Raw genomic sequence first — 72,089 nt, 5'->3', positions numbered from 1 at the left:
TAGCGCCCATTTGCTTTTTCTTCTCTCTCTGAGTGACTGGGGTCTGGACAAAAGGCCGAGCGGAAATGATCAGCTTTATTGGACTCTCCCCGACGGGGACGCGCAGGACTCACGGTCATTTTGAGCGATCTTTTGTTTCTACCTGGGAACCTTCCGCCCTCTGCTCCTTTGCTGGGCTCGAACTAAAGGAAAAGGAGCAATAAAGTCAGCAGCTAGTTTCCAACACAGCAATAGACTATAAAAATGCCCCAAGTACGACTCGACAAACGTGTTGCAACACAAGCACTTTAGTGAAAATCACAAATGAGAAAACACGTCATAACTTCAATGCGTAATTTCTCTTTCTTTAATCATAAACATTTTCTTGTAATGCAGCAAAATGGAACACGCCTGCGCAGTACTGTCTTTACACGCTGCAGTTCTCACAATGGACCAGCAGGGGGAGACACTGTTCCACAGCATCGCTATTTTCATTCCCTCCGATAAAGTTGCACTGGAGAAACAAACTGTTGTAACATTTTAAGAGTTGTGCAAAATAATTTCACACCTTTTTACAGTCTCTGTCTAGAACCTCCCTCCCCGTAGTTCAGCTTTGCTTCAAATAACCAGATCATTGTGGCTGGTGCTCCTGCGTTCACAAGGTGCACATGTTTACCAACATATTTCTTTTGTATATGTTTTTTCCGTTAATAGCTTATATATTTATTAAATATTTTAGTTTTTTGCCTTGAATTTGACATTTGTTCGACATAGAACATAAGATTATAGGAATAATATATAAAATGTTTGTTCAATTATGGTTAATCTTAGTTTTATAAAGCTATTTTAATTCAGAGCAAGGTCTCAATACAATGGTTTTAATTTATATTCGTGTGTAATAATAATAACAACAACAATAATAATAATAATAATAATAATAATAATAATAATAAATGGAATGATCATGTTTAATCAAAACTGATCATCAACATAAAAATTGGCTATGACATGAATAACTTTTATAGCATTTTGTAATTACCTTTTTTTCTGTGCAGTTTGCCTCTTGTGGGGTTAATTTTTCATACATTTTTAGGATAAATGTTAAAAATTACATCAAAATTTATAAATGTAATATTGTCATTCTATGCATAGAAATTCTTCTTCTTCTTCTTCTTCTTCTTCTTCTTCTTATTATGATGATGATGATGATTATTATTATTATTATTATTATTATTATTATTATTATTATTATTATTATTATTATTAGTAGTAGTAGTAGTAGTAGTAGTAGTATACTTGGTATAAATTTCCATTTTTTTGATTGCCTCCCAAAAAGAATATGGTCATAATGAACAAATCTATAACATAATGTTAATACCCATAAGGTTCCTATTTTTATATGATGTCAATGTTTATCTATTTTTACCGACTTGGAATGGATTTATTGTCGAGAAATAAGATCATTCTTTGGTTTAGGTCTAAAGAGTGCTAGTTTGCTTTTAATGGTGCTGACAAACAAAATCACCTTCAGTTAGATGCTTGCTTATTTCTTGATTATTCTTATTGGAAACATTATTAGTGTTTGCAAAAACTATTTGCAGATAGGTTTAGGCGTCCAAACAATGGGCATGAAATTGATAATTAAAGCGTTTATTGGCTGTTGGTAAACATTTTTGAAGACATCGAAAGAAAGGCAACATAACTCATCAAGTTTAATTCATCAAATACTTTGAAATCCTGATGTGAATTTCTCTAACGTATGTTTACATGTGTGGTGTTTACGTGTGGGAACTGTTAACGCCATTGCGCAGTCCTGTGCCATAATGAAACCCAGGCCTTTGCTGATTGGATGAGACCGTCCAGGCCGGAGTCACATGGGTGAATTCTTTGGTCCAGGGTAAAAATGGGGTTTGGTGTAAATCTAGGGTGTATTGCTGTCATATATCACGCTACCTCGTAAAAACGACACTGAGGATTCTGGGCCAACAAATCAGAGAGAAAAAATATGAGTTCTTATTATGTGGATGGTCTTCTTTGCAAATCCACGGCGAGTAGTTCTCTGTTCCCGAACGTGGAACGAGCTTCTTGCAGTATTGGACCCAGTGGAGACGACCAGGACTCAGCTCGGACTGCTGCTGCTGCTATCCCGTTTTCACCATCTCTCTCTGGGGTTTACAGCGTCAATAATCCAATCTACCAGAGCCATCCCTTATTCACCAGCGGCTATGGCCAGGGACAGAACGCACAAACTCTGCACCGCAGCCCTTTTGATCAGGGCCGCCTGTTCAGCGACAGCTGCTGTCATCCTGGGCTGGGACCCCTCACCCCGCCGCCGGACAAACAACACCGGATGTATCCTTGGATGTTTGCATCAGGTATGTGCAAATACAAAAAAAAAAAAAAAAAAATCCAGAGTCAATGATCTTACAAAACATTGTCACTCTTACACTAGCTGTTAGTGCTTCGATTAATTTCGAGAAGCTTATTACTGTTGCATGGAAAGAATCGTAAAACTTTTATTGCGCAACTAATGAGTTCTGCAGCAATAAATTCATTTGGCTAGTGCTTCTGTGTGTTCAGTATGCGCAGAGACCTTGCCGCTGGGGGTTTTCTCTGCACTCCTATTACTCTTACAGTCTCTTCTCCCCTTTGTGGTTGTAAAAAGAGCGGCTCATTGTGTAAATCAGGTCTGTTACACTCTGCAGCTCCTTTCTAATTGAGTCCGTACTGCAAAGGTTCTGCTGTTTTATAAAAACTTGGATCAATATCATCATTATTGCCGTCAAGTGAATTTAGAATTCAGTGAAACTTAGACATAGTTGTATTTTTGAAAGGGAGTGTGTAGGGACTGAAATCCAATTACAAATAGCTCCTTTGGTGTGCAGAGCATTGCCGGCATTTAATTGGAAAGGCATGCAGAATATCAAAGGAGGCATAAGCCAAACACCCCAGCAGGGCTACTTTTAATTGATGCAGAAAAGTGTATTTAAAAACAAAATGAGAAAAAAAAAACGTGTGCCTTTCAGAAGTGTGTTTTGTAGTGGATACGTGTGGGTGATGTGAAAGGAACCACAATTAAATGGCAAATACAGACACATTAATGACTCTTGTTTCCTGTCGCAGGTTTTTTTTTTTTATTGTTACAATACAGTTTCTGCAGCATCATGATTAAAAGTTTACTGCGCAATACTTCATGCAGGCAGGCAAATCCATAATTTACAATTAACTAATTTAAGTCGCTCTCCTTGTCCTCCACAGATCCAAATCGGAAGCGGGGACGACAGACATACTCCCGGTACCAGACCCTGGAACTGGAAAAGGAGTTTCACTTCAACCGGTACCTGACCCGCAGGCGAAGGATCGAGATAGCCCATGCCCTCTGCCTCACGGAGAGACAAATCAAAATCTGGTTTCAGAACCGCAGAATGAAGTGGAAGAAGGACCACAAGGACGAAGTGAACCACGAAAAGAAGCCAGGAAATATCCAAGGCGCGTCAGAAGGTGGAAACTCCAAGACCGTCGGCTCGGAGGGAAAACTGCAAAATAAAACGGACAGAGAATAAAATTAAGGAAACACACTATTGATTATCACTGGGATAAGGAGATATAAATTCTTCAAGCCACGTGTGGACAGTTTTAGTATGCTTATAAGAATGAATGAATCAATGATGTTGAATTTCTGATGTATTTAGACTACGATGTGAGGCATTTCATATATAAACATGAAATGCATTAAACTAAACTCAACATGCAGAAGAGATATATTTATCCAGACTGTATTTTTTTCATAATTGTAAGCGTGCTGTAACCCTACTACTGAGTAAAACATTCCTTTCACGAAAAACTACCTTACAGACTAAAGACCCTAAACACAAGCCTGCTAAAATCGCCCTTCTTTCTTTTCTTTTCAGTGATTAGTAAAAGAACGTCACATTGTAGAAAAAAGATGTCATTACTAAGATGCATTTATTGTTTTACTAATTAACTGTGATCTAAGCAGTTAGGTGGAATTTGACACTTTTTTTTTCTAATTTTTTTTTCTCAATTTCAGACTGCGTCTTTTAACCTACCTCAGATTTCCGGATATCTCTCTCACAATATTGTAATAATCAATACATGACTGTACATCTTTAGGTGTGTATATTGTAAATTTTCTGTGAAGCCCTTAGTTTAGGCCCTAAAATTCAGTCAGACTTTGTGATTAGCTTGTGGCAAATAAATGCACGCACTGTAAAATAAAAGGCGTCACATTTCCGTTTCATTTCCTTTTTCTTGTCCCAGTTGGGATATACAGTATCCAAATCCACAACATACAAATACTGGGTCATATTTATGGAAGCTATGTTTAACTGTGAAGCAATAACTGATTGAATGACCTAAAACTGTAATAGAATGGCAAAAATTTGTATGATAAGCAAATACGTTAATAAAAAAGCTTTTTGTCTGTTTATATGATCTCAACCAATGTGATTTAAAATAGTGACAAAGTTCAGAAACTGGATGATAGGCTTACAGTAGTTGTTGTACAGGTTTTTACACTGGGCTACATGCAATGAAACATACAGTCAACGAGGCTTGTGAGGTAAACACTTGAGTAAAAGAAAGTGAACTGTGAAGATGCAAGAAGGGACAAGCTGTGGATGAAGGAGAGTTGCTGATCAACTCTCAGTTCTATCTCTTCTTGGTAAGATGGCGTCTAACCCCTTCCCTCCCTCTCTCCCTCTTTCCATCCCCTTCTCAGCCTTGGGTCATAAATCCGTTGTTGTTTATGAAAATTTACAACACGGCGGCACAACTTTACGACTCGGCTCGGTCTCCTATTGGCCGAGGCTCGCCATGTGACAGGGAGCCGTGAACATGAACTTTTTTATATAGAATTTCAATAGCGGAATGGAACAGCCTTTCATTTAACAGACTCGGGCTTCCACATGGCTCTTTCAACCAGCGACCTTCATTTGTTTCCTTTCCAGTCTTCCTTTTTGGGGGGTAATTTTTTGTTTTCATTCGCTAAGACAGACGCTCTGCGCGCAGGAAGCTTTCACGGGAACATGACTGGATCGTTCAGGCTCCCATCTCTTGGAAGGATGAGTAGAAGGATCCCCGGTGCGTCACTGACCTCCAGGCGTCCCATGTTTGTGCGCCAGGACTCAAATGGACGCTTTCCTCCGTGAATCTGCACCTGTCCACTCCCTCACCTCACCTCCTCTTTTGACACGAAGAAGCCTTCAAACGGTAAGAGCTCAACATGAAATCAGCTCCATATGTTACTGTTTCGTGAGTTTCAGACAACAAATGTTTAAAACAGACATTCAAGTCTTGCTTTATTTATTTTTTATTCCTGTTTTCCCTTTTTTATATATTATGTGAAGAAACTGGTTTCATGTTACAGTTTACATCATTTATATGACAAAATCTCTTTGTGTATCTAACTCGATTAGGCTGGAAAATTAAATAATTAAATCACTCTCACTATGATCTTCGTGTTCTTACATGTCATCTGCCCCAATATGTTTTTCGTTTTGATATAAAGGAAGATGCAAAATTCAACGATGGACCAAAACATTTGCTCTTTGCCGCCCTCCTGTGGAAGCAGGGAGGGTAATGTGGATGCTTTTGCTGCAGATGCGTGTGCGCAGGCTGGAAATCAGATCGTTTATGGCTTGTGTGTGTACTGTCATATTTCTATAAGGTTTCCTGCGCCATGCATATGAAGACGCAGGCCCTGAGTCCCTATTGATGATAACAGGATAGACATTGTGCAAAATGACATGAATGAAATAACGGAATAAACTTTTATGGACACAGACATGTTCCTGTAGGGGAATTTAGGAAATCAGGTTTTATACCCGAAAGTAAAAGGATCACTCTTTGGCAGACGGATACTTAATTGTGATGAACCTGCATTTATTCATTTGAATAGACAATAAACTGTAAATATTTCAGTGTTTTCTTTTATAGTATTTCTTAAATGCGTTTAGTGTATTTCCACGTATAGTTTTAAACGTGTCACATTTAGTTTCATGCCAGTAAATATAAAGCGTTGCCTCAGTAACCATAATATTCCGCAAGATTAAAAGAAAATGTTTAAATTTGATAAAAGTACAATCAGATTTTATTTATCATTTCTGTGGAGAACGTGAGTGTATCCACCGAGTGCACTGCTCTTATTTCCCCCTCACAAGTGAACCCCCTCCTTCGTCCCTTCCCGTCGTCTGACACCAGTGCGCATTCGCTTTTCTCCTTTCTTTCAGTCCCAATTTAGCTCTGGGTGTGTCTCTGCCTCAACTCCGAGAAGCGATTTTCGTGGGAACTTGTTTGCCATTGGCCAACCATAAATCAGCTGCTGTAGCACGACTATTTAGCCAACACACACTCCGTGCCCCTAGTTCTGTCCCTCGTGGGCCCAACTGCTGCACCCACCCTTTAATGTCGTGGCATCGGGGTCTGTTAGCGCAAAGGGTACATATACCTGGGACAGAATAAATAGTCAAAGTACTGTTCTTGTCACATAACGCAAGAACTGCCTTGTGTTGAAAAAAAATGTGAGCGCTCTGGGGGTAAAGGGCACGTGTGGGGGGAACTAGAGGACACGTCTGCATTGGAGAGACGAAGGTGCCATAAAAATTCCTGAAGGAGAAAAACAAACGAAGGAACGCCGCACCACGGCTTTATTTAAGCCTGACGTCTGTATCAGGTTTTGTTTGGATCTGTTTTTCCTGTTCTTGTCAGCTCGGTCCGGATAATATTGCCTGAACACTCTGAATAAAGAAATTTCTTTGTGTGGAAAATTGTGCGTGGTGCGACAAAGTCTTTCTTTCTGTGTTTGTGTTTTTTAGTCCAGTGAGGACAATTGACAATGGGAAACTTTCTACATAAATTTTAAAAGATCATTTATTTTTATGCAACGGCTTTTTAAAATGTGAATTTATGAATTTTATGAGCTCATTTTAAAAATGGTAAAAGTGGACGAGAAGGATTAAAGTGTTCGGCTCTGCTTTATAAAGTTAGATCTAAAACTGCACATAGGCTACAATAAACAACTGCTATGTGTAAAAATTGTCGGGTGATGAGTAAATCTTATTTGCTATTCTTTTTTAGCTATTTTAAGTACAATCTTGTATTAGGCAGCAGCTACTTCAAATATTTGTATTCCAAATTAAATTTTTCTTTGATTCTTCAGATTTGACTTTGACATAAAAACACGCTTTAGAGTGTAGTTTGTCATGAAAAAAAGGATATGCTGCTGTCTATTTTAAGCTGATATCTTAACAACAAACAAAATACAAACCGTGTAACTTGCTACGCCTCGCTGTTTAGAAATGAACGTGACAGATGATTCACGGTTAAATAAGCTGAAAATAATTTCGCTGTAAGTCCACAAGGCCTGCAACAGCCATTATCCAAACGCCTGCTGTACAGCATCGTGACATTTTAACTTGTTTATAAACTGTAGTTTTGTACTCATTGAGCCTGTGTATGATATTCATTTTACAAAGTGTCATGAAAGCCACGCCGTGAAATGCTGGCTCTGTTGCGTTATTTGATGTTGGGTATGGCTTATATATCACCCCACACATTTAACCATGAATCAATTGTTTTCTTTTTCTCACAAGACGCCTTTCACTTGTTTTATTTCAAGAAAAAAAATGTGAAAGAGGGCAACCCATGTTCTGGATGTCTTCTCTTTTTTTATTATTTTTTTTTTTATACATCCTATTAACTGCAAAGACCATTTGCACCCACCGCCCATCACAACCTGCATAACAGAACTTTGATCGAATTATTTCTGTACACTATCATCGCAAAGATTGCGTTCCCAGCATGTCACTTGTTGTATTGTTTAGAGGCCTGTTGGTTTTTTTGCCGCAATGGTCGTTAACCTCCGAATGACCCCGTGTGGAGCCCACGCCTCAGAAAAACGCTGCAGACGGGCAGTGCAACAGTTGTGCCAGATGATGGCGCACAACGACAATTCAAAACATACAGCACTGCTTCGGAGTTTGCCCGAGCCTAGAACGCATGGGAGGCGCGCGCCCCACACATCCCACCCAGTATTTCCTGCATGCGCGAGTTTACCTCTGGAGGTCACCAAGCAGGATTTACGACTGGTCAACAAAAGCACGTGATTCTCCACCGTACCCCATATTTGGGTGCCTACGTAAGAGAGAATCAAGTCCATGTCCCACTCATTTCCATAATTCATCATAAATTGTGCAAGGGTGCTATAGGACGCGCTAAACCATAAGAGCCACAAATCAAGGGAGTAGCTTTATGCTTTTTACTTTCTAAAGTAGCTAAATTAAACAACAATACCGATAGCAAGCAAAACGGCGGAACTGTCAACAAATGAGCTCCTATTTTGTGAACTCATTCTGCGGTCGCTATCCCAATGGCGCGGACTTCCAGTTACATAATTATGGAGACCATAGTACGGCAAATGAGCAATACAGAGACTCCACGGCCATGCATTCCAGCAGGTACGGCTATGGCTACAACGGGATGGACCTAACAGTCGGGCGGACTGGTAGCGGACACTTTGTGGGCAGCGAGCGGACTCCGGGCTTCTCCCCCAGTCACTCAGCGGCGACGACACCATCTGTGGAGCCTGTCAGGTACAACCAGCCCGCAAGCAGCACTGGGAACTCGTCCCTATCGCCTCCACCTGACCCTCTCCCGTGCTCCTCGGTCGCCAATTCCTCCCCGGTCACTGAAGCGCTATCTCAACACAGAACCGTGAAAAACTCCATAAGTACCCCGTGCTCGAGCTCGAACGGAGGTACGCTACTACTCAGCCGGGACTGTGTGTCCAAACCTTCCACCTTGGAGGAAGAGAAGCCTGCCGGCAGTGCACCGACAACTCCTCAAAATACCAGCGACTCAACGCAGCCTCAGATATATCCATGGATGAGAAAACTCCATATAAGTCATGGTAAACTGTTTGCCTTAACGATCAATGTATTGATTTCGTGTCCGGTATTGTGGGCATAGTGCTTTGTTATTTAGGGACTTTATTTACGTAAAAAAAAAAAAAACAACAAAACAAAAAAAAAAAAAACATCCAAAAAACAAACAAACAAAAACAGCAGAATTAGACTGATTTGATTTGAATAATACTGCTGCGGTTCATGTGTAAAATAATATTATTTATAATAAATGTATTTTCATAAACCTGAAGTGGCGCCAATGCGCTTCTCACCTGTTCTGTAATGTTTTGGTTTACAAGTCTGTGAAAATTAACGACATTATTCAATAATGAAAGACATTATGAAGATGCTTTTAGTTAAATTAAATTGACTGTGAACCAAATCAATCCATCTTTTCTTATTGTACTAACTTTCAGTTTTTGTTACCTACAAATGACTAGGTGTGTTAACATCATTTGTAATCCGTTGTTTTAAATTATTTGGATGCAATTCATTTTTAAAAGCTCATTTTTGCTCTGCATTTTAATTCATCCTCGCCCAGGACATTAACATAAGTTGCAACATCACACTTTATTAGAGGTGTGTTAAAAGTTCCTGCACCAGCTCAGTTAGTTGTTACATCTCTCCTATATCAGATGTTTTCCAACTTCTCTCTCTTTCTCGTTTTTGTTTTTAATTTGGTCTAAGATTTGTCTGGACCAGAAGGAAAAAGAGCCAGAACAGCGTACACTCGATACCAGACCCTTGAGCTGGAAAAGGAGTTCCACTTCAACCGGTACCTGACCCGCAGGCGGAGGATCGAGATAGCCCATGCCCTCTGCCTCTCAGAGAGACAGATCAAAATCTGGTTTCAGAACCGCAGAATGAAGTGGAAGAAGGACAACAAGCTGAAAAGCATGAGCATGGCGGCTGCTGGCGGGGGAGCCTACAGGCCGTAAATTACACACCTGAGTACAACCAAGAAAAGAAAGTAATAAAAGATTAAGAATAAAACAGATTGTCATATCAAATTCTCGTCCTATTCCAAGAGAGAAAAAAAGCGCAGAGACTTGTTGACGGGGTGTAAGTGGGACAGGTGGGGGTATCCCAGCTTTATATGTGCAACAACAGCCCCATTATATTCCTTAATGCTATTTCCTTTATATTCCTGCCGTGTTGTTGCGTATGGGTTAAAAAATATATAATGTACAGTTCTGCTTAGATCTTAGGGAAAAGGAGAAACACATGGAAAAAATGTTTGATTAAATTATTTCTTATTCTGACGAAAGTAAAAAAAAAAGAAAAAACTTGAAATGCTACTTGTCAACGCAAACAAACTTAAAAATCTGTGTTATGCACTCAACAGTAACAGCTAATTAAATGGAGGGGTTTGTGTTTAGCCACTGTTTTCTCTGTATGTAATGTATATGTATGTATTTATTTGTTTGATGTATTGTACTTGCCAGAAAAAACTTGCTTCCAAAAGTAGAACCAGCATATAAGCCTTGTGTGGTTATTGTGTGCGTTGTGAAAACATGTATGGACAGAGGTGCCGCTTCATCCTTGTATGTACAGTAATTGTTGCTTCCCCCCCTTTTTTTTTTTTTGTTTTCTTTGCTTGTTTTGCTGAGGCTTTATGTTTTAGTTGTTAACTTGAGCACAGCTTCTTAGTAATACCGTGTTTTGTCCGTTTTTCCCTCCCTGTTTCAGCTCCCGCAGTTAAAGAGGAAAAAGCAAAAAACTAAACAAACAAAAATATTGCTCATTGTGTATAACTTCATTGTGGTGAGCTTTTTGTAAATGTTTTTTTCAAAGACTGGAAGAAAAAAATGCTATAATAATAATAATGATGATGGTCATAGTGATGATGACTATGATGGCCGTGATAATAAACTTTTTACTGGAACGGCAACATTGCAGTGGATTTTTTAAGCTTTATTTGCCTTTGCACCCGGTAAATCTGCCGCTTGGAGAGCCCAAGTTTGCCACTTTGCTTATAAATATCAAGTCACAAGAGTTGTGGAGAAAGGTGACAAAGTTTTCTAAGATAAATCTAATTTAATTCAACAGGTCCCTTTGAATGGAAGCTTTTACTCACCTTGGTTTGCTGCACAGGGTTTCAGGGATCCGCTTACAAGCTTCATGGGCCGATCGTCACCTTTGCGCACAGAATCTTGGGCTATTCCCGAGAATTAGTTCGACTTTTCTAGCTGTAAACTTTATTAGGGACCGATTCTGGCTCTCTGACATTTGGGTGCTAAATGAATGGGGGTTTTGTCTATGAATTAGATCGTAAAAATCATCCAGAGAGCGGCCAGATAGGCTCACTGGCCATAAACGGTCACGTGGTAGCCATTAAAGTAAGTTTTATGGTTTTGGGGAGTTGACAGTATATTGCACATAACATATAATCGCACTGACGGCGAAGCTTCGTCTGACTCTCTCGTTGCAGGCTGTAAGTGTTACTTGACCGGTACAGACCTTTTCTATTGCTCAGGCTTCCTCATTGTGGACCGGACGCTCGCCAGGATAAAAACGGCTTCCCTGGGTAAGTTTTTCCAGATTAGCCGGTAGCCTGAGAACAACCACCCTATGTTTAACAGCCGTATTATTGTATTCGCTCCCTGTATCCGTCCCTATTAGTCCATTACACTAATTTGTCAGTTGTGGAGTGCTGAATACTGGTCTCGGCAGATGTTGCGCAGGGTTGGGTCCTGCTCATGGCTATTTAATTGCTTCCTTTCCTGTGTAACTTGTTTCCCTCCATCTGTGGTGTAACTCATAATCCATTTTTACATGTTGGATAATTATCTCTGTGTCCATTTCCACCCCCTCAAACTTGTCGTTTTATTACATTGGAGTTTTTACAGACCGTGAACCAGAAAGTTTCCATTCAGCTGCAATGGAGTGTGTAGATTTCCTTGATAAAGTCAAGGGTTGATGCAGGCCTTCTGGTTTACAGCCAGAAACTTTATTTGATTATGTTCTGGATGTCAGGATAAATTTTGGAGGTTGCAGTTCAATCCCTGAAAAAGTCACAGTTGTCGCAGTGAACACAGCGTGCGCTCCACATGTTTGGCTCCGTGCACGGCTGTAGATTTTAGGGCAGGCTGTAAACAGTGTCAAGTAAACACAACATGGGGAAAAAACAGCAGCAGGGAAATGTTTAAGAGGAATTCCGTTTTGTGTCAACGGGGTTTTTTTTTGTGTGTGTTAGGGTTGAAAAGTTCAAATGACCTCTAAAAAAGTCACTCTCTCTTTGAGGTGACCTCTTGTCCGGTCAGACCCGGGGTGAAGTTGGTCAGCAGCGGGCATTGATTCAAAATGCAATGACTGAAAATAGACCATCCTGGTTATGGTATATTTTTAAATAACATATTTATTTATTTATTTATTTTATCCACGTTAGGTTGCTTCCTATTCGTTTGTTTCTCGTTTGAAATTTCAAGTCGGCATCCTGGACATAAAAGCCTCTAAAATGGATCCTGTGAAGATTTATGCTAACTGAAACTGGGCTTTATTTGTCAAATCTTCTAGTTTTACTGTTATTTTATTATCTAAAGTAAAAAAACCACTCGTCTGAGAAATTAATTTCAATATTAAGGTGGCATTTATTTGTGGGACAGAGGCCTTCCTCACATTGTAATGAAACTCGAACGTTGCAGTTTATACAAACAATTGATTCTTCTTTTTTCGTCAATGTTGGAGTGACATTTTAAATCTTGGTGCAAAGAAGAGCCTGGGGCCGTGAGGGTAATTATTCTAAAACTTTCCTGATCGATTTTATTTTCTGTAGTTCATTTCCCCGCCATTTACTTCTTTCTAAATGCCTTTTTGATTCTTTTTGCTGAAAAGAAACATCTTTGAACTCTTCAATAAAGAAACTTGGATTATGTGAACCAGTTATCAGCATAACGAAGATACTGGAATAAACTATGTTTAGTTAGATTTTCGACACATCCCAATGAAACAGTACAACTGAGACATTTGGAATTTAAAAAAAGAAAAAAATAAAACAAGCCAATATTTCAAAAAGAGACATTTCGACAGGGCCCCATGTGCGGCTTACTGCCAGGCAGATAGAGAGGGGAGCGCTGCATGGGTTCATCTGGAGGTCAGCCACAACACCAAGATAAATCTGCATCCTCTCAGAGCCACCAGCAGAGCTCGCTTTAGGCCAAGTTCACTGCCACCTTATAGAGAGCTCGGAAAACCGCGCACATCCGGTGTAGTGCGCAAGTAAACACACACACACACATCTTCACGTTAATGGCACGTTTATTTTGCATCGCATATAAGCACGATGCGCATAAGTGACATTAACCAAGGATGAAGAGCCTGCATGGTGATGCAAGGGACCGGCAGCGTGAAGAGAGAGTGGGAGTGGAATTTGAAGTGTTGCCTCCAACAAAGACTTTTGGTTGATTTGGTTGCACTGACTCCAATGAATCTAATGAATAATTTGCATTTTACACAATACTAACAGCCCTTATTCTTGGAGCTGGTTGTTGGATATTCTCCCTCCCTCTGTCACTGGAAACATCACAGAGAAACAATTGCATTTTGGATTTTGCGCTGACATATTCTCTTCTTATCAAATTGCTGAAAATGATCATTGCAATGGCGAGAGATGTACACATTGTTTGAATCAGCTTTTTGTTCAAAGGGAGGTGAAGTGGGGGTGCAGATATCTCTCTGGGCTGGGACTGATGAGAGGGAGATAGCTGCAGAAGAGGAGGAAAAATTGGGGTCAAAAGTTTACCGGCTGAACAAGTCTCCGTCATCTGTTCACTCGGAGCTTGATGCCAGCTTTATAATAGCGATCTTGACTCTCCACACAAAAGGCAGAATAGCTTTGCATTACATATGTTGCACGGTGCACTCCAGGTGAACCCTGGAAGCGGGGTGACCTCGCGTTTGGGAGCGGGAGGAGGTGGAATCCGTCCCCCAGCGGCAAGATTGAGTGACTGGCGTTTTATTAGGGCGGTTGATTGGTGAATTTCCTTTGAATAAATTACATTTGATATGTTTAGGGACGAGGGCAAAATTTGCATTTTGAGGATTGATACTTTCGACCCGGTCATAGGGTAATGGGAAGGCCCCCAGCCCCCAGAATAAGCCCCAGATCCCTTAAAAATCATTTAGCCTTTCTCTTCCTGATCAGTTGAACACAATCCTTTTGACAAAAAAAAAAAAAATAAAATAAAAAAAAATAAAATAAAAAACAAACAAAAAACATCGACGCTTTCCTTAAATAAACTATTTTTAAAAAATGTATTTTAAAATAAAATAATATTGCTTCTTTTTCAAACAGTCTAATCGCTTTAAGAAATATTTCTAAAATAAGTAAAATACAAAACGGTGTGATGTCCCTGTTGTTGGAAGCTATTAATGAAACATTTTGACAGGAACTTTAAGAAGGTATAACATTTCCCACTGGTAGCATCCCACGGAAGCACAATGCTTTCCAGCCTGCGTTAACTTTTGTAAATGGATAAATCCGAAATTTAATAAAAAAAATTCCAGATCAACGAAAACAAATTCAGATAGCAGAACAAATCCCACGGTCGATTCGAAAACTTTATTTATAGTTTCATTAACACAAAATCATTTAAAATATACCACATTGAATACACATTAATTATTCTACATATATTTACATATTTAAAAATGACAGACATCACAGGTATACATCCGCAGTTCACACTTCAGCACTTTAAAAGCAATTAAAAATTAGCACATGTTGAAATGTTTAGAAATTAAAAACAGAAGACTAGTCCCATAATTTAATATTTTGGGGCCTAAATTGTAAATGAGAAAAAGCCTTTGGTGCGGAAGTGATTTCCATTTTGTTTCACTTCAGCCTTTGTGCAAACTGTTGATGTTGTAGCCAACACGTGTTAGCCAATTATTTTTTAAACAGCATATAATATCTTCTCTCTTTTCGTGCGAACACTCCTTTTGGCCTGGTCGCTGTATTTGCTTGGTGGTATCCTATGCAGTCAAGCATATCCTATATCACCAATTTATCCAAGTAATACCTTGTTTCTTATTTTTACACTTTGTCTTGATTAAGTTTCCATTAGTTCCAAAGGTGCTGCACATAAATAAAACAAATATAGCCATATATTTATATTAACAATCATGCCCTCATGTTGAGCTAAACGCAGATTTCCATGCGTTCTTGAGACCGTGTAGCCTACTTTTTTTTGTTTTGTTTAACCATCTTCAAGGCTGCAGGGCGTCTAATTAAAGTTAACAGCTGCAGAGGAAAGTTAATGATCATTATTGGTAATTCTAAAATCCATTCAACTTCTCAGTGTAGTTCTTTCTGTAATAACAAAGTGGTAAAAACATAATCACACATGGCGCATCAAGAAAGATGTTTTAATATCAATGTTTACCTCAATCACATGTTTCCAGAAAGGAATAGAATGTGTGTTTGTTTAGCTTTCTTAAACTCTGATTATTGGCACGTCTTAATGAAGTTTTTTTTTTTGTATTCTTTTTTTTTTTTTTTTTTTTACTCCAATGCTATTCAAGGACAGGAAACCTTGTGAAAACCATCTGCAATCCGTCACTTTCGTCAAAGCACTTCTCGGATAATCTAAATTTACAGTAAACTGTCAGCATGATGTATATAGGTTAACTAGACCTTCACTTGACAGCAAATGCGCTAACTGTGACTGCTTTCATTTGCTGGGTGCAAAACTCAACACAAACCCGCAGCCGTGTCTGTTTCAATTTATAACCCGGAAATTGTGCTTTAAATTTAGTGGAAAATTGCCGAGATAATGCGAGTTAGAATTGCACTGAATGCAAGCATTTTGTTTACTGTGAAATTAGGTGAGTGATACTTTGCAATGTTGTAGCAATGCTTGCTTTGATATTTCCAAGAAGTGTTGCGCTCAGCAGCATCACGCCGGCCTCCAGTTAACAAAGTATTGCCCATACTGCTATCTAACTGGGTTCCACTGCGGCACTGGATTTCTCACCTTGCTGATAATGGCGTTATAATTAAGTTATTCAAAGATGAATATAAAAACACACCAGCAACAAGTAAAATTACCCATAAAACGTGCAAGGATGATTCACAGTAAGTGCGTAATAGCCGAGCTGCCCTGGCCCGTGTTTATACAAGACCTGTATATAATGGAATGGCAGCAGAGTGTGAATTTAGATATCATGTGAAGTCGTCTTACCCATTGACATTATGTTGACGTATTGCCTCTCAGGTGGTCTCCTGGCCGCACGGATACAGTGAATATGTGGCGGGAAGTACATCAGCTGCCATTTACAGTGAGTTAGGTGCAGAAAAAAACTGTAAGATACACAGCAGCTCAGTCCCTGAGTAACACACTCTAACATGAATAGAACCAAGAGCAAAATCTGAGGCCTGGGTGTTGTCGTCCGCAGCCAAAATCAACCCCTGTGAAAATATATTTCATCCCATTTTTCACATATAAATACTTTTTTCTATCTGTAGTAGGTCGACGCGTAAGCCTCTTTGAGAGTTGGAGGTCTTTTGCACTTAAAAAAAAATCTTTTCAGGACCCTCCTGGGGTGCTGACCTCCTCTACGAAACCCCCACCCACCCATCTCCTCAGAGTTGAACAGAGGCTGCAAAAACTGAAGTCCAAGTCCGGGGTGAACCTCAGGTCACTACGTCTAACAGATATGAAAATGTCGCCTCTTTGGAAAAAAAAGAGGGCACGCCTTGTTGTTTAACAAAGACTGTCAATGGGCAAGATTAATCAGAAACAAAATGGAAACGATGTCACTTCGGGGTCAGGCAGAAGTTATCTCTGTGTAGGGGAGCAAAAAGAATAGGGAGGGTGTCCAGAAGAAAAAAAAAAAAGAAAAACGAGAGAAAAGGCATGAGAGAAAAGAAAGCTTTCAATATTTCTGTAAGTTTGGCCCTTGTTTCTCCTTGCAGAGGCCTTATGGAAGTGGACAGTGTGGATCAGCTTTAAGGGAAGCTGCTGCATCCAGAGAACACGGATACAGTGAAGCACGTCGGATATGGAGAGGAAAGTGGACCAGGACGTGATGGCCGAAAGGGACAAGCACGGTCAGACATTTTCATTTTATATATTCATAAACACAAACTATCACGAGACTAGTTTTAATTTTTGTTGCCAGTTGAACATAATGGCAGTGTATAAAATTATCCCGAGTTTTCACAACCATCCCCCAGATGTATTATTATTATTATTATTATTATTATTATTATTATTATTGTTGTTGTTGTTGTTGTTGTTGTTGCCTTTTAACAACTATCTTCTTGTGACGAAACGTTGACATTTTCATTGGTGAAATATGTGATAGAATGTTTTTCTGATCCTTGCTGTAGATCACAGTAATACTAAAGCACAGCAGAGTTTTGAGCATCACATGCATTCAATTTAAATGGCAAAAAAATGTCAAATTTTCCTCTCTTTGTTTTTTTTCTGATGTAATTTATCAGTCTGTAAAGGTAATACCATCGTTTATTTGTCACCTCTAAAACCCATCTGCTACAAAGAATTTTGATGGTTCTCGTGTGTTAGACTGAAATATTCTCTTGACATTTGTGTCTGAGGTGTCATCAAATGTTTATCCAATGTTTTCATGAGCTTTTTAAATAACAGGATAAACACGTCGATGCACGGAGTATATTTATTCACTGTAATTCACCACTGAATAGTTTTATATATACACACACACACACACACACACACACACACACACATATATATATATACATGAAACAATAACAATATGCATTACAAACAATGCAATGATGGAAAAGATGGTGTACATTTACATAGTTGTGCAGCTCAAAGAATGCATGTTTTATTGCGCATTTTATTTGACTGTTCCGGGAACTTGCAGGTTTTAGAGGCACATACAGTCTAAGTTTGAATGTCTGAAGAAAGGTTCATGTTATCTAGGCAGCTGTAGTACTATATGGGTGTACGCTATTATAATTTGAATAGTGTAATATAAACCATGATCATTTGGTTGTTGTTCACGCCTTTTGTGTCTCTTTTCTGATATGCAACAGATTTCCAACAGCCAGCTTAGAAAAACTGTTTTTTCTTTCCTTTCTGTGAACAAGCTTTATTTTCTGAGGGCTCAGATTTCATACTCCTTTTCAGATGACGATGAAAGCCTCACCCACATAAGTTTGTTCCATGCAGTAAACAACTTACTTGATTAGTTTTGGTTTATATACTTTGATTTAATAAAGAATACACCAACGTAAGACAGTCCGAGCGGTCGTGGTGGTACCAGTGCCATGCTTTCCATTGGTTCCTGTTTACATGATGCCCACAGGACAGGCGGTGATTGGTGGCTCCTCACACGTGACCAGGCAACTTTGTACATTTGACAGGGAGTAGGAGGGTTTTGTGGAGATCAGAAAAACGACAGCGCGATAAAAATTAGTATTGTTGCACTTCACAAATTAATGACCATGAGTTCCTACTTGATAAACTCCAACTATATCGAGCCTTCCTTTCCTCCATGCGACGAATATCAGCAGAGCGGATATATCCCCAACCATGGTGATTACTACGAGCGACCAAAAGATACGGTCTTCCCCCATCACGACGAGCCATCCTATCCGAGGTCAAACTACACAGAAACGGGCTATGATTACGGTAACGTTCCCGCCACCGGACTTGACGATTTCGGCGATGGGCATCACGCACAGCCGCAGCCGGTTCCACAGAGCCACGGTCCCCGTCTCACCACGGCACCAGATGGTGGCGCAGGGGCAAATGCCAGCAAAGACTGCAGCCTCGCCAGTGAGGTGTATCCCGGCGTAGCGAAGGGCAAGGAGCCGGTGGTCTATCCTTGGATGAAAAAGGTCCACGTTAACACCGGTGAGTTATCGCTATGGTTAAATAGCAAAACCACTGAGAAACAACCACTGGAGCACACGCAAGTCTTTTGAGGAAGCACTGGTAGCAGTCCTTGCAACAGCAATTTACGACTATCGAGCAGCAGGGTCGGTAATTAAGGACCCTCGTAAATTTTATTGCCTGTGTTCGTCTGTCGGGGCCATGTGCCTTTGTTGCTTTTTAACCTAAACTACCTCCACAACTGGAGTCAAGCCAAACTGTAATATTCCGCCCTGCTGTTTTCTTAATCATTTCTAAGCTTGATTTGTCCCTGGATGCAGATGCTTACATTCGGCATTTCCACATTAAGGATATGTTCGTAGCATTAAAACAAGACAGAGAGTATAGCAAACAAAACGGTCGCAGAATCACACTACAATTTTATTTGTGATTTCATATCGTGTAATGTGTCCAGGGGCGCAAATAAACCATATGAACCTGCATATAACACCTGCTTGCTTGCCTGTGTATGGCTTCTTTTTTCCCTCCCAGTCAATGCCAGTTACAATGGAGGAGTGCCCAAGAGGTCTCGCACTGCCTATACCCGTCAGCAGGCGCTGGAGCTGGAGAAAGAGTTCCACTTCAACCGCTACCTGACCCGGCGCAGGCGGGTGGAGATCGCGCACACTATGTGCCTTTCCGAGCGTCAGGTCAAGATCTGGTTTCAGAACCGGAGGATGAAATGGAAAAAGGAGCACAAGCTTCCCAACACTAAGATTCGCTCCTCTAGCTCGGCCTCGTCTTCAGTCTCCGGGGCCCAACAACAGCAGCAGCAGATCAAAACAGGCCAGCAGCTTGTCCCCACGCCGTGCACTGTAGGTCTATAGTGCACGAAGGAACCCCAAACCCCGAAAAAAACCCCAATCCAGACTGAGATGGCAAGCAACACAAATGGAATTTGATGGACCGATTTTCAGTATTTTACACATATGGTGTTATCTCTGTCACCTTGCCTCTGCCATTGGGCCCCTGTCATGTCCTTTGTACCCTTTTCCTCTGCGGTTGTCCTCATCATATAAGCTTGAAATTCACCTTTATTTGCCACCATGGCAATGAAGTGTTTATATATTTGTTTATTATGAAATAATTCAACGCACATTCAGACGTAGGTCTTTGAGCAAAGTGTACCAATCACTGCAGTTAAAATTGAGTGAGGTGGAAGTAAGTTTGAGCTCATTTTTCTATGTTCTTTTTTTTTTTTTTTTTTTACCATTGCTCATGGAAAGTTTTAATATACTTGAAAGATATTTAGCGAGACTTTAGATGCCTGTTAGAAAACCGGACGGGGTGTTTTTAGAAGAGTGGCATCAGTCAGGGCAGCAGTGTAGTTATGTGTTTGAGTGGGTTGGTTTACTGTTGAATGTAGTCCAGGTGACTTCCACATCTAATGTAAATAGACAAATCCTACCTAATGAAGGCACAATAAGGAAAGTATTTCGTCAATTTGTTAGTGTTGTAAGGTTTTGTTTAATTTGTGCTAGTGCGTCCTCTGTTGTGCTGTGTTCTAAACTGTGAATATTTGTATGTATGTGTTGTCTCAGTAATGGCCGTTGTAATGCATAGGCTAGCGTAGGTTAATCGTGTCTTTGTGAAATAAATATGTGCTTCACTTACAAGGCTGACATGGTTTTGGATATATTCATCACCGCCTATTGATGTCAACTGAGTGCAAAAACATTTTTCTTTTCTTTTTTTTTTCCAATCCGCGCTTCTTTGCGAGTGAGCTCATTGCGAATTTCGAGATGCCTTAAAGATGCTTAATAACTTCTAAATATATTAGAAGCTGAAAGCAAGAGTGTCACGTCAAAATGTGAAAGTTATTCTCATCCGCGGTGCAAAACAGAGCCAATAGATGCGCAAAATGTCCCAATTACTAAAAACTCGAGAAAAAAGAAAAGACTGTCCTTTTTTAAAAATAATAACAATTATGTATTTATTTTTGCATCATGTGAACTATGTAAAAATTGTATGCCTATATTTTAAAGGCTCAAAATTAGTTCCATGTTTGCCTTTACAATTGTTCATGTTTGTTAGGAATCCTATAACTCCCGTCTTGTTGACCCGAACTTGCATATCTGAAGGCGTCCAAATAGGCCTATTTAATGCTTCACCATGTTCTAAAAAAATATTAAGACGACCAAACCAGCTGCTGTGTTTTAAATTCTCTTTAAAACTTTATTTACGTGGAATAAAACATCTGGTAAATTGACAAAATAAAGATATTTGAATCGAGGTTTTCTTTTTGCATTCAATGCAGGAGTACGCACTTTCTCATGAAAACAGATTTATACGGATAAAATGTGAATTTGTTTAACTATTCGGTGTTAAAATGACTCAGATTTGATTTATTTTAAAAAGAAGTGCATGTCTCATCGTGTTAGTTGTTCATTGCCCACTTGTGAATCAGAATGTATAGGCTACGTATTTTGAGCATTTTAGTGAATTAAGATATGATGCTTTGGAAACCAAAAACATGATCTATACTAAATCAGGAGTCATATCAAAGTGTTAAAAAATGTTATATATATCGTGGCACACATATTGTTCTTACTTTGCCATCAGAAGGAGATCTCAGCCAACCTTGGAACACCACAGTGTGAGTGTTGGTCACTACCTGATACATCCAAACAATAGAGAGTTCAGCTAGGGGACACTGTCAGCTATGGCCAATCACAAGCTCAGAGCACTTCTTCTGACCTCTGACCTTTAGACACACACAATGTTGCTCAGACCATACATCAGGACTGAGAGCTCCGTTGGTTTTTCTTCTCATTTAAGATTTACCCAGAGACGGTGTGGAAACAATAACGGTGTTTAAGTGTGAAACTGGGCCATGAATTTCCCCAAAATGATTCTTAGAGGCAGCTCCTCCTCAGATCACCACGGAGGCACCGCTGGCAGGCCTTTAAGAGAGGGCAGGCACGGGCAGAAACATGCTGGGATTGTCATGTTGTGCAGTATAATTTTACGAATGTGTTGATATTGATGATTTAGTTAAACGATTATGTCAGTGTTTATAATGGATGGGTCTACAATGCACATAATCATAAATTAACTTGATTTCACACAATTAAAAGAAATCATAGAGTGGCAGATAAGTTGAGTTACGATTTTTGAAGCATGTTGTTACTTTTCTCTCTAACGCAAAATGTCAGGATTAAAATGATGCTTTGAGAAAAACCTAAATTTGCTGCTCAAATCCACCTCAGCAGCGCATAAGAAACAGGGTGAAGACAAGGCTGAGGGGACTGGCAGTGATATTGCGCAGACTCCATCTAATCCAACTATAGTTCAATTACAGATTTCAAGTCATTTGATTCGCGAATAGAGGTCACTTTCAGAGTACTGAAATTTTAATTCACCCTCACTCACGTGACTTGTTGAATAATGAATGCCCCGGGGGATCAGAAATAGATCAGAAAATCTGACTTATTTTCATTTGAAGTGATGTTCTGTGGGTTGCGGATCAGATCTTCCTTACTCTGACACAATTCAAGACTCAGACCGTCATGATTTGTAAGTAAGACTTAAAATGGTAGTTTTTATCTGGGCTTTTCGTCTTCTTGTTATTATTATTATTATTATTATTATTATTATTATTATTATTATTATTATTATTATAAATGCATGCAATAGCCTGCAGCGTATTGTATTTTTGTTTGTTTGTATCTTAATATATAAATTTAACATGCTCTGATAACTGGCAAACAGTAAAGGCAGCAAACTTGACTTTTCTTTAATAGGATCATTTGTTTAGGACCAGTGTTTGAATGCATACATTCTGCATGAACAACACGAAGAAAACAAACAATATTAACTTTTTTAAATAATATAATATAATATAATATAATATAATATAATATAATATAATATAATATAATATAATAGTACGAACCTATGATCAATCCAGGCTGTTATTAGTGTTAAGATAATGAAATGGCCTGGATATTCTAAACAGAGCATTTCTAAAGCATGAGCCATGAACGCTAACCATGAACAGGCAGTAAAACTTGCTTTTTGATCGTTCTCTAAATAAATGAAGCTTTCAAATAAAGGGGAGTTTTGTTTGTTTTAAGTGTAAAACGGTCAGTATTATTGTCTTTGGAATATACGCTTTAGTTTGTAGCCTACTTACCTCTGAAAAAGTGAAACTATAAACAGAAGCCACAACAAAACATTCTCAGACATGATAAAGAGTCAGTTGTTGTAATGAGATTGAAAGTGCTTTATTATTTCCTTCAAGCAAACAATTCTTCAAGACTACTCTTTCACATGATTGGTCTGAAGCTGATTAGAAATGTCTCAATTCAACGGAAGGCGTTGAATTTCGCCTTAGCCTTGATTTTGGCGGGTGTAAAACTCGCAGAAACTGCAGTTATTTTCGGCTAAGAGAACCGGTAACCTAAGCCTGTGTGTTGAGAGCTCCCAGTTTCAACCTTGTGGGTAGATATGGACCACCGGCTGGGGAACATCCAGCAGTCTGCGCCTCTAACTTCTTTTCACTGACAGTGATAAGGAGCCTTGTTTGTCTACATCTGAAACATTTGCGTTATTAAGATATAACACATCATCGGTCTTTACTTTGGTGCAATGAGAAATGAGAAAATTATTGCATCCGAATGTAAGAGGAAAGTGTTTGCTACCAGCTGTGGGCCTTTTGAGTTCCATCTTCTTTATATTTTGAACCACAAACAATTTCCCACTCAAACTCTTCATGCCTCTGCGCGGGTCAGGGAAAAGTTCAGGTGCAGTGGCGAAAAGCAACGTGGGATTATCTCCTAGAGTATGCCCATATAGCGCACCACATCCTGCTGACAGTTTAACATCTGCAGAAGAAACACAAGATCAGATTAAAAACCAAAAAACGGCTTAACAAAAAAATAAATAGCTTTGATAATAATTTAACCACTCAAAACATTTCTCTGCCTGACGTTTTGCCAAATCAAAGTCCGAGTAGTAGAAGGTGACCAAACGGAGTCTTCCTCTTCTCTTGACTTAAAAAGTTTGCCTTTCAAGTTGTAGTTTGAGAGGACAAAGGCTGATGAGGGAGTGGGATGCTGTCTCTCTACGCCTTGGATGATTAATAGTGGTGGTGGGATTTTTCCACGCCCGCTGCTCGGTGTTGACAAAAAACAAGCGCCAAACGGTGCCGAGAAGAGAAGAGCTCTTCCGAGCTAAGCCTTTTGGCAAAGCTTGACGTGCCAGAAGCACTTCTTCCATGGCGCACGTGGCACACTCTGAGCACTTCTTTTTCGTACTCCCTCCTATTTATTATGGTTGGATGTGGCACCGCAAGAGGTCCCAAAAACGCTTCGTTTGCACAAAGCTGTACATTCTACAGTCACTCAGTGGCTCACAGGAAATGTAAGTGCATGTTGGTCTAATGGGTGCCCATGTTCTGATCAGCGGGGTCGAGCAGCTACTCTTTGGTTACCTCACCTCCACTTTCCGCCCACTGCTGACTGACAGGCACCCCTCACTACCACCAGGACGCACAACCTTCTTATATATGACAGGTAAATGTGCAACGTTTGGTTTTTATTTACCCCCATAGCATGCACACTTCGCTGATGAAGGACCAGAAGCGGATTAAGTGGTACTAAAACAGAAGTGCCACTGAAAGGAGGGGGGCGATGTTGAGTTTAGTTTAATCCACCCTATGCGCAATAAAGAGAAAGGGAATTAGTTTTACAGGGGTAATGATTATGCCATCCATAAATGGCGTCTCAGTAGATATACTTTCTATGTCTATAATTGTTCCCATGCTATGCTGGCATTCTTGTGTCTACCTTGCTTTGGGGCTGCTCTTGAAACTGCAAGGATCAAGCTCTTTCAGCTGCTAACAGGCACCGAATATATGGCACTTTAAAACTGTCAGAACAGTCTTTCCCTGTGAATGGGCGACACGTGGAAAAGCTGCTTCTCAGTGAGAGGCTTGCTCCTCTGCCAGATACATTGCAGTGTCACATACCCCTCTTTTTTCTCCCTCCAGACTGATCCGTTTTTTCTCCTCAGGGGCAATGACTGCCTCCATTAATGATTCACGGGCTCAAATAAAAGGGATTTAAGTTGACGTTGCGTCACGTGAGTGGGACGCATAATACTGCGCGATGTTATGGCACTGGGAAGAAAAACCGGAGCCCCGGTCTGGCCATATGATGCAGATTATATGCTGGTTACCCCCACTTTCCGAGAGGGGAGTCTTGGCTTTGTAATTTGTTTATCGAGGGGGAGAAAAAGAAAGTAGAAGCGAAGCGGACTGAAAGAAAGAGGAGCCCGTGTTTGTGGATGTATTCTGCTGTCACGTACGGATATGTTTTTCCACGCAGACAGAGTCTGAGGCTGAGCTTTGGGAGGATGGATTTTATTTTGAGGAATTTCCGCCGATTGTTCATTACTGTCGTGAGTTATTGCTGTGCGAGACAGAGGTCAGTTAAAAAAAAGGAGGTTCCACTGCTTTTACATGGCGAGAAACATAAAAAAAATCCATTAATATTCACGAATATTTAGATTCACAAGGCAAAACGTCAGCATACCGAAATAATTTACTCTTATTCCATATTGGTAACCATTTAAATTCCTGCTCGGACCCGTTCAGAAGGAGACTTTGTCTTGTCTTACCCGTTCTACTCAAATATAGGCTAAAACAAAAAATGCGGAAAAACAATTTCAGCAAAACAAAAAAAATGTAATAAAAACAATAAACCTTTTAACATGTGTACTTAAAATTATTTTGCCATGATAAACAACAGCTTGTGTAAATAGGCCTGTGATAGCATACCGTTTATATAGCCTACACCACACGTCGGAAACACCCAAACAGACCGCGCGATGCTCCCGGTTCAACCTGTCCTATAAAACAAAACACCTCGTGCTTTTATGTGGTTTTATGTGTGTCTGCACGTAAATGATACATCAAGACGAGCTCCATAAAAAGTAGGGGGGGAGCGGCGGGGTTGTGTCGTTTCGCCGGGGAAACGAGGATATAATGGAAGAAGGAGTGCCATCCAGGACCGCGCGGCCGCGCTGAGGTCACGGCGCTCCTGCTTGATTTATGGGCGCGGGGACTTGGGGAAGATGGTGAGCGAAAGCTAATGACTATTCGATCCGTTGTGGAGTAGATGCTCATCAACCAACAACAAAACAAAAGCAGAATATTTGCATGAGCTAAATTTGTTCTTATTGGTGATATTCTGGTCATAGTCGGATTTAGTCAAGATACCGTTTTGAAAAACAATCTCTTAATTGGGGGTCCTTATTTATGCGTGTCATTTATTTAATTCTTATGTCTCTTTCTCGTCTTTTTACATATTAGAAAAATATAAATCTATGATTTTATCAGCTGTAAAGATATTCCATTCCGAACCTAAATAGAAAGACTTAAAATCCGCATGTTATTCCAAAATCGCAATTTTAATATTAGATTAGAATGATGTGTTGTATTTTTCCATCATTTTCCATTTATCTTCTTGGCAAAATCGTTTTTAAATATTTAAGAGAAGACGTAAAAACCACGCTCATGAACTAATAGTCCCACGAGCTGTGATGACTTACCACGCTTGTATTGTAGATTATATTAAACGGAATATAAATAAAATTAATTTACACTGAAATATGTTGCATTAATCTCCAAAAGGTTAAAAATATTTATTCCACTCCTCGTTGCAGAATTCCAGCCCAGTAAATTCAGGCCTTCCCACCGTGTCGGAGATACCAATAGCAGCCTTCGGTAAGTCCATATATCTTTATTGATTTGTGTTATGAATTCTTGATGGTGATATCCTTATTCAATATCTAATAAGTACCACGCACGCCCACCAAAGCGCTTGCAGTTCTAGAGAATAAACCTATGGCTTGTACATTTCCGTGTAGCAGCAATATGACCAACTCGAGAGCAATAATTCCTTCTCTTCCACTTGTCTTCGTGGTGTAATTTGTCACCATAAAAGTGACGAGGGGAATCGCGGGTCTTGGAATGGTGCCTTACTCATTTCAAAAACTACTTTCTGGGAAAGCCATCTACTTGTAGTTGCTTGGTCTGTTCCTGTTAAGTTTTTAGAAAGTCTTTTCTTTCTTTATTTTTTTTACTTTTATGAATATTAATCCTTTTCCACGTTATTTTGTTCCTTATTACGCATGGCGGTGAACTAATACAACATGACTGACTTTTAACCCTCTCCTTAGGGCTAAATAAAAGAGAAAGATGAATCAGCATTTTAGCAAAGGACAAAGAAGTAAATAATTATACAAAGTGACAAAGTTGCTTTGTAAAAAAAAAAAAAAAAAAAAAAAAAAAAAAAAAAAAGAAGAAAGAAAAAGCAAAGCTTGCTAAAAAAAAAAAAAAAAAACCTCATCTCTGAATTTTTCTCCCACTCAGCTTCCCACGCCGTCCGTGCGTTCTCTTTCCTAATTGTGTCATTGAATTTTGTCCCAGAGCCTGAAACCAACAGAGAAGCTATAGCCTCTGGCCGTGTTCACAGCTGAGCGGGGCCATAAATCTATTTCTCTCAGTCTTTCTTTCTGGCTGCAAAAGACAGCATTACCATGCAGAGGGATTTCCCCACGCTGCCTGCTCTCTTCTGCGATGTTCCACGCTGTGTGTCCCTCGCCTTTCCTTTTTGTGATGAAAGTTCTGGTCATTTTTCATACCATCCTCTTAGTAGGGTAATCCTCTAACATACGTCTGAAAAAGCTTTGATCTGCGTTTACCTTCTCGTTAAAATAAGTACGATTTGTTCTTCATGGTCATTAGGAGGAAATCAGACGCAGGTACGCAGAATGAACTGTGCGTCCTTCTGTTAAAACACTGGATTTTCCCCCCCGATTTTTAGGGAGGTAGAAATGTGGGTTAATGATTAAGCCTCTGATAGAAGCCCTTTATGTCCCATGGAAATTGAAATGCAGCATGCCTAGCGCCTGAATATTCCTTTGTATTGGCCTTCTCTCTCCAACATAACAATAGCTTCAAAATTTATGGACGCGAAATAAACGATAAGAAAACGTTTTAAAACACTTTTGGGAAGGATTATTTCTAACCATTAATTATTATTATTAAATATTATTATTGTTGTTGTTATTCTACATGCACTACCTCCTTTGATAGGGGGAGGAGGAGAGACAACCACTTGATTTGTACTGGCTTTCCAAGGCGCTACTTCATTTGCATAATTTTTCTTGTCTATGGTGACGCTCTGGTTCGGGGCAGTTCACTGGTGTCTGCATGGTACTGGTGAAGGCTCTCATAGTCAAGCTTTGCCTTGGCTGACGTTAATATTGCTATGAAGCACTCACTATTGCTCTATAGCATGACGATAAATTCAGTCCTGAGGCCAGATAACTCTTATCTCGCTGACCCAACAGCTCACGCCTGCTTTCGTAATCTCGATTTACCCATCCACGTCGAGTAGGAGAAAAAGGAAGAGGAAAAAAGAAAAAGGGGGCTTCTCTTGGCTCTTCCCTTTTTTTTGTTGTTGTGGCTTCTAATGCTTGGTGCATGGCAGGGCGCAGTCTGCTACTCCTCCTTCACCCAGTCAGCCCTGCCTGCTGCCTGCCTTTAAACTTTTTCCTGGATTACTGATTTGATCGATTTCGTCGCTGAATGAGAAAATATTGCTCGGTGCTCTGCATTCATCGAGAGAGGATAAGGTAAGCAGGCCAGAAATAGGCTCCCTCGGTTGTAAATGGTGGAGTTTGTGTGTCGCGCGGTGATTTATCACCGTATGACTTAGATCTCAGTTCAGGAAGAGTTCACACACACACACAGTCAGGCAGCCAGATTTCTCTTGCGAGGAGCAGAGGGCTGCGCGCACAGCTCAAGCCTGTCTTTTGTCTTTCTTACTCTGCCATTTATGACTGTCGTAGTGGTTCGCCAGGAGATACAAACTACAAAGCTTTCTGATATCTCTTCCCAGTCATCATGTGTGCAGACACCAAAGACACGTTCTTTCAGTCTGCGGTTTGACTGTACAGAATACAAGCTGGGAACTCATTTAGACTGATTCGCGTCCTGGTATGAACAACCGAAACAGCCCTGAGTTCACAGTTTCATTTTTTTCCCTTTCTTTTTATTTAAAACAAGAAGAAGAAAAAAACATTTTATAAAGTTTACTTTAGTTATGCTTGCTTCTCCAACACAGTTTAGGTCATTTTATTGACGAAATTATTAATCATTTTATTGTATCATACATCAATTTTATATCACTTATTTGTTAGAACCAGATTGAATTTAATATACAAAAACTTGGACATTTTGTTACTTTTTACATTTGATTTAATGTGATAGCCTACATAGAGTTTATTACATTTTTTTATAATGTGCGGCGGCCAGTGAGATGTAGAAGCTAAACACTGAAGATAAGAATTAATTTAAAACTATACTTCAGTATTTATATTCTTTTTGTTATCATTTTTAGGTTCTTCTTGTCATTATTATTATTATTATTATTATTATTATTATTATTACTAAACTTTATGTTAGACCGCAAATATTTGTGTATCTATTATGGCTTAAAAACTAGGTTATGGGCATGCAGCAGCATGTGTAGCCGCTCCCTCCTCCAGGGTTTCCGTCAGTCTGAGTACCGGGCTTGGCTGCTCACCGGGCTACTCATTCCGAGCAGGCAGTCCCGGCCCGGTGACCCCCCATACATCACAACAGCGGACAGTCTGCGCTCACAGCCCCAGCGACAGTAGCCATTATTATGGGCCTGTGATGAAAAGTTCACGTCATTGTCATGGGGATGCACGTATGCCCGCCCGGTTTTTCAGGTTTTCATCGGGGCCCTTTCATTCATCTTGCAACGTGCAAAGACAGAAAAAGGAGAATGTGGGGCTTTCTTTGTTTCTTCCGGCTGTGCTCCACGTAGACTAAAGTTGTTCTGTTTATTCTTCTTATATGTCTCATGAAAAACAACAAAAAAAGGGTTAAACGTTTGTGGGTCACACTGAATGTTTTTGTCTGCTGCAGGGGAAACTAGAAATGCTGTTGACAGCCTGGTTGGTAGAATAATATTGTCGTAGAAATATTATTTTCCTGTGTGGTAACCCGCTAACAAGACATGCAATTTCCACAGAACGTTTTTATTTTTTTTATCTACTATAAGCTGCTCCTACAATGTATTCCCATTTTTGGCTCACTGGTTTAAGATGTTTCATAGTTTCTTGTTAAGGTCTGAATGTAATTTGAATGCTTTTTGAAAACGTGTTTGTGTTATTTAGCGCAGATGGTAATGCAAGGTTAGAGCATGCCTTTGTGCCCCGTGTAAGCCATAAGGTAAACGGTAATAGTCTACAGAATTGTCGGTCCTATCTTGCCTCCATAGTCTCCAGTGTCAAGTCTGCATTGAAAAGTAAGATGGATCGCCACCATTTCTCCTCCTCACAGTGCTTCTTGTAACCCTAGGTTCACCCAAGGAGGCCATTGGCGGAGAGGTGTCACGTGACCACAGGGTGCCAATGTTATTCTACAAGGGTGTCAAGACCCTGTCAGTTTCTGAAATAAATATTGGGAAACGGCGAGATGCAAAAGGCAACTTACTACGACAGCTCCGCAATTTACAGTGGCTACCCATATCAAAGCGCAAATGGCTTCAGTTATGATGCCAATCAGGTCCAATATCCCCGGGCCTCTCATGTGGAAAGTGAGTACCATCGACCTGCCTGTTCCCTACAGTCTCCTGATGGCTCCGTGGCTCTGCAGAAGCCAGGGGAGATGGCGGAGAGCTGCAACAGGACAACAGCCATACAGGCAGCTCAGTCCAAGGTTCTTCCCGAAAGCAATCAACCGCAGGTGCCGGTGTCAGGCCCACCCCCTCCCTCGCAGTCCCCAGGTGCTATCAGCGAAAATGCAAGCAACGGGTCCAACCAACCCGGGGCCAAGAACAGCTCCCCGACCTCTACCCCTCGCAACAAACAGATCTTCCCGTGGATGAAGGAATCTCGTCAAAACACCAAGCAGAAACCCACCAGTAGCTCCAGTTCAGGTACTCACCGTTGCTGACACAACTTCTAACATTGATGAGACTGGATACAATACAAAAGGAGGTATGGGTGGGTGGGCCAGTTAGGAGGAAGACAAACAAAGCACAATACTGAAGAGATCAAAGTGTTTAGGTTTTCATGCTAGTGTTACAGATCTGTTAATTTCACTTCTTTATTATTATTAAGTCAGTGGTGTGTCATATCAAATTATGATACACAAAATGTAATGAAAGCTACACTTTGATCCTCAGAACTTATTGAGAAACCAAGAAATACATTTAGACTACTACAAACTGAAAAGCTGGTTTACTCCTGCAAGTGTTACTTTTTTGATCCATTTCTCACATAGATTTAATCACATTTTATTGTAAAGTCTTTTTTTTAAAAAATTTTTTATCCTTATGTATGCAGTTGGCTCTATGGTAGTAGACTGAGGAAGAATTTGGTGATATGAGTCCTCCTTGTCTCTATGCCCTGCAGCTGACCTGCCCCTACTGTAAACATGCATCTCCCCTGATCACATAATGTTCCCAGAGAGACAGCAAACAAACACACACAACAGTTGTCTCAGTTTGTCCTGTTGTTTTGATTAGAGGAAAATTGGTGGGTCAGTGTGTGTGGAGGGGGAGTACCATGGAGGGTGTATTTACTGTGAAAAAGCCAAAAATTTCAGAAATGCTCATTTTCCAAAGACCCTGCGTGTTTGGTATGGTGATATTTCAATAAAAGTTAAGGTATGTGCAGCTATAAAAATGCAAATTCCTGAGGCATAATTTTAATATAAGAATGATAGAGTATTTACTGATTATTTATTATTTTGTTTGCTTGTAATGCACATGAATTTTCTTCTCATTTTAGATTTTGTTTGTTTGAAAAAAGATGGTAATTTATTGTAGTTCATTTATATATATATATATATATATATATATATATATATATATATATATATATATATATATATATATATATATATATATATATATATATATATAAATGAACTACAATAAATTACCATCTTTTTTCAAACAAACAAAATGTTTATAAATGTATATATATATATATATAAATGTGTATATATATATATATATATATATATATATAAATGTATATATATATAATATATATATATATATATATATATATATATATATATATATATATATATATATATATATATATATATATATATATATATATATATATATATATGTGTGTGTGTGTGTGTGTGTGTGTGTGTGTGTATAATATTTAAATTTGCTCTCTAACAACACACAATAGTTCATCTCAGGCAAACATACACATAATTTACCCATATAGGTCAGATGCTTAATGGATACCTCCACCATGGGTTTTGCTGCGATAAGTTACAGATGGACCAACAAAATCACATACCTATTTTCTGTGACTTGACTTTGTTATAGATGAAGTAATTATTTTGTTCAACATTTTCAGTAAAAACCTATGTGAAAGGGTAATTATGGGCACTGAACATTAGTAGAGTAACTTACTCTAGTATTATGTAAGTCTTAAATCCAGATTCCACTTGAAAGGTAATAATAGGTGTTCCTTTTAGAGACATTTATTTACATTGAGATGATAAGAATAAATAAATGTTGATTACTTTGTTGGTATTCTAAATTAAGACTTAAAATTCAAATCTGTGTTTTAATGGTTTTTATTGGTGTGAGAAGGTTTTATTATTCATTCTGAAAAACATGGAGTCAGTTAATCTCATCCAGCAAACATGGTGTTTTCAACGCGTATTTTATGAATCACACCAACAAGCACTAAAAAAAGTAGGTTGGTGATGATGGTGGTTGGGGGGTTTAGAAATATAGATAATCCAAAATCACATTGTTCACTAGTGATCACCCTGCATTGCCCAACATTGAAAATTCCTTGAATCCACGTGATAACTTTGCTTTCATCTCTGCATATCATTATGGGGGCAGGTTATGTCATGTTGGATTCCTTTTACTGCAGGTTTAGAAGACAGGTAGTGAAATTTATTAAGTGTTGGCCACCTGCCACAACAGTAAGTAGACCAACATTGCTATTCTGCAGCCAAGCTTCAGCCTTTTAAGCTTATCAGTGAGGGGAAGGCAAGCCTTTTCATACACCCTGAGGAATACATAATGCATGTGCCTGCATTATGCACATGTTATGGTGCAAATATGAGGCAGCCTGAGGGTCAAAAGTTTTAGTAGTAATTCCTAAGGTCACTTGGTTCCATATCACATATGATATCAAGTATTTCTCATTTAATTTTTTCTTGTTTTGCAGTAAGTGTGCACAAGCATATTGATTGCTAATTGCCATATGGACCTCTTACGATAACCCCTGTGTTGGGAGTAAAATTAATAAAATGTTGATGCTTGCAACTTGTTAAGAAAGAGGGAGAGCAAGAGCATATTTTTAAGTACTTTTATGGGCATATTTATGCTAAACATCACTACAGCCCCTTTCTTTGGAGTTTAACTATCATATTGTGTTCCTACTCTCACTCCTCTGTTTCTGCCTCTGTACCTCTCTGCCTGTGTGTCTGTAATGGATTACTGACTGACATGCTCCTCTCCTTCCCCCTGACAGTGGAGAGTTGCCCCGGAGACAAGAGTCCTCCAGGGTCAGCCGCATCAAAGAGGGCCCGGACAGCTTATACCAGCGCTCAGCTTGTGGAACTGGAGAAGGAGTTCCACTTTAACCGGTACCTCTGCAGACCCCGGAGGGTGGAGATGGCCAATTTACTGAATCTCACAGAGAGACAAATCAAAATCTGGTTTCAGAACCGTAGGATGAAATACAAAAAGGATCAGAAAGGCGTCGGAATGATGCCTTCTCCTGGTGGACAGTCCCCGCGGAGCCCCGTGGGTCCGATTTCCGGTGGTGGCAGCGGTGGGGGAGGCGGATACCTCAACTCTATGCATTCTCTTGTAAACAGTGTACCATATGAATCCCAGTCGCCGACGTCTTACAGTAAACCTCATCACAATGCATACGGTATGACTACGTCATATCCTCCTCCTTTAAACAACTCCCTCAACAACTGCCCGCCCTCCCAGAAGAGATACCCCGGGACAGACTCGGTCACGCCCGAATATGACGCGCATCCTCTCCAAGGCAATGGCAACTACGGGACGCACATGCAAGGTAGCCCCGTATATGTCGGCGGAGGTTACATCGACTCAATGCCCAATTCTGGGGCCTCTGTTTTTGGTTTAACCCACCTCCCTCACCCACCGTCAAACATGGAGTACAATGGAGCAATCACAATGGGCAACAGTCAGCATCACGGAGTGTGTGATCCGACACCGACGTACACAGACCTAACACCGCACTACTCTCAGGGAAGAATCCAGGAAGCGCCCAAACTGACGCATCTGTAGCAGTGGCGTTGCCTGGATCACTCCGCCTATTGTCTCATCCACCTCCAGACATATTACTACTTTGTTTCTGCGCCTCCTCACGGCTTCCACCTTCTCCTCTGCTTTTGTTTATGTTCTCTATAGTTTGATGTGTGAAGTAGCGTAGGATAAATAATCACGACTTGCTTGAATTTCCTCTATTTGCTTGTGTCATTGTCTCACAAAAATCTTTTATCTAGATATTCTAGAGCGAGAGGAAGGGGGACACAGCATAGCCTATAATTCTACCTATTTAATCTTTTCTTTTAGATTTTGTTGTTTGAATAATGAATCTCAAACAGGGTATTATGAACATGTTATTCATTTTCAATGTGAAGATGTCCATCTTTTATTTATCCGTAGCTGAAGAATTGTGTTATTGCATTTTGTTGCACTTGTGTAAGAAACCTCAAAAGCCACGAGCTGGGATTTCTGAGGTGAATACGTTTTCAAAAACAAGGATCATAAGCTTACATGCAATCTCCCTTGCTTATGTTATCCTGGACATTCTAATGTTATTTATTTTGTTTGGTGCAAAAGAAAAGAAATAAGACTCCTTTAGTATTATTTGACACCCCTCCATCTTTGTGCGGGGAGAAGGTTGGTGGAAAATTAGGGCCTCAGTCCTGTTCATTGCATACATGTAGTCTGAGGCTCCTCCACGGATGCAGCAACAAACTATGTCGACATATAGCCTTTGTTTCTCTTTTTAAAAAATGTTCTTCGAGGGGGTATTTTATTTTCCAGCGAATGTAAAATCAACCAGTCATGCAATAAGGATGGAAAGAAGGACATTTATAAGCATTTTCTTTATTGAAGAAAAGAATACACACATCATCAGTGTCAAACATTCCTTGCTGCTCCAGTTCGAAGAATGAATAAAAGAACTGACATAAAATGGAAACACATTCTTCACTTTTAATTAAGACTCAGCAGCATTTCACATGAACATTTGTATCAAATACTAACATTTCCTAACTAGAAATAATCTTCTGTTTCAGTATTTAAAGAAAAATATAGGCCTATATAACTGTATCAAATTAACAACATTAGCGAAATCTAACAAAGCAGTTTTATAATGATTTTTAAAAAAACAAAAAAAAAACCAGAAAAAAGAAAAAAAAAAAAAAAAAACAAGTGACAAAGCCAAAATTTCTATTTTAATTATTGTACAAGAAATTGCTGAATCAATATTCAAAATTACTATTTGATAACACAAACTAGACTACATTGTCCATCGATAAATAAAAAAAAAAGCGTTAGGATAAATTTTCCCCACTCCTCTGCTTGATTCACTGTGAGGAAAACTCAAGGGTGGCCCGCTCCCCTCCTCTCATCTGCGTGGGTACATCCATAATAATAAAAATGTCACCCTGGCCCTTGTGGAGGTTCTGTAAGCTGCGAGACAACAAGCTAAATGAGAAATCGTTTAAAAAATAATTCCTTGATATATTCAGTCAGTCAAATGCGGTCAGAGAGGATACAGACTGAAGTAGAATAATAAAGGAGCTTATTTGTGTCATTTATTCTGCAGATTTGCTGATGCCATCTAAAGCCAGCTCAGCACGAAGAGAGTCGGTCATGATGAGGGCTGCTGGGAAAGAAATGATCGATGGAAAGCTAAAAAAAAAAAAAAAAAGGAGAGAAATTATTATTTTTTTAAACTTTCTTTTCATCCTGAAAAAAGTTTTTTTTAATTTATTTATTTATTTATTTTTTTTACTAAAACGAAAAGGATAAAAAGAAAGAAGATCCACATTTTTTTAAATTTTATTTTTAACCATTAATTCTTCGGATTTAAATTTCAAAATGACATCTTAGCATTTCTGGTACAAACACAGAAAGGATATTTTAGAAAATATTTTAAGCGTTTTTGCATTTGGAACCTAATTTAATCACTGCATTTTCTTTGTATATTTATTTACACCACCCCCATCACACGCGCACACACACACAGAGAGACACACACACAAACTGTTTTTTAGCCCGAAATGATTGATTTCAGTGGCCACGAGCATCAGTGGCCCTGACATATGGTTAGCAGGGAACCTAGAACAATTGAACCATGGTGTGTCACCGAAAAAAAAGTGCAGTGAACATTTCTGCATCTGATATACACAGAGACAAAGATGCACCCACATTCACATTATATATGCAGCAGGACAACTATTTGACCCAAATAGGCAACACATTTAACAGGTATTAAAAATATTTTAAATTAAATAGAAAACTGGTGCTTCCTTGGTTTCATTTGAATCCGTGGGAAAGTGGTCCTAAATCAAACCTGCCCTTAAGATAAGTGTGTAGGACAGGCTGAAGTCCACTAAATGCCGCCACCCACTCTTTTCCTTGCACACAAAGCCTGTGCGTAATTCCAAAAAAGCCATGCGTCTCTTCTCCTAGCAACTCTGTCCTTCCTGAAATCAGGTCTGCTTTCAACACAGACTTCGAACAAAACGAAAAAATATATGTCTTTGTGTATATTCACTATTTAAATATGAAAAACAGGTACACAAGATTGTTTCACCCTCACACTCACCGCTGGCGCGTTACCGCCCTTCCAGAAAAGAAATGGTCGCATCTTGTGTGGCTGGCTTCTTATTTGTCTTTTAAAATATCCCTCCAGCGACAACTACTCTATAACTGCAAGAAGAAACTGGTTCTAATATGAGTGACCAGTGTTTCTCAGCGCTTCCTGGCTGCATTTGATCCGGGGGAGAGTTAGAAGCCTTAAATGTGTTGTGAGGGCACCGAGCTGTCAGACCTTTTGGCGAGTAAGATTGATCGCGCGCAGGCTTCCAGCACTCTTTGTTTGGTATATAAGCAACAAACTGAGAGAGGCCTTCCACTTTTCTTCTTTCCTCTGTTACTCACTAAGCCATATTTTTTTTTCAAAATGAAAATACAGCATGTACTGCCTGACTAAAAACATCCTGAATGTGGCTTTCACAGATTATTCTGGAAGGGCAATGAAACCAAACACGGCGGGAGAAGAGCGATTCAATAACATTCCCATCTGCATAATAACGCTGCAAATGGATTCGTTGTAAATGGTCGATTGTAACTGTGTTGATGTTTGCTTCGTTGCAATTTCAGGTGGAGATGATAATGGAAATACAGTGGGAAGCTTTCCCCAGCATTCCAGCAAAGGTGTCCTTCCAATAAATCTTGGTCAAGTCCCGTGGCATCACAGTGTTTACATAGAAAAAGACCATTTAAACACTCGGATGCCGTTTAAAATAATGCAGTTATCATAGCTGCTTTCACATAACCCCCCCTAAAAAAAAACAAAAAGAAAAAAAACAACACAGTTTTGGCCACGTGAAATCACAAAAGAATGAGCTCTTGCGTTTAGCATTGTGATTTGGTCCACACGGGTGCGGCTAACGTCGGCATAAAATCGACCTTTTGTTAAATAAATGCAAATGTGCCTTAATGTACTGTTTCTACAAGTCCGTACAGTAGAAAATACTACAGTAAATGTCTGTAACGAATTTCTGCTCAATGACTGTAGTGGTTTTGATACTTTTAGGTACAAAATGGTCTGAATATGTCATATTTGTCAGTATTAACTTGGTACATTGACCTTTTATTGAAACACATGGCAATGTGTATGTCACTGTAATGCATCTTTAAAGATTTCCATGTATCCTGGTGTCCATAGCTGAATAGACTGGTTGTTGAATTTGTTCCCACTGAGAAGTGTCAGTGTCAGATTTTCGGGGTTTCTTTTTATCTAACCAAATATGAGGAGCTTCATGGTTAAAATGTTTGTGTGTGTGTGTGTGTGTGTGTAAGTGTGTGTGTGCATGTGCGTGTGAGTGTGTGGTGGGGGCGTTCTCACTGACATCCTCAAACAATACGAGAAAGAGGAGTGCACGAATCCGCGTACACCAGGCTGGGCTCCTTCCTTGTAATAGTGAGCGTCAGCCATTCTTAAAAAACACATTTTGTAGCATAGTGGAGTGGACTAGAGGGGCAAGAGGAGGATAAACTGAGCGGACAAAGATGTAAATAAAAACAGTAGTGCCCCAGCCGAGCGAGGCGATCTTCACCAGAGTTTTTGGATCAATCAGGCAGACAGGGGCTTCTTTTGATTAAACCCCAAATTGTCATTGGGCAGAGGTAATCATGTGACAGCCAATTCGGTCCAATTTCAACCTTGTCTCCATGAATTCAATAGTTTAATAGTAGCTCGGTCCCCATACGGCCGTAATCAGTGAAATAGAAAAAACAAACAACACCTGGAGATTTTTTTTATTTTTTTAAATGATTTTTTCTTTCTCGTCCTCGCTGAGCCGCAACATTTATAAAAAATACGCGTGCAAACTTTCCTCGGCTCTCAGGGAGCGGAGATGAATTACGAATTCGAGCGAGAGAGCGGTTTTATCAATAGTCAGCCGTCGCTTGCTGAGTGCCTGACATCTTTCCCCCCTGTCGCTGATTCATTTCAAAGTTCATCAATCAAGAGCTCGACGCTTTCACGCCCGACACTGATTCCTCCTCCCTTTGAGCAGACCATTCCCAGCCTGAATCCGGGCAGCCATCCGCGCCACGGCCGGCCCAGACACAGCCCCGATGGATGCAGCCCGCTACCCACAGCCTCTTTACCCCCGGAATACCCATGGATGCGGGAGAAGAAAGCCTCCAAGAGGAATCACCTGCCGACCTCAACTGCTACCACTACAATTTCCAACGGACCAGTGTGCTTTTCTCCGAAAGGTAGGTGACTTGAAAGCAGGGGGGATAAATACAGCAAATTTACTATCTGTTGCTGTAAAAGAACTCTGCTGGGGGCCTCCCGAAAACGACAAACGTGATTCAGTAGTTCTTCCCCTGGATTTATGATTACGCAATCCCCCTTTTTTTGTAATAAGGAAGACAAAAAGTTTAGATAAAGTTTGGTGATGTACGATGATTTATTCCCCTAGCAGAAGCAGAGTTTTGATGTGTGACAGTAATGAAGAGTGATGGAGGGCCTTTGCTGTGGAGGACAGCTGGCGCATTCATTAGAATCTCACACCACTTTGGACCTCACTGTTTTATACAGCTCTCTGCTTGGTTCTTGTTAATTCTCGCTGCTATTTTATGTCATAAAAATCCGAACAGTAGGCTTATATTTAAACATAAATGGCTTTTTAATAAGGCTGTATAAGCTTAGGTTAGTTGCTCCAGCCGCCATTTTGCTGCAGCGCATTGTGAGTCACTCTCTAGTGGACTGTGATAGCCATATCGTAAGATTTATAGGCTGTTGTGTTATGTAATTGTGAAATCCTGCGTTTTAATCCCAAACTACTGTGGTGCTTATTTTCCAGGCTCGCCTGAGATTGTGGAGAACGGTGGGGGAGGAGGGGGCTCCCGTCGGCTGAGAACAGCATACACCAACACACAGCTGCTGGAGCTGGAGAAGGAGTTCCATTTCAACAAGTATCTGTGCCGGCCGAGGAGGGTGGAAATAGCGGCCTTGCTGGACCTGACCGAGAGACAGGTCAAAGTGTGGTTCCAGAACCGGCGGATGAAACACAAGCGGCAGACCCAGAGCAAGGAGAACCACAACGGGGATGGGAAAGGGCAGAGCACCGAGGACGGCATCCATAGCGACGACGAGGACGAGGGACCCTTGTGTGAGCAGAGCGGGGCCCTGCTGGAAAGAGATACCTGCTCCTTTCAGAACAACGCGCAGCAGCTCCACAATGGAGAGTCCGCGGGCTTTGCTGCCGCGCCACTGAGCAGCAATGACAAAAATCTGAAACATTTTCCCAACCCGTCACCCACTGTTCCGGGCTGCATGTCAACAATGGGTCCCGGCTCGGCATCTGGCCCGGACAATGGTGACAGTCCCTCGGCCCTGGATGTTTCTTTACACGATTTTCAACCATTTTCCTCGGATTCCTGTCTACAGCTCTCAGATGCAGCTTCGCCGAGCTTGTCAGAGTCTCTGGACAGCCCCGTCGACATTTCTGCGGACAGTTTCTATTTTTTCTCGGAGTCCCTAACCACAATTGATCTGCAGCATCTGAACTATTAACAAAATCATTCATATTTTTTCATGTGAAATCAGATGGCAGTATTAACTCTGGTGTTATTTGTGTACTCGGCACATTTATTCTGTTGATATTTGACTTGACGGTTAATACAAGGTAAGAAATAAATCACTGAAATAGCTCTACTTAAATTGACTTGTGATTACCATAAAAATCCAATCTTTTGGAATGGAAATTATGAGTTTGTGAATGATTGCTCAGTATTAGGCCTATGGAACCTGCTCATTTTTATTTTTGTATAGCTTCCAAGGTCTTGGATATTTTTGTTAGAATACAATTAATTTGAAAAAAAAAAAGTATTTCATCTGTTATGAGTCTTTATTTTTGCATTTGCATTTGTGCTTGTTTTTTTTTTTTTTTAATTTTACTTTAACTATGCGTGTAAGAAATATACTTGATTAAAGAAAAAACACATAGATATGGTAATTTTAATTAACAACAGGTGGGTTATGGATATCGATAGGCTAATTTCCATTAAGGTGAGGACACACACGTATTTAAATGGTACTTGTAGCCGACTATAAAACTTTTTAACGTAACGTGAAATATTTAGAAAAGTTTGCATCATTAAAAATACTAATCATAAAACAATAAAACACTCACAATTTTTTAGTGTAAGCTTTTACAGTCAATGCCTACATTTTATTTTCCAATTACAAATAATCTAAAATATGTACACTTAAAAAAAACAGAACTTTGTGATTGGAAGTTTTTAACGTGGATCTTTCACTTTTAAAGATATGCCTCTAAAACTATTTTATACTGCATTGAAGCACAGTAGCATATTATTTCTACTTTCACCTTCAGAGTTAATATTCTTTAGAGACAGTGAGAAAAAAAATGCAAATATGGCAGCAAGGATCTGAGCATGGCAGGGTTCTTAACATTGTGTGCAAGTTGCAGTCAAATACCCAAGCCATGTTTGCCTTCAGGAGCTCATAAATCACTCCGTGGCATGAATGAGACGGACATTAAGGGGACCAATTGTAGCGTAATGTGCACAAATAAAACCCCACTTACGTTTTCATACGGGATTCCCCAATTCCTTAGCTAAAAGGGGCCGAGTCTCTGCATGCGTTCAGTAATAATTCATTTTTATAGCTTGTTTAAATACGGCTCTGGCTCGGCAGCAGCGGCAGTGTGCTCATGGTGAGATACACTCACTCTCAGTGAGAGAAGTAGTTCAAACTCAAGCCAAACTACTTAAGTTTAACAAGTAATTTGTCAGATTACTAATTAGTTTGCTTTCTGCACAGACTATGATAATGATGATGGTTTGCTTTATTTATATAAATATAAGAAACTATGTTCAGGATTTTGCACCACTGTTAGAGAATTAGCAACGACATTATGACATCATGAATAAGCCCACATATATTGTATTTCTGTTGATTAGAGTTATGGGAATCAGTTAGCACGTGCCCAGTTTATTTAGTTCCACAATTCAAGCATTTGTACGTGAAATCAGCAGAAACAACCACCAGTTGCAAAGTGAGCCTGAGTGCATTACTTTAAAAACTCATGAACATGTATGAAATTAAGATGGAAAATGTATCGAATGATCTGGAAGCCACACGCAGCTCATTGACTTGCTGGTGGGGAAAGTTACGGTAGTGTGTGTGTGTGTGTGTGTGTGTGTGTGTGTGTGCGTGCGCGCCCGCGCGCGCGCGTGTTAAGTGTGTGTGGATTCAAAGGGGGGTGGGGTGAGTAAAAGCGGCGGAAGATTTTTGCACTCCTACTCTGAGTGCTCTGACTAACCACGGTGCCAGCATAACCAAATCATTCCGAGACAGCGCGCCTTTTCTGAGCACATGCGCTCGCACAAAGAGCTAAGAAAGCTCCAAGGCCTGCATGCCGAAGTTTCTTTCCACATGCAGAGATGTCAGGATCCACACTGCGCCCACTCACTGCAGAGGCAACTGTGAAACTCGAGAAAAGCATAAAGGTTGATGTGGGTGAGGATATTGACCCCAACGCTGATGGGAACTTTACAACACTGCTCCATTAGCCAACCACTTGATTTTATACAAACTTTAATGATTCATTAAAAATACTTATAGAGCTCAGTCTTATTCATCAGCTTTATCACATCTGGGTTTAACCACCAGAGGTGGTGGAAGAAGTACACGACCAGTCACAGTTTGGACACACTTTAGATTTAATGGGAAAATGTGTCCCAACTTTTGACTGGTAATATAACCACACTGCAGAAACACTGCTACAACATCGTGTCATATTCAGAAAATTGATCAAACTATTCTAAAGTCATAAGATATTTTTCCCTGGTCGCTAATAAAGTTCGAATAAAACTTAAAAAAAAGGCAAACAAAGAAAAGAACATGCTATGAAATCCTTCTAGCAATGTAACTGATTCATGGTAGACAAAGTCTTTTCAACTTATTCCCTTTGCTCAAATGTGGTTATGATGTTTAGTCTTTACATATAAATAGAAAGAGAAATGAATGAAATATTGCATGTAGAAGGAATAAGAGGCTTTGTTTGAAACAGAGGTTTTGTTTTCAGAATGCTTTAAAGGGCGACAGTGTAATACAAATTAGATAACACAATTGTAGCAGTGATGAAAGTCGCTTTTTTACTTGTGGATTCTTTGATTATGCCCATATCTTAGACAAAACATCCCCCACTGACTTGGACATAAGTTACTGAACAAAGTACCTAAAGTATCTTAATATCGTTTTAAGTCCAACTATTATAAATAATGAACATTCCCAGCAAGAGCTGTTAGAAAACAGCATCGCACAGCAGAATGATAGCCCATATATTTATATCTTTTATTTGTATTGCATAAAATGTATAAACACAGTCAGAAGCACTTTTAGTGTTTGACCTCCTTCGGCCTTTAGGGGCGCTCAACCCTCTATGTGATCCTCCTCCTCCTCCCACCCCTTTCTTCTTCTTCCTAAGTGAGAGGTTGGGCATCTGCTGTCTCTGCGGCACAGTTTTCCCCCTCTGCTCCGTGTTTTTCCTCGCCTCTGCTTTCGGTAGCCATTAATTTCTCCAGCAGCTTTATGTGATGAACTTAACAGGATAATCAGCCCACACTTGCACCTCGGGCTACAGACGCGCATTAGCCTCGCGATGGGCCTCGCATTATTATATCATTTGATCACTATACATGCATAATGAATACGTGTGGGGGTGAAACCAAAGTAGATGGCAGACCTTATGACCTGAGAGAGTAAAAAAAAAAAAATTAATACCACGTCGTCTTAATGTTCAATTTTCTTGTCATTTCATTACCTATGGCAACACAACACAACTAAACAAATTGTGTGCCACTTCAGCACTTTTGAGCGTCATTTCCTTGGGGGGGCTAAATGAGAGACAAAACAGTTGGAGGAAAAGTTAACGCCAAGGTGTCATTTCTCCACCTCACATGGCGTGCACGCACAAAACACAGAATGGGTTATGATGCCGAGCCACATGACAGCATTTTCAGCTGACTGGAAAGAAAGTTAGAAAGAAAGAAAGAAAGAAAGAAAGAAAGAAAGAAAGAAAGAAAGAAAAAGCAAAAATTGTTGGACTGAATTAACGTAATTTCAGTAATATCCGAGGTAAATCCTTTTCCCTCTCTTTCACTGTCACACTGTGGCAATATTTGCTGAGAAAATCCCTTAATTTTCAAGCGTGAAACATTTCGCATTGGAATGAGACATTAATAGCTGAAAGATAGCCCGTGGCAGTGGCACACACTCTCAGCGATCCATCCATCTAGAGGAGAATGACACCATTATACATATGACATCACGGCTATTCTGCGCACCAAGAGCACACGCACCAAGTTGAGCGCGCGCGCGCACACACAGACTCATATTTCTTCTCTATTGCAGAAACACGTACCTGAGGTCAGATTGCGGGCCATCCTCGTGGTGAGGTTGCAGAAGGTGAAACGTTAGTGTCTCCCACGGTGGGAGAGCGCGCAGCAGGGGGGTTGAAGGAAGGCGTGTTGCGGTACCCCGCTCCTCGTGCGACCCAGGAGCTGTCCACCGCCTTGTGCCTCCCAGCTCATTGTTTGCTCGGCCAATACATTATGGCGACGCGCGTCACCTTGATCGACGAGCGCTTGGAATTTAAATAGCCCCTCAAACACCAATCTGTCACCAGCTGAGGAGGATAAGGACAAGTACCTCACTGGCTGACCCGGGGCCACGTGACACTACCCGTTCATTGATATCGGACCATGTATCCCCCTCCCTCCACTGATAAGGACCAAGTTTAGGTAAAGGTTGGCACGGTCAGTTAGGGTAAAAGAGGGAAGAGATCAGAGGGTGCAGAGGACGGTCCCTCAATGCTGGTACAACAATGCTACAATGAGTAGCTTCTTAGACTACTCGGTGATGAGCGGTGAAGGTGGCTCGTGCTCGGTCAGGGCTTTCCACACGGACCACGGGATTACTACTTTTCAATCCTGTGGGGCTTCTGTCAACAACTGCGGGGCGGATGATCATTTCATGGCAAACAGGACTTCCCCTGACAGCATCCCTCATCAACCTGGTTCTTACCAGTCTACTTCCAGCTCTTTGGGTCTCTCTTACGGGGCCCATCCGGCCTGTAGTCCCACCTATGGACCCCAAAGTTTCTGCGCCACCTACAACCATTACACACTCAACCAGGAAGTAGATTCTGCCCCTGCATTCACACAGTGTGGCCCACTGATGTATTCGGGTAACATATCCTCTTCTATGGTCTCTCAACATCGCCATGGTTACAGTGCCGCCCCCCTGGGCCAGCTGCAGTATACGCACTCTGCCTATGGCGGCGGGCATGAGCAAGCAACCTCTTACTCCGGTGCCCCAAACCCGCTGTCACCTCTGCATGCAGCTCACCTGGAGGCGTGCTGTTCTCCTCTGTCTGAGGGTGCCTCATCTGCCCAAACATTTGACTGGATGAAAGTTAAGAGGAATCCACCGAAAACAGGTGGGTGCAAAGTTATGTGTGAATAAGAAAGAAGTGGACGTGGTGCCATTACAACCAACAAAACTGAATGGTCCAAACAAATGGTTCAAATTCTTTAAATCGATGTGAAGATATTGCCAGTCAACTGGGTAAACTGATACACATGTAATGTCAGTATGTTGACTTCAAATTCGTAATTTTATGTATTCCTGGAGTTCCTGAGCACACATGCATTATAATGCATGGATGCTGTACTCTAACTTTTGTTTAAAATGTGTTTTACGTTTTGTTTGGAAAAAAAAGATAATAATTGTTGGGTACAAATGGCTTCTGTTGCGTAAAAGTTTTAATTTTTTCTTGGATAGACGCGGGAAATTGTCTCTGAGCTTATGTGTAAAAAAAGCAATCATAACAACCTATGTTCATGGAAGACTGTTTGCTTGTCTCCAGGAAGGTCTGGTGAATATGGATATGTTGGTCAACCGAACACTGTCCGAACCAACTTCACGACCAAGCAGCTGACAGAACTGGAAAAGGAATTTCACTTCAACAAGTACCTGACCCGGGCGCGCCGCGTGGAGATTGCCGCAGCGCTTCAGCTTAATGAGACTCAGGTGAAAATTTGGTTCCAGAATCGGAGGATGAAACAGAAAAAGAGAGAAAAAGAGGGTCTTCTGCCAGCTAAAGTTGCAACATCAGAGACGGTCGAAGGCATTCAAGACAAAATTATGGATGCAGCCTCTGAGAGGTCGAGCTCAGCCCCATCCACGCCTTCTCCCACTTCCTCAGTGTCTTCCTCTGGGGCCGATCCTTATACCTCAAACTGAGGACCAAAATTTTCTTTAACTTTTTAGGTCGGCGCCTATATGTACCAAAGTGTATCAAAAACCAAAGTCATAGTTGACATTTTTGTGGACATTTAGATATTAATGCACTAATTGGATCTTTGGATAACATTGTGGAGCACATCAAGGCTTTAGTTGTGTTTGTTCATTAAATGGTGTAATATCTCCCGAAGAAGAGCACCGCTGTCCAAACAAGAGTTATGATACAAAATGTGTTAATTTACTTTTGAATGTTGGTTGACATTTGTTGTATTTTCCAGATTATATTGAAACAATGGCACCCTACCTGACTCTGACTAGTGCTGCTAAATGTAAAGCAACAATCCTTCACACAAAAACAAATATACCTCAAATGTGCTAAAGATGTGCATCCTACTCATTTGCAGTCTGAATGTACTGAATGTTCTCAATTTTGCAACACACAATGAACGAGATGACATCTTTATTAATTGTCAGTAAATGAATAGTAATGCTCATAATCACTTCTTGAATGGGAGTCTCTGTGCGCGTCACTGTTGGGATGTATTGTGAGATTTGCATGATGCATAATTACTCCATGTGTCATTAGTGTCGCTGAGTTTTATCAGTTGCAGAACCGGTCATTCAAGGCTTTGTATGTTTTAGGCTTTTACCTGCTATCTATTTAATCAAGCGAAACACAAACGGTTTTGTCCAGAGAGACGTTTACGGGTTAATCATGTATAATAAAGTACGTTTACAAGTTATTTCTTTTTTGTTTTATGTCTGTTTGGAGGGCTCTTAGGTGTTAAAGATTATTTGAAGTTGATTAAAGGCAAATGTTGGATCCTAACCTTCCTGGCTTATGTATTTACGATCTACAGACAAAAGAGCAAACGTCTGGTCAGTCTGAGAAACAGTAGACACTCCACGCGCCTGTTTTACGCATCCAACTCAATGTATGCGGCCCAGCGCGCACCCATCCCTGGGGTAAAGACTTATTGACATAATAAAGGTATGTTTATCCATGAGGAAGATGAGAGAGCGGATGTCAGCTTCATTTGTGATGACAACCTTATCGAGCTCTTGGCTTATTGAGGGGACACGCGCAAAAAGAGAAACTCTATTGACTGAAGCATCAAAGTTAGGCTGTTGACATGGAAGCCGGACTGCTTCTGTCACTGTCAGCTCCTCAGTTTCCAAGTTACATGGAAGTGTCGTCATCCCCACCTGATGATGATATATAGCATGAAAACTTGCGGTGCCAAATGTCACATAGCCAGAATTTGATTCTGCAGAATATAGTTCAAAGTGAAAACAAAGTTAGTTGCAACATTTAGGTCTTACTAAATATTATGGCTTTAAGACAGTGTTAAAACAAAAAGGCAGAATTTCGCGGAATGTCGAGCCTTAGGTTTTTGAAAGGATTTGAGTTTCCTGATCCTTTTGTTGTTTTTAATTCCTGGTGTGCAGGATGCGAGTCCATCTTTCCATAAAAGGGCAAAAAACGCAAAAACCGCCCATGATTAATGAGAGACTTTCATCTTTACTTTGGATCCACCTGGAAGAGCTGCTGTAGTCGAGCTACAGACCTGCTGAGGCTACAGCACAGGCCGCTCAGACTTATCCAGCAGCGACACTTGGAAAAGGACAGTAAGTCATACAGACCATCACTTTAACTTGAAATATTTATTAACATCTTAACTTTTGCTATCCGTTCATTGTGTTAGGCTTTTGTCAGTATAGAACAGATAATATTGTACTTGAGAGCTGTAGAGGTTAGTTTGGTAAACACCCTTATTTTGATACGATTTCGGTGTAAATAGTACACACACTTGTCCCTCTGGGTTTGTTGGTGTGGCAATGCAGAGTAATTATAGAAAACAACCAAAACGAAACAAAACAAAAAAACCAAATACCTACAGCCTGTGTTTCGTGACTTGCAGTGTGATTTTTTTTGTTTCAACGAAAAAATTAGGCAACATAATTTGGTGATAAGAAGTTGAATGAAAATAAATATCTGAGAATTTACAGAATAAATTATTCAATATGACCCAAAACAAAAAAAAAGTATCCAACTCATGATCTATGTAGCCAATTTGCTTTACACTTATTTTTTTTTTAATACATTGTATTTAATCTGAAAAATTGTAAATACTAATCTTTTTAAATAGTGCACTATAAAGAGTCTTAAACTAAGAAATAAAAAACAATTTATCTATCTATCTATCTATCTATCTATCTATCTATCTATCTATCTATCTATTAGTAAAAAGTTAAATTGAAATAAAATCTTTATTATAAGTAGACTAACATTTAAGAAAATTACTGTTGTCTCTTTTCAGAAAGAGAGCGAATAATTCTGCATATATTTGATCGGCGAAAGCCAAATCAAAAACGTGCAGTTTGTAACACTGTTAATCTCTTGTTAGAGACCCCCTTGGAGCTCCCCAGACCCCACTTCGTGAGTTTGTCCTCTGAAGTTCCCTTTACTCTGCTATGCGCTGCAGGAGTTCACAGAGTGAAACGCAGCTGACCCTCAAAAGAAATCAGGGTCAAACCTCGGTCACGATTTTAAGTTTGTTGTCACAGCACCACACAAACGTAAACCCCGGTTTACAGTGCAAACTGGAAAAACAACAATGTAGTCAGTAATAAAATGGCTATGCAGGCACGTTTGACGAAAATGTCTTCGGAAAAAAAGTTAAAGTTAAGATAAACCCTCAATGAACGTTATATACTCGTTCCTACGTTGTTGATGGTTTCCAGTAAGGCCTTGAGATAAACACGTGGACGATGACAAATGTGGGAGTCAAATAACAGATTCTCTGGGAAGAAATTAAATTAAAGGTTTGCTTAAACGTTTAAAGCTTCTGACTTAAAGAGATAATGAAAAAAAAGATAAATAATTGCCGCATACTTGATGAGTAAATATGGACATGCGACTCAGAACAATTATCTGTGCCAGATAGCAGTTATTAATTGTATTAAATACGAATAATGAGGGTTTTTTTTACATTGTCTGACCTGGACACACGTTTCTTCGTTAGGTGAACGTCTTGAACCATAATATAGGCTAATCGATTTTTAAAAAAAGAAACAAACACTAAAAACAAACATGAAAAACAAACCAAACCAAACCAAACACACACATACACATGAAAGAACATTGACTGAGACTTAGAATATAGAATATCTGTAATTCGATGCAAATAAATAACATCAGCAACCGAACTAGTGAGCTGAAACATGATTTCCTTAAATTATTTCATATGGTTGCAATAAATATTGGGACTATTTAAATATAAAATTAGTTTCAGAGATGACTTAAATTCTCAATGAAAATAAGTAAATACTTATTTTATTATCAGTCAGTTTTTACAGATTATACCATATTTTGAACTGATTTGACATGTGTATTACACTTGTTTAAAATTTTAATCATATATATATATATATATATATATATATATATATATATATATATATATATATATATATATATATATATATATATATAATTCTCAACTAAGAATCTTAATAAGTGTGTGTTCTTTATGCTTTAATTAAAAATATAGAATAATTTCAGTCTAGCAATAGGATTTCTTTTTTTCTACAGAAGAAGTAGGATATGGAAATAAATCAGGGGACACAAAGCAAAAGCAGTGTTAACAAAAAAGACCCTAAGATCCCCCACTGAGTGCGCAGGTATTTATCTCACATATATAAGACATATGTAATGAGGTTCCTTTTAACCCTAATGTTCACACTAAGAAAAAAAAAACCAAAACTATACATGTTACTCCATAAGTTTTCCTTTCCTTTGGACAATAACAGAAAGAATCAATGTATTTTTTAAATAAATGGTTGAGATGACAATTAATGGCACAACATTAACAGAAGTAAAAAAAAAAAGAAAAAAAAAAAAACAACCAAAACAAACCCACACATTTGGTATGACATATCCAAACCAAATAGTAGAAATGACTCAGGCAGGTTTGCTTCCATACATTTTGTAAAAATGATCGTCACTGAAAAATGTGATTTTCCATTGAGTAGAGAGTGAAATGGCTGATGTTCCAATTTAAATTTTGATTGCATGTCTACGTGTGTCCGCTTGCACAGAAAAGAAAGACGAGTAAAGACAAACTATGAAGATCTCAAACATTTTGGCTATTATAAGACCTAAAAATTCCTGCACCAAGACTTTTGCATAAATCCTTAAGTTATCAGACAAGGTGAATATTTTCTTCACCCTTTGTAAATAATTCAGTTTTGCCAACTGAACATTTTGATATTTTTACAAACAATCTCTTTCTTTCTTTTTTTTTATTTTTTTATTTTTTTATTATTATAATAGACAAATCTTTGAGGAAATACAAAGAGTTTCCATATAAAATAACAGTACAACTACAGAAACCACTATGTCATTTCCAACTAATAATCATATATACTTTTGTACGGTCCTGTTTGATCAGAACTTGCTTGAACACATATATCTTAGTTCTACTTTAGTTTTTAATGCTAGTTGCAGCTACATTAAATAATACACAGCTCTGTAAAATCATAAAATCAAAGAATGAGACTATTTCTTCACTCAGACAAATAGACTTTTTGTGAAGGTGGTCACACAGGCACCTTTGCATTAGAAGTCTAGACAGATGGACAGACAGAAGTCACTCATCGCAGTCAAGGTATTGGCACGTCTGCACTCAATGACCACTCCCTTGTTGTGATTGGCAGCCAAAGTTAATTCCTCCATCGACAGATGTGTGTCTCTATGTGCCGATAGAGGGTCGGAGCCGATGGAGGGATTGACAGTGTAATGGAGGAAGAGAGTGAGGACAAGAAAAAGAGAGATGACATCATGTGGTCAGTAGCTGTCTGTCCTGTTATGTGTGTGAGATGGTGGTGGTTAAGGTGTGAGAAGATAAAGAAAAGGAAAGGAGGGATGTTGCTGATTAGGGTAAGGTAAAGCAGAGGTTACATGAACATGGGCTGAAGGGCTGCAGCTTCACATCTTGACATCGGAACTCACCTCAAAGAGTTGTCTGCAGTTTTCTTTGAGCTCCTTTCTGCCTGATGAAGCACTCCTACTTGGTGTGCCAAATGGAGTTATTCAAAAAGATGTGAAAACAGAAGTGCACAGCCAGGGTACTTCACAAGTCTGAGGCCCACAGGACGACAGAGGACTGGGAGCGAGCTGGGTAGTGGTCTAGAGACAGGGGTCCATCCATCACACATGTCCTGACCTTGGGTTGATCCCAACATAGCAGCCAATGAGGCGCCCTAACTCTCTAAAGAGAGGACCCCACTACACACGCACACACGTATCTACCCACACATATACATTTGTGTGCAAACACACAAGTGATCGGGTGACACCGAGAGGAGTCTGGATGCTCTTTGTCTAGGCCATTGTGGCTTCCCAGAATCTTTTTTTTTTTTTTTTTTTTTTTTTTTTGTTATGTGACTAATGTGAGCACAAACACCTGACACACACACACACACACACACACACACACACACGCAAGCACACACACACACACATATACATACATGCACCCACTCACACCCTTCTGTTTAAACAAAATGATGACGATGGAATGTTCTGCTTGAAAAGCTCAGTCAGTGGGAATAACTTTTCATTCATAACAATGGCTTCTATCAAAAATGGTAAAACTGAATTAACAACAAGGCTTAATGGGGAAATGCAAAAGTTAGCAACCTCCACCACAAGCCCAGTAACATATAATAACATGTAAGAGATTGCAGATAGCATCAATACCTCTCACCTGTCTCTTTGAGTGTTTTGGGAAAACTATGGTGACTAAATGTTTGTTTTGTTCCCTGTGGTAACTTATGTCAGTTAAAACGAAGCAACATTTGATTTATTTAGGTTTATTTGAATATAATATTTTATGCAAAAATGATTAAAGATCTTTACATAAAACATCAAAACATTACAACAGGTTCAGAGATAAAAAACGAAAAAGTACATCAGAAACAAGCTTTATTAAAAAATAAAAGAATTAACAAAAAAACACAAAAAGTTCGAACAAAAAAAATCTTCAAATGCAATAAATTATTTACAGTTGTTTTGATAAAAGGAGCAAACAATTAGAAAAGTTTTTAATCTTGATACAACCTACTGTTTGAATGGATCTGCAGTTTTCTGGAAGTTTTTTCCACACTTGAGGAGCATGAAAATTGACTACTGCATGGGAACAGGAAGTAGACTTGACCCACATGACCTCAGGGATCTGGTTGGTTTGTAATGAACCAGACAATCCTGAATGTATTTTGGTCTTAAACTATTGAGTGATTTATAAACTAACAGCAGGATTTTGACATAAAGTCTCTTTCAGAAATGTGACTGCTGAATGTCAGACCTGACTCTATGATTACTCTCATATATTTGCCTGATTGTTGGTTCTTAAGTTAGTGATTTGAAACTTTGCACTGACTTTTTAATCCTTTGTCCTTAGCTCAAAAACTATTATTTCAGTTTTGTCTTTATCTAATTGAAGGAGGGTACACTACCAGTCAACAGTTTGGACACACCTTTCTAATCCAATGGGAAAGTGTGTCCAAACATTTGACTGGTATTATGAATCTAGTCTTTAATTTAATCAGTTCAGATGATGTTTGTTTTAACTGATCTATAGTCGCCTGATGAGATAGTTATTTACATTTGTTTGTCATTAGCATAATCATGGTAACATATTTAGTTTTTTCATAATGTGTGTGGGAGTATGTAGATGGTCAACAACATAAAAAAGATTACAGATTCAATTTAAAATTACTTGCAGCACACTGTGCTAATAAATAAAAAAATAACAGTTTTGTCCTTATTGGCTGTAGGATGCTGTGCAGAGTGTGAAAGACACTTTCTTTCAGCGATGACTTGATCTTTGAGCGATCAAACATATGAATACATTTTATATGACAGCGCAATCATTTTAAAACTCAGGCTTTAACTGAGCTTATGAGCAGTGTTTTAAAACTGTATTAGGTTTGACATTGGGTTACTATATGGCCCCAAAAAGCCACAGGAGCTGCAAATGGTAACATTGAATTTACAGTCTAACTTTTTAGCAAGTGGGTCTTGAATATAAGGTTTGACCTCTTAAAACAAAGGCTTGGATATGAAAGTATATATGTGCTGGACTGGAATGATATTTCCAAGATTGAGGAATATTTGAAGAATTGGGATATCAACAATATTACTGTCATCATAGGGAAAAGCTCCTGATTATTTAAGCAACATATTTTCACTTCTCCCTGTTGCTTATCTGTCCAGTGACTAACATCCAAGTGGGTGCCTCAGAGTTTTTGTGGATGGCCCTAAATCACATTGAATCAACAGTTCACATGTATTCTCATGACCACTGCTCAGGTAGTCGCTTTCTATAATCTTCTTGACAAATTCAGTTGTACCTAATACTATTGAGCTTGGCTGCACCACACTGATTTGATATTAGCACTTTAATGTAGTGTCTGCCTGTTTGGTAAACCTGCCCCAACCCTGTTCCTATGAGTGAGTGAAGAGGTCCCTTGTTGGGGACTCAGCTAAGTTGTAGTAGAATGTATCCATGTGGACCGAGATTGCATTCACATTGCACTACGAATAAAATATCCACATTCTCACCAAAGGTGGGGCTGCAAAGAGGGCAAGACTCACGTAAAGAAGAAAACTCAGTTTTCTCCACTTGCGAGTTAATCATAAAGCACGAAACTATCGGTGTGTTGTTTTTTTTTTTTTTGTCTTATGCAAGTATGCTGCAGAAATATGCTGCAACAATGACTGCAGTATGAACAACAGACTCTTAATGTGTTCACAATGTATTTACTCACAATGCAATAAACGCCAAATGCAGGAAGGGAATTTTTTAAATAGTTCGCTTCCTGTATTTGGTCCCCTTGAAACGGACCAAGACTGGTATTTGTAGGTGGACTGAGTCCACTTCATTGATACGAATCAGAATTCATTTGCCGCATTACCCCTAAACGAAGCAGACTTTCTGAGCAAACGGACTAGGATTCTAATCAGAAAGGTAGTAGAGGTGTCTCTGGTGGGCTGATAGTGGCAGACACTTTGCACCTAATGTAGATTATGTGACTTGGGAGAATTGTGAACCTTTTCAAGCCTACTTTCCCAGAAGCATATTCCTCCTGTGGATATTTCTGTGTCTGAATGAAATTCACTATTGAGTTGTCATCATCAACACCCCTGGCAAATGCAAGGAAATAGGACAGAATTTATATGAGTTTAGGTTGGCTTCCATTTCTCTTAACAAGCTCTTGGATCACATTAAAACTAAGTATTGACTTATCAAATTTCAGGTGGTTTAAGGCCCATTGATCCTTAGAAGACAGATACACAAATAGACAGAGTTTAATCCGTCTCTTGCACCAGTATGGTGTGTAATTTTATTTGTTTTCAAGGGGCCTAGTTATCTATCACTTGACACAGAAAACTGAGTTAAAAAAAAAAAAAAAAAAAAAAAAAAATTACACCCCAATTAGGGTGTCTAGAACTACAGCTACCAACTCTAAAGGGAACTCTGAACCTAGCACTGCCCACTAGTTGGTGACCTGACTTAACAACCATGGCAACATAAATAATCCAAGGGAGTACAAGGGTGGCATTTGACATGGATGTCCCCATTTATGTATGTGAGGAACATAAATGGGCCTTAACCAGAAAGGGTGGACAAATAATAAGTCGAGGCTATCATTGCCTTGCAGATTAATGACACCATCAACCTATCTGTCATATGGTACCTCATCTTCTGTTACTGCAGTCACATTTAGGCTATCATCCACAATTCACTGAGAGTTTGAACATTTAGAGCTGATTGGTATTATTCTTCTAACAGTCAAGCAAGCCTACATTGGCTCTACTGTTCTGCTGAACACTATGTACCCTTCAATACTGCACTAAAGTAATGACTTGCAGCTTATTAGTGGAACAGTCAAGTTAAATGGCTGGGTTGGCCCTGATCCTAAGTTTCATAGGGTCTGAGCTACATGCTCTGGATCAGTCAAGGGTCTTACCGCTGCCTTGACTGCACCTGTGTTCCAACTACTTTTTTGAACATCCAACACTGCAATAACCCCCTTTCCATAAACAAAGCAGAGGCTGCAATATGGATTTGTCTGAACAGTGCATTGTGGGTAGCTTGTAAGTCACTATGACATCCCCTAATATCTAGACTTTCTGTGTTGGGCAATTCTGTTCAGAAGTTTGAGTTTGTGTCACAAGATAATTTAGTGTTTCCACCATCTGGGTTCATGTCTCAATCTAAGAGCACAGTTTTTGCTAGGTATCATTTAATGATTCTGGTAAATGTTTTGTCAACTTAATTTCCTCCCCAGATTCAGCATACGTCCCATGGGCCTGTATTATCTTGCAGGTACAATTTGTTGCCAGGTCTATTCCTTTAGTTGTGGTCAAGTTATCACTAGGAACAGCAGAGCTTTATCAGACCAAGCAGGGTTGGCAAGGAGAGGGTTGAGTTTGGAACTAATGTCTTCATATTTTACACCAATGACCTGATGCATTGTGGGAAAAACAATGCAGTTTTGCTTTTGTATTGAACTTTAAAACTGAGTTGGCCTGCTTGGCGGTCAACAAAAAAGTTCCTGTTGCTAGTTTCATTCTCATGCTGCTGACTACATCAAATCCTAACCCAAGCTGCGCTTCCATTACAGCTTTAGCAAATTAAAGCGATATTTGTATAATTTTGATAAATATTAATTGTGTAGTCCAGGTGTTTCCATTGACGGTGTTAAGCACATATGCCGCAGTTCTTGTAACATCTCGTCCGACTGACAAGATTTTATTAGAATTGCGGCCTATGGATGGGATCTATGTGGTGTTATTTTGGGAATTCTTGGGGTCATGAAAATGCAGCTAAAATCATTTGCCACTCTTTTCACCCAGGTGGGACTGGAGTAAGCTTTTAAGCTCCATTATGGTCAAGTCATCTTTGTTGGTCAGCACGTCTGTCACGGTTTCACGGTTTTGGTTTGGAATAGTGTAGTCTTGTCATGTTTAGTTCTGGTTTCCTCTTTTACTTTGTAGGTCTTTTTTTTCTTGTGAATACTGTTTTTGCTCTGCTTCCTGTCATTAGTTCACTTGGTTTAATTTAGCTAGCCCACTCCACCTATTTCCCATTTGTGTTCATCATTGTATTTAAACCTCTTGGTTTCAGTTGTTCTTTGCCAGTTTGTAAGCTCAGATCCTGTGTTGTCCTGGTTTTTTGTGTTGCATTTTTGTTGTCAGTATTTAAGTTGGAATTTAACATTTTTCCTGCACCTTCCTGTTGCCTGTGCCTCTATTGGGTCTTCACCACCACTGCATCTTGACAATAAGAACTGGCCAAACATAGACCCAGTGGGTTACTAGCTGTATCAGAGTATCAGCTCCAGCAAACAGGTGGACAGGCTGCATCTGGTGCCAGGCTATGCCCCTGTGACATCACCCTGCAAAGGATGCAGACCGGCAATCAAGATGCCTCGGGGGAGGTCAAGCTCTTTGACATATGCTTGGTCCGCTTTGGTGTTCAGTCAGAGGTGGAGCATTCGAAAGCCTTGCCTTGCACCACTGTCTCCTGTGCAGCAACCTTGGTCTCCTGTGTCATCTCCAGCCATGTCTCCTGTGTGTCGCCTCCCATGCCAGTTCCCAGATCTTATCTACCACATCAGAGGTTTGGTCCGCAGTGCTTTCTTGAGTCTTGTCCCCAAGGAGGTCCTGGGTTGGGGTGCTCCTCATCAGCTTGAGTTTCATCTATGTTTGTGGTCAAAATTGATTACATTTCGAGAACTACAAGCATCCAAACACATTTTTCTTTTGTAATTAGGCATGTTACCAGAGCATTTGCAAAGAAATATAAATTGGCGAGGTAAAAACATTTAGATAAATGGATCACCAAAAGGCTTGTGCAGAACTTGACAACCTGTTGCAGACAGCCATGTAATTTCAATCAGGTATGTTGGAGCAGGGAAACATCTAAAACCTGCAGTATATTCCTTGAGGACTGAAATTGGACATGTATCACATACATTCTTCAAATACAATATTAATAGTTGTGTTTTTTGCAATGCTTGTTGTAATTTTCTTATTTCACCAAAGATGTAAGATCAGCTAAAACTCATTTCCAATCCTAAAACTGTATCATTAAAAGGGTTGGTAAATGAGGAAATAAAGCCAGAGCCATGTCTTTGATATCAAGGACCAAAGCGGTCTCATGGGTAATTATGTAAAACAGCACATGTTAAAATACCCTCAAGGAGATATTTGCTGACATATTCCAGTGAGAACCACAGAATGCCAGTAAGTACTTTCACACACTTATATGAACACACATAGCTTCAGGGTAGAAGACAAGTTTCAGCACCTGAAGTGAAACGTCTCAATGTCATGTGGAGTTTATAGATGATGTGAGCAGTGGATTCTGCCAGGAGGGACGTGCAGCCATTGGCGGAGTTTTTGAACTCACCTGACAGCTTTACCTGAGAACCACCTGTCAGTGCTCTCCACAAGAAGAGCAATTGTGCTCACGTGTGCTGTGACAGTAGACCACTGGCAACACAATCTGGGAGGGATTAGGAACAATTTGTGTGTTAACTGATACAAAATGAAGCGCTCAACCTTTTTGATGGTTACTGACACGAGAAAGCAGATCAGATCATGTTAAGGATTTAGACAGTTTTAGGAATAATATGATATGGTCACTTGCCAAGTACTTTTCTTTCTAATATAGCTTGAAGTGAAGCAAAATTGTTTCAACATTTTGAGCAGGTGGATAAGGAGTTTTATGAACCACATTTAATAATCTCAGATAATTTATTACTTAATTCAGTTTTTGTAAGATGATGGGGTTTCAGAACTGGCAGTGTTCATATGCCAATCAGTTATCGCAAAGAATAAGAGGGATGTTTTTGTGACACATGTAAGGCTTTGTGTAACTCAAAGCCTCTCATATGTACAAACCTTGAGGCATATTTCACTGTGGGAGTCTGAGACCTGAGTGAAACTATGCACTGAAAGTCTCCCTGTCTCCTTTGGGCAAAAAAACACTCGAAACAGTAAGCTACGCACGACAAATTGATTTTGAATTAAGTGTGTGAGATACTGTGTGTTTACTGCCATCTTAAGGCAGAAAACTAAGAGCTTTTTATTACAAATTTGAAGTTGAAGCTGATGTTCATATACAGTAGATAGATTAACAGAGAAAGAGAGAGAGAAAGAGAGTATCAAATGTAGAAGAATAATTACTTTTGGAATTATTTTTTAGTTTTATTTGTACAGCTGTGTTGGAGCAGGGGAGCATTGAAAACCTGCATTGTAGCCCTTGTTTAGGCCTAAATTAGGTGCTTTTCAGCTACCTGTTATGAGAATAACTGGACAGGAAGTCTCTTGAATACTTTGGATTCAACAGTAATTTCACAAAAGATATTTCCTCATTTAGCGTCTTCATTGTTGTGAAAAGCTCTGTCTGAAATGTACACCTTTAATATTCCAAAAAATGTTGACAACTGGTAACTAAATGTCATATGATTAACATAATTTTTTACTTAAACCATTCATCAACACATTCCAGCATATATGGAGGCACTGTCAACCTGGAAGAGATTTTTTTCATTAGGATAGAAATGTGTCATCACTGAAAAAGTGTGACCTCAGAACAATTTTATATTGATTTGGAGGGACCAACACCACACCAGAAAACGGGCCCCATGACAAAACAGAACCATCAGCTCCTGTCAGAGCCAACATTTTCAGGTGCTTGCTTAATTTGTCACCACAGTTGTGTTGTTAAGTTAGTGCTGAGCTTTCCATCATCCACTTTCTTTATGCATATGTGCATGCTCTTTTCAACAAAAATCCAAACAAAGACCAAGACTATCTTATTTGTTCCCATTCATTAAACTTGCCATGTCTTATGCACCCAAATTCTAAGCCCACTGCATATCTACAAAACGTATAACACCCTTCTCCTCTGTATTTCCTTGACTTACTTGTAGAAAATGATGTACAGTGAAATTATCATCTGTTAAGAGCATGCAAACACAGCATAATTTGATCATGATCAAAGAATAAAAAATATAAAACTTTAACAGAAACTTAAATGTTCTGAGAATCAGACAGTGTTTGAGAATAAACATCAAAGAAGGCATGTGATCTTTGTGTGCACCTGGCATAATCAGTATGATGCAGTATCTTACGGCAAGCTGACCTCTCCAACATAACAAGCTCACCTGCAGACAGCTGGACTGTCACCCCCTGTTCTTCCTCCCTCTTGCTCGTTATCATTTGAGATCCGCAGAGACTCTTCTAATGACAGCACTTGTCTATACATCGTCACAGCTCGTGTATGTGTGTGTTACCCTGTGTGTGTGTTTACATTTGTGCTCTCAAACTGGTGCATGTTTGCCCTGTAATGACAGCGGCTGTCTATAATGCCTCTCCCTGGCAGGGATCATTTGGTGCTCCCTCTCTCTTGTCTGCTGTCCAGTGTCACCGATGTCCGGATGGACGATGATGTGATCTTTAGTCCCCTCTGCGATCTATAGACTGGCATTTGGCTCAGAGAGCGTCCCCTGGCCCTGACATGCATGCTAAAACTTGCCTCTGTTTTACCGATTTTTCCTATTACCTGCCTAACCTCCCACAAAACAAGAGTTAATGCCAGCTAGCGCAATATTTCTATAGGCAGTATTAGATAGTTTAGTGGCATTTAACCACTGAAAGTATATAGTCTGTGTACATGCATGAATGTGGGGTGTATTTTGCCTACTATCGTGTAGTCAATGTGCTTTTGCCCATATCATCAAAGACCCATTTTGTCAGCATAATTGGCTCCCCACAAGAAAGGTAGTACGGAAAAAGTGATGCGTATATTGGGATTTTGGGCAGGGTGGGCTATTATGATTCTTACTCTGACCAAATTGGACCCGGTCTGCCTACAATTGTAGGTCTCGGTCTGATGTAGAGGGGGAAAGGGGACCAAATACAGGAAGTGGACCACAAAAACAAGTCACTTCCTGTATTTGGCGTAACATTGCATTGTGGGTAAATACATATCGATCACGTCAATAGTCCTCTGCCTTGTCTGTTGTTCATACTGCGCCTACTGTTGCAGTACACTTACAGAAGAAAACATAAAAACACCCCAAACAGATATAGTTTTGTCATGTTTAGCTTGCAAGAGGAGGAAACAGGGTTTTCTTCTTCATGTGGATACATCCTTTTGCTAAATACTAGTGCAGCGCTACCTTTGGTTGGAATGGGGATACATTATTGTAAAGGTATGGTGCGTTTGACCAAAGTGCAGCGCAAACTTGATCCCGGTCCGCATGGATACACCTCTCTATAGCTGAGCAAAGTGCCCAATCAGACCGAGTCTAGTGGACTATCCTGATGTGAATGCACCCTAGGAAAAATGTTATTCTCATGTTTTTCCATAAGGAAGCAGTGCGAAGTTGGTGGGGGACTCACAAGACCTCACAAGAAGGTTTGCCAGGTGTATGTCAGCACATGAGGAATGACTGTCCCTCTCCCTGCCCCCTGAATTTAAGCAGTGGGGATTGAAAATTTTTGGTAACAGGGCTTTGCGAGGCAGAGCCACAAAAGAGGGCACATGTACATGAAATCAAAAGGATCTACACTAAAGGATCCATCCATTTTCTTAATGGCTTCGTCCAATTCAGAGTCACATGAAGCTAGAGCCTATCCCAGCAATCATTGGGCAATAGACAGGATCCACCTTGGACAGGTTGCCAGTGCCCCCTATCACCATCTTTAAATTGCTCCTGACCTAAAAACTTAAAATGGTCTTCTAATTAGCCCCATCTTCATGAATGGGTTTCCATGGCTGAGCTGCTGCAGCTGAGCCATACATCACCAAATGCAATGCAAAGCCTCAGATGCAGTGGTGTGAAACCTACCACCACTGGACTCTAGAGTGGTGTAAACATGTTCCGGAGTAACAAATCACACTCCTCCATCTGGCAATCTGACAGACTGTTTGACTGCATTGTGTCAAGTATGAAATTTGATGAAGAGAGGGGTGGGGCGGGGTGGGGGGTTATGGTGTGGGGTTGCTCTCGAGGAGCTGGGCTTGTCTTCTTAGTTCCAGTGAAAGGAACCTTGAATGCTTCAGTAAGAGATTTTGGACATTTCCATGTTCCCAACTTTATGGGACCAGTTTGGGGATGGTTCCTTCCTGTTTCAACATGACTGCACACCAGGACACAAAGCAAGTTCCATAAAGACAATAGATGAGCGGGTTTGGTGTGTAAGAACTTGCCTGACCTGCACCACAGAGTCCTGATCTTAACAGGACAGAACATCTTTGGGGTAAAGTAGAATGGCAACAGTTAGCTACTATTGGACCTCAAGGATCTACTTCTGGAAGAATGGTGAAAAATTTCCATATACCATGTGGAAAGTTTTAGCGATATATATATATATATATATATATATATATATATATATATATATATATATATATATATACTATATGTGTATATATATATACATATAGTATATATATATATATACATATAGTATATATATATATATATACTATATACTATATGTATATATATCATAAAATCATATATATATATATATATATATATATATATATATATATATATATATATATATATATATATATATATATATATATATATATATATATACATATATATATATATATGTATATGAGTGAGAAGCGGCTGGGATGAGAATCAGCACCTCAAAATCTGAGACCATGGTCCTCAGCCGGAATAGGGTGGATTGCCCTCTCCGGGTCGGGAGTCAGGTCCTGCCTCAAGTGGAGGAGTTTAAATATCTCGGGGTCTTGTTCACGAGTGAGGGAAGGATGGAGCGTGAGATCGACAGACGGATCGGTGCGGCGTCTGCAGTAATGCGGGCTCTGCGCCAGTCTGTCGTGGTGAAGAAGGAGCTGAGCCAGAAGGCGAAGCTCTCGATTTATCAGTCGATCTACGTTCCTACCCTCACCTATGGTCATGAGCTGTGGGTCGTGACCGAAAGAATGAGATCTCGTATACAGGCGGCTGAAATGAGTTTCCTCCGCAGGGTGGCCGGGCTCTCCCTTAGAGATAGGGTGAGGAGCTCAGTCATCCGGGAGGGGCTCAGAGTAGAGCCGCTGCTCCTTCGCATCGAGAGGAACCAGTTGAGGTGGCTCGGGCATCTGGTCAGGATGCCTCCTGGACGCCTCCCTGGTGAGGTGTTCCAGGCACGTCCCTCGGGGAGGAGACCCCGGGGAAGACCCAGGACACGCTGCAGGGATTACATCTCTCGGCTGGCCTGGGAACGCCTCGGGATCCCCCCCGCAGAGTTGGCAAATGTGGCTGGGGAGAGGGAAGTCTGGGCTTCCCTGCTTAGGCTGCTGCCCCCGCGACCCGACCCCGGATAAGCGGCAGAAGATGGATGGATGGATGGATATATATATATATATATATATATATATATATATATATATATTGCTGGCCATTTAACTTTGTATAGTTATCACATCTGGTAGTTTTATGATTTTTGCATTTTCTTCATAAAACATTTGAACAGACAAATATTGTCACCTAAGTAGGCAGTTTGTTCAGATTTATAAAGACTGTATACATGTTTTTTGATCAACATTATGTTAGTGTTAACACAGAACATGTGAAAATATATTTTGTATGGTAATTTGGCATCTCAGGTCACAAACTTTTTACTGTGTTAACTCTGAAATCCAATACCCCAAAACAAACATGCATTAACATACCGCAGTCAGATGGTGGAGTTTACTGACAAACTAATGTCTGGTTCACTTTATAGGGTAAGAGACCGCATTTGGAGTCTGTATTTATTTGGGAATTTCGTTTGTATGGGAAAATGTGGTCTTTCATTTCATGAACTGTTTGGCTAATATCAAGTGAAGTGGAGAGGATATCACTGCTCCTTCCACCATCAGACAGAAAAAGGTTTTTTGTAACAATCTTGGAATATGAAACAAAAACCTAATTATTATAAATGATCAAAAGTCGTCAAGAAAATACCTGACAACTTCACCAAAATCTGCTAAATTTCTAATCAAATCAGCTTAACATAGTTTTATTTGCGCTGCAGGACACCATACATGTTCTATTTGTGTTGTTGACTAAATAATTTTTTATTTACTAGTCACAACATTGGTTTGATAAATACAAATAAACCCACAATATTTCCAAAATTAACCTTTTTATGAAGACAATGGAAATAACTGGAACTAAGCAATAAAACCTGTAGTTAGAATGTAGTCTTAATCTAAGCAACTTCACAGCCGTTTGCTCCATACTGGAATACAAATGTTACCTGTTCAGTGTAAGTCTTAATGGGCTGAATGTCTGTATTTTCTGTTCTCTCTTATTTATTTTTATATAGCTTAAGTTCATTACTGCTCTGCTCTGCTAACCCAAAAATGCTCCCCAAAAGACTAGACATATGACATTGGGTCAAGGTGTCATGACAGCCACCCCTGTCTGACTGGCGAGGTTAACCACTAGCATGTCTTATTTTATACCTTCGGCCAAAAAAAATGTTAATGAACCGAAACTATATTTTAAATGACCACATCATCAACCCAGCAATAGACTGGCGATCTGTCCAGGGTGTACCCGGCCTCTTGCCCAAAGGCTGCTGAGATAGGGTCCAGCTCCCCTGCGACCATTGATCAGTTAATGAATAAAGGAATCTATATTTTTGCTTTGTTTCATTTTTTTTGTTTTGTGGTTTATTGTTTTCATTACATTCTTAGGGGTGGCTAAGCAGTTGTTAGACCAATTTTTGGTGTTGTTTTAGCAATCCCAAGCTACTGTGTAGTACTGCCCTACGCTAGCAGCAACTGCACTGTGTATTACAGTTATATGTGACAGAACCTATCCATATTTCCACATGCCCAATGCACCCACTTGATCCAAAACCAGCCAACGGATTAATCTTTGCTCTGTGAATGGTTGCAATCTGGCTGGGTCTTATACCATGAATGTTCATACTTTTCTTGACTTCTTTTGTTATTGTTGTTGTTTTTATTTATTTATTTTTTTTTATTGTGGTACCTGTTGTTAGAATCTCTTGACTTAAATCTCTTAACTTTTTTATGCAGCACAAGGAGTAGGCTATTTTGTGCAATTGGAAGAAACTTTTGAGTTAATTTCACCAATTAGGGTGCATCCCTGAGAGCCAAGTCCATTCTGCTAGATTCAACAGTTGGCTGATTCCTGCATTGCAAGTGCTTGTATCCTCGAATGTAACAAATACAAGAAACAGCAGGCTTCAGTTCAAGATAGATTATTTTCATCCAGCAGTCTAGCTGAGGCATGAAAGGATGATGGAGTGAAAGTAGAGTCTCACACCAGGAATGGATTGTGTTGGAGTATTAAGCTACTAATCTTCTATGGAAATAATGGCTTCAGTCATACTTACCTCTAACTCCAAAGATCATCAATTCACTGCCATGCCAAGGTGATGAAAGTTTCCCTAATATATGTCTTGTGTTGGTTATATCATCAGAATGTATTCAGTAGCACACTGGAAGCAATGTATTTTGTATTTCCAGCATCATCAACAGCTTGCGGGGGAGGAAAAGTTTCGTACTTAGCATGAGTATGAACATCAGTGAACCTCAAAGTGTCACAAAAAGTAAATCTAAACTACAGCTTTTGAAGCACTTGATTTAAAAGAGTCTGTCATTTGTCAATTTATTTTATGGTTCAGGTTTGTGTGAACCCTTCACAAACTCACTAAGGAAAATGATGATTGAATGGCAAAGAGCATTTGCAAAATTGAAATATCAGTAAAATCTGGAATGGTTTTAAAATGTATGATATTTGGAAAAATGTTAAAATGCAAAGCATGGTGTGTGAACATTTGCTATTGTAAAAGAAAGAGCCCCAAATTAATGTAATCACACTGATAATAAAAGTGACCGCTGCAAGAGATTAACTGCTTGAAAAAGTCAAGAAATGAAAATATAAACACTAAAATATAACTTCTGGTTTGAGTTATGCCAAATATAAATGCATTCAGAAGGTAAAGAACTGCCCAAAAATGAAATAAAAATAAATTAAGACTTAATAAAAATGACACAGAAACATAAACTGACCACTGAACATAAACCTAAAAACTATTTTAACAGAACACAAGAGAAATATGGAAATCATAATGGAAGAGTGTGCAATGGCTATCCTTAAGAAATGACACCAAGACAATTCACTATTTAACGCTGGGGTAGGTAATTTGGGAAGCTAGCAAGATTTAAAAGTGGCATCCTGTCTGGGCTCCTCCCCTTCTGGTTTTGCACCTTTACATGATCCAAGGCTTTTTTATTTGCAGCTTTTTCCACCAACGATTTTCTCTTTCTTGGCTTTTTATTGGGAGGATACAAATAAATTAAAGAATTGAGGAAATCCTTCCTGCAACTCCTCAGCCATGTTTGCCTTCCGAGTTTCTTCTTCACTACTTTGTATTTTTATCCCAACTTGCCATTTATATGCAGGGTGTAACTATCAGGTAAGAGCTCCAGAAGGGGAAGGAGCGGAGCTGGGAGAAGAAGCTTACAAAACATATGAGCAATTCCATACCGGTACAAATGTTTGGACTGGTTAGAGATTTTACAGATTTACAGCAAACTGAGGGGTCTAACTATATTTTTTATTGTTCATGATTGCAAAATCTGTAGACTACTATCAGGACGAGGAACCACTTCACCCAGAGTAAAAGAGAGTCTTATTACCTATCCGAGCTTTAAGCATTTTGTGTTGCTTCAAGGGTTGAGCTGACTGCAAGGCAATTCTGGCAAATGACTAATGAGCCACTCCATACATCAGGACATGTCATTAAAAAGTTGGGAAATCAGCTCAATTATTTTGACCAAGAATTGTAGGCTTTCTAATGGTGCAACAGCACAACTGTATGTGTTAGTTATCCCATATTGTCTCAAATAGATTGCCTGGTAAGGTAAGGTGGGTGTAGGATGTGCTATTATAACCAGTGTTGGGTAATATCACTTTTAAAAGGGACTTATTCAATTGCAGGATTACTGCCTTGAAAAAAATTGTGACATAACTGCTTTACTTGTTGGTATTTTTTTCATTATTTTCATTAATTGCTATTTTCAATTTTTATCGATCTTGTAATCTAATGGATTTGTTTTTTAAAGTTAAGCTGCTGCCAAGGCCAAAGACAAATTTTCATGTTGAGAATTAAATGGAGTGTTGAGTCTTGAATGCAGTCTTTTTTATTACAGTCCTTTTCATTAACAAAATGTATGCATCCCTCGATGATTACTTGAATACCCTGGTTATAATGACATATAACATTTACAAGTGACCTTGCATCATCATATAATCATTTTTATGGTGAAGCTGCTGGAGCTCTACAGGCTAGGAGTATCTTCCTTAAAGCACTTCATTAATTACCATTTTAAATGAAAGTTAAAATTAAAATAGTCAGGATCCAAGTCTAGAGCTTAAAAAGTTTTTGTGAAATTTTGGTGATGATCTGACAGAAACCTCACAGATATGAATAGCATCTTCTTCACCGCTTAACTAGAAACATGTGCATTCCTTTCTTTAATCAGTGCAGCAACTTTACCCAATTTAAAATCTAACAATTGTTGGTGAATGCCTGCAGGCTAGCACTGATGGAACCACAGTGTTATTGGGCAGTGCTCAACCTGCAGGTGCTGCTGTACTTCTGATGCAGGATTCTTTCCTGCTGGCACTTACTGTGATGATTCATCCACAATGTTTCATCAAATGAGCCACAGCTAACAGGGCACATGCAAGACTGACTGCTGATTGGAAGGGCACAGAGCAATGCACTGGCTCATGCAGGAAAAAATCAAAATCCTTATTTGAGTAATTCAGTCAAAATGAAAAATAAAAAGGTTGCTGCAAAATGTTTATAGTGTACTAAGAAGCCACATAAGCAACACCACTGTTTAGAAACTGCAGTGATAACTTGAATATTGCAAGACTACAAAATGTGGAGGTGTTTCAAAAAGCCTGCATAACAACAGGCTGGACATTACTGAGAGGGAAAAAATCTAAATGAAAACAGCCATGTCTGAATTTTTTCATAGTGAGTTCCCCCTCTAATAACTAACTTTGGTGAAGAACATGCTAAAATAATAATTTAAAAAAAGAAAGCTTGCCACATATTCTTTGAACCTTGCCAATACTCCCATCATGACACAGCACTATATGCACAAATATAAAATTGTCAATATTTGTTAACATTTGTATGTCTTATGGAAATGTTTGTTTTCTTTCTTTTTTTGCTAACTATTTCACCACAGGAAGGCTACATCTCAGCTCTGAGTTCTGCTCATGTGATCGTGTTTTCTAACTCTAATGAAGGCTTATGCTCTTTGGTAAATAGCCCTTGGTGCATGTGTTCTGACTGGTGTGTGCACATTCCTGAGGGACCGGTTGTGTCAACTCCTGCATTGATGCCATCACACTCTCATCTACATACCTGACAGCACAGACCTTTCTTTCATCTCTGTGTTTGCTATTGCAGCCTTTCAGTTTCATGTCTTATTTACCCCTTCTTTTCCTCTTTTTGTTGTTCATCGTTCTTTGTTGTCTTGTCTTCTGTTTTATTTGCTTTCTCACTTCCTTGCTATTTTTCTCTTCAGGTCAATACTGTGTTGGGGATTCAGCCATTGCACTTTCTAGATAAACACCCTGTTAGCAGGATTATCCCTGTTTTCCTAACAATGTAAACCTGGGATTAGACCCAACTCTCCAGGGATATGCGTGCATGGTTTCGTGCAAATGTCTCTACTTGAGTTGTTGTGGCCATATTAGCTTGAAAAGGGCTTCTTTCCAGAATGTGCATATACCTCACTGCATATATAAAGTATGTTCACTTAGCACAAAACTAAAATCTTATATCTATCTCAAGAAGAGGAAAAAAGTATATTCGATTTGTGTATTTTTTAACAGTCAAAATATATTTTTTTTATATTGCCTGGTATAGGTATTTTTACTTAAGAATAAATACTGGAAAGAAACAGTTATACTCTGGCTCTTTCCATAGCTATACAACACAATCATGAGTGCTTAGACTAAAGACATAGCAGGGCTGGAGGAGTACCCCTGGTTTGAGAAATAGATTTATTTGTTTGAGATCTTAATAATATTTTAGTTATTGAAAAGGCTGCAGTGGACCTGACATGTTTGTGAGCTCGAAAGAGTCAAGTAGGTCACAGTTTACAAACCACAAATAAATCAACAAAACCCCACTCTGTGGTTTTATGACATGTTAAGTGACTCTTTCTTTGGCAAGTGTAGCCTACTCTCTTTCTGGTTCCTGTGAAGTTGCCAAGCAACAGAGACACAAAAAGTTTGAAAGATATAGATTTTATATCCTTGTTATATACAACTGATGAATGCAATTTGCAGTAGTGTATACACTACATACTGCATACTAGTTCAATAAACAGTGTTGGGTGTAACATTACTTTGAAAAGTAATTTACATTACAAGAACACTGATATGTTTGTCCATCCATTTTCTTCCTCAATTCAATGCACCATTGTGGAAATACAGGGTGATGTTATCAGTCCATCAGCGATAGAAACAACCGCTTACACCCATGAAGAATGCATTACTCTCCATAGACATGAACAGAATCAACCAAACTAACTCTACTAAGAAAGGTTTAAACTAGGAAATGGTGCTAACTACCACACTACCATGAAGTCACTTCTAAAATTGTTTGTTTATACCCTCAACTAAGCCTCAGAACTGAACACTAAGAACATAGACCTAAGTACCACCCCTTCATGTGGTAAAACATAAATATAAATCATGTGAGTGTTTCCACATCAGAGCAAGCTTAAATAAGCAACAGTGTTTGTATTTTGATATCACTGTTCTGTTTTTTTAAAGTGCTTTACACTGGAATATAATGGTAGGGTTAAATTACACGAGCACAGTTGTGAGACCTTTCCAAATCATTCCAAAATTTTAGTTTTACAGTCTTTTTTATGGCTATACTCTGTGTCTTTTACCATTCTTCTAAACACTGCATCCTGTATTTAGAGCAAGCTGATATGTGCTACCAGTTTAGTATAGTAGTAGTTTAAATTGGGTAAACTTGACATAAAATTATAGCCTTCATTTTATTCCACAGATGCCATTTGGGAGCAAACCTTTAAAATTTCTGCTCTGCTGGCCTCAGTTCCCCACTGTGATTACCTGATATAGAAATACAGTGTCTATTCTCACATGTAGTCAGCAGTGATTAAGCTTTTTCTTGGAAAATTTAGGCCCAAGGGGCTACTGAAAGCATATTTGGTGATTTAACTTTTTTTTCTCTTTGGTTTAAAGTTTATTGCATTAATATATCTATGTAAATGAATGCCGTTACTGTCGGTGTAAATTCTTTACTTTAGAGTATTACTGTCATTGAATCTGTGAAGCAGTGTGTCTGGGTAACTGAAGTGAGGAGAAAAGATCTGAAAAGAAATTAAGTAGGGAAGCGGGTAAAGGGGTGCTTGAGAAGGTAGGGTGAGGACTGTGGTGGTGAGGAGGAGGTGAAAGGTCAAAGATCAACCTCCCCCAGTGATATCTCCTGTGCCAGAGAGGCAGTCATGACCCGGTCAGCAGAGGTTCAGGTGTCAGTGAGAGACGACTGACTGACAAGTCAAAGCGGGACGTCTTCTATGCTCCATCCCAATTGGTCCTTTCATCCTTCCTTCTCTCCCTCCCTTTCCTTGTCACTCCTGTTGCCCTTCCCTCAACTGTTTCCCTCTTCACTCTCTTCACCAATTCAACATACAGGGCTTCAGCCTTGTCATCCACTCATCCTTCCTTTCTCTCAACTCCCTCCCTCAACTTTCCTTTCACCCCTTAAACTAAACATTACCACAGGGTTTCACTCAGCATGCCAGACTGACTTGGCCATCTCTCTGTGTGAGTGTATTTGTCTTCGCCCTACTTTCATACCGTCACACAAACACATGTACTGCAAATGCCTGACTTAGAGTGTTGGTTAAGAATGTTACATGAAAAAAAATGATCTGGAAGGGAAGCCTCCAGTTTTAACTTACTTGGTCTTTTACATGCCTTTGGTTATGAAAACACATTCACATAAAGAAGCCACAGGACAAAGTTGTCAGCTTAAGAAATATAATTCAGTTTCTTCTAACTTAATTACTATTTTTTGTAAGTTCTAAGTCTGGCTCACCGCCACTTTCTAGGAACTGTGGTGAAACTGGTTTATGATAAGTTTTTGAGAAGTTCAACATTATGTGAAGCTACATATAGCCTATTTATTTTGGCCATTTTGTGCAATGGAAGATTTTGTTTATTGCTCCCTTAACACACACAGGATGTCCATTTCTATTCTTCTATTCTATAGTCATTTAGCAGACGGTTTTATCCAAAGTGACTTACATATACACTCATAGCCCGATAGGCACACATCGAAGGGGAACTTAGGGTTTAGGGTCTTGCCCAAGGACACTTCTGCACATAGTCAGGGGAAGCCTGGAATTGAACTCCCAACTTTCCATTTACATTTATATGCACATCTTAGTCCTGAGCTACAGCCAGAGTCCGTTTCTTTTGTCTCATGTCCGAAATAATTCAATATAAAGACACATACCGTATATTTAACTCCTATTGAGAATTGAGGTTCCCATTTTATTGTTGTCAGCCATATTCTGATTAAACCCAATGTATTACCAAAAGTAAAAATTCCATATTGTAGACATTATGCTTTAATATCTATGGTAAATTCCATTCCAGTCTATTCTAAACTGGTTGCAAACCAGAGATGTTAGATATTTTTAGCCGACTGCAGGTCTCAGTAATGCTGTCAACTGGTGATGGATAAAAAATTTTTTTTTACTTATTATTTACTCATTCCCCCAATATGATACCTTTCACTTGTTTCAGTGTAAACTATAAACCAGACAGCTTTTGGTCTGGTGATAACACAGACATTTGGAATTATCAATGTTGATGGGTCAGAATAAAACCATAGATACTTGTTGATCTCCTTCTATTTTATAGGTTTATCTCTATCAAACACTATCAAACCTTTTTGGAAATCTGGAACCCAAATATTTTTTCCTCTCAGGTTCATTCAGTAAATGTTGACAAAGCTATCGCTCATTCTGTACTTTGAGATCAAGTAGCAACAAATTAACTCCGCTGAACTTAACCACCAAACCAGAGCCTCATTCACAAGTATGAAATAACGTTAAGTTTTTTTTTCTCTTTGTTTTGTTTTGGATAAATAAGTCACATGATTATGGATTTTTAATGGCTAGTCAATTGAAACAGCATGAATATGTTTTCTGTAAATTTAAATTAATTTCGGAGTTTTTTTTTGTTTATTTTCTCAATTGTATGTTTGTTAAACACATAAGGCATGCTAAAATTTTTAATGATTGAATATCAGTTGTCTACAGTATATCACATTCAAATGTGCTGAAATCTAATTAGGGCTTGTAAAATTTTTCTTAGTCCTCCAAATGCATGGCTATTTCAGACCATTATCAAATTACAGGTAATTTATAATATCTAAAGCTCTATTCAAAATCTATAATTGTTACAGTAATGTTAATGAGCTGATAGGCCAAAACTGTCACAGCATGATGTCAATCATATGAATAAATAAGTCTCAGAAAAATACATTGTAACTTTATAAACTAGAGCTATTGATTGTTACATTTCAAAACAGAGTTTTAACTGGGCTGTGTAAGCATTTTTCTCCAAAATTTTCTCACTCCATCTTGTATGGAAATAGGAGTTTGTATTCATAACCGTTTCCTGTCTGCAGAACGGACACCACCCTGAAGGCATAGACGAGCTTCTCATCACTCTCTTACTGTCTCATCATCGTGTTGACTGGTATGCCTGAGGACACGAGATAGCTTGACATAAGCACTGGCAGGTATGCACACTCAGACATACACTCTGGCAGGTGCAGACTGCACGGAGGGCTGCCAGTCTCTTCTTCTTTGTTGCTTTTCATTAACTTGTCTAATGCAATCAAAGACTGTCAGCAAAAGTGAAAGACAGAGAAAGAAGAGAAAGAAAAAGAGAAGAGAAAAATTGCCCACTTCTTTTAACATACATCAATCTGTTCTGCACT

General features: G+C 39.4%; 6 protein-coding genes across 6 annotated transcripts; all 6 read left to right on the top strand.

The window, feature by feature from the left end:
• The first annotated feature begins 1,565 nt into the window (after nucleotides 1–1,565).
• On the top strand, nucleotides 1,566–4,364 carry LOC306770239 (homeobox protein Hox-A7-like). The gene is made up of 2 exons (XM_079259080.1): nucleotides 1,566–2,354; nucleotides 3,238–4,364. Exons 1-2 carry the CDS (start codon nucleotides 1,985–1,987, stop codon nucleotides 3,540–3,542), a joined length of 675 nt encoding a protein of 224 aa, XP_079115206.1. The 5' UTR covers nucleotides 1,566–1,984; the 3' UTR covers nucleotides 3,543–4,364.
• Nucleotides 4,365–8,319: 3,955 nt separating this feature from the next.
• On the top strand, nucleotides 8,320–10,645 carry hoxa5a (homeobox A5a). Its single transcript, XM_079258357.1, has 2 exons — nucleotides 8,320–8,908; nucleotides 9,591–10,645. Exons 1-2 carry the CDS (start codon nucleotides 8,326–8,328, stop codon nucleotides 9,839–9,841), a joined length of 834 nt encoding a protein of 277 aa, XP_079114483.1. The 5' UTR covers nucleotides 8,320–8,325; the 3' UTR covers nucleotides 9,842–10,645.
• Nucleotides 10,646–16,906: 6,261 nt separating this feature from the next.
• On the top strand, nucleotides 16,907–34,131 carry hoxa3a (homeobox A3a; the record flags this gene model as incomplete). Its single annotated transcript, XM_079258847.1, has 4 exons — nucleotides 16,907–16,953; nucleotides 26,438–26,498; nucleotides 30,171–30,750; nucleotides 33,338–34,131. Exons 3-4 carry the CDS (start codon nucleotides 30,288–30,290, stop codon nucleotides 34,129–34,131), a joined length of 1,257 nt encoding a protein of 418 aa, XP_079114973.1. The 5' UTR covers nucleotides 16,907–16,953; nucleotides 26,438–26,498; nucleotides 30,171–30,287.
• Nucleotides 18,334–19,596, top strand: hoxa4a (homeobox A4a; the record flags this gene model as incomplete). Its single annotated transcript, XM_079259203.1, has 2 exons — nucleotides 18,334–18,751; nucleotides 19,262–19,596. 2 exons carry the CDS (start codon nucleotides 18,334–18,336, stop codon nucleotides 19,594–19,596), a joined length of 753 nt encoding a protein of 250 aa, XP_079115329.1.
• Nucleotides 34,132–38,504: 4,373 nt separating the features above from the next.
• Nucleotides 38,505–40,177, top strand: LOC306770302 (homeobox protein Hox-A2a; the record flags this gene model as incomplete). The annotated part of the gene is made up of 2 exons (XM_079259156.1): nucleotides 38,505–38,871; nucleotides 39,465–40,177. The coding sequence occupies 2 exons, from the start codon at nucleotides 38,505–38,507 to the stop codon at nucleotides 40,175–40,177; spliced, it is 1,080 nt and encodes a 359-aa protein (XP_079115282.1).
• A 4,347-nt stretch (nucleotides 40,178–44,524) lies between these two features.
• On the top strand, nucleotides 44,525–45,937 carry hoxa1a (homeobox A1a; the record flags this gene model as incomplete). The annotated part of the gene is made up of 2 exons (XM_079258970.1): nucleotides 44,525–45,131; nucleotides 45,561–45,937. The coding sequence occupies 2 exons, from the start codon at nucleotides 44,525–44,527 to the stop codon at nucleotides 45,935–45,937; spliced, it is 984 nt and encodes a 327-aa protein (XP_079115096.1).
• Between the last annotated feature and the right edge of the window lie 26,152 nt (nucleotides 45,938–72,089).

The sequence above is a fragment of the Telmatherina bonti genome (assembly GCF_933228915.1).
Source record: "Telmatherina bonti genome assembly, chromosome: 19".
Classification (NCBI taxonomy): Eukaryota; Metazoa; Chordata; class Actinopteri; order Atheriniformes; family Telmatherinidae; genus Telmatherina; species Telmatherina bonti.
Note: the sequence above shows the minus strand (reverse complement) of the source record. Positions and strands in the feature narration are given on the sequence as shown.

What these genes read in the sequence shown, in the direction of transcription:
- LOC306770239 (XM_079259080.1), top strand. Translation starts at nt 1,985, where the DNA reads ATGAGTTCTTATTATGTGGATGGTCTTCTTTGCAAATCCACGGCGAGT. An exon ending in TCCTTGGATGTTTGCATCAG is followed by an intron (nt 2,355 to 3,237) that starts GTATGTGCAAAT and finishes TGTCCTCCACAG; the next exon opens with ATCCAAATCGGAAGCGGGGA.
- hoxa5a (XM_079258357.1), top strand. Translation starts at nt 8,326, where the DNA reads ATGAGCTCCTATTTTGTGAACTCATTCTGCGGTCGCTATCCCAATGGC. An exon ending in AAAACTCCATATAAGTCATG is followed by an intron (nt 8,909 to 9,590) that starts GTAAACTGTTTG and finishes ATTTGGTCTAAG; the next exon opens with ATTTGTCTGGACCAGAAGGA.